The following is a 72,089-nucleotide window of genomic DNA, read 5'->3' on the forward strand; positions in this document are numbered from 1 at the left end:
ATACAAATTTAGTCACTTTGAGAAAAAGAAAATAATCAGTTATATTTCTGAAGCTGTTCTCTAAGAACGTATTGAGGTATTTCACAGAGTTTCAGCCAAGAAATACAAATCTATGTCATCTTTAATGATAGATATCTTTTATTATTCTAATGAACCCTTTCCTAACATTAAAAGGAATTGGACAAAAAACCCTATTCACTGAAAAATGTTCTTTCATTTATAATTTTTAACAGGAATTTTTACTTATCTACTTGTTTTTGTATTCAAATTTCAAAAGGCATAAACTACAGAGTTCCAAATATTGTCACTCTGCCTATTGCATTCTAGGTGTGTGGATGTACTGGTTTTTTAATGGATATATCTTAGTGACAGCATAAGCGTGTGTGTGAGTGCATGCACATGTGCATGAACACATGCTCAAAATCAAGAAATAAAGAATAATGCATTGAGGATAACAGCAATATTTATGACCCTTACATGAATTAAAAGGAGGTATTTATCTGTTTCATTTCTAATTAATTATAATCATTGAATGGCACATTCTTCACACAGGCAATAGTTTACTAATGATAACTGTTCTATCATCCGATTAGGCTAGTATTGTGGACACTTTCACTGTCACAGTGAAAATGGTAGGACTGTCACCTTTTTCCTCATTGTGGTCTAATTCCAATTTGTTTTAGATATTTTCTCTTGAGGAAATCAATCTATTAGTGACTCTAATAAGGATTTCTAATGAAGGGCCTGAAGCTTTAAAGAAATGCACCAGCCCACATAACACTGGTACTACAAACCTTTCATTTACTGAGTTTAAAAGCTAATACTTTTCATAGTATATCAATTATATACCAAAAGTTTCTATGCCCTTGACATGGAAACCAAGCAAATTAATGAATTAAGATCTCACATCAAAGTAACATATCATTGATTCCTTGTATTTTAAGTAAAATAATTCATCTTTCCTCTAGAAAAAAGACAAACTCCAGAAATACATTTGAGTTCTTTTAGATGCTATATCTCCATGGAAAAAAATCATATACCTCTCTGTTTTTATGTTGCATGAATGTAGAATGAGAACATCAACTAAGAGTGTTAGTTCTTATGAATCAAGTTTTCTCATAATAGTGAAATTATCAATAAGCATTAAAATTAAGATAAGGCTAACTTGTCAAGAAACCTGGATTCTAGCCCCAGTTTGTTCTCAAAATAGAATTTTTGATTAAGGAAGAAATGACTTAACTTCTCTATAAGTTTCTTTAGCTATCAAAAAACGTGAGGACCAAAAAGAAATAAATCAAAAATTTTAAAGCTCACATGAATAAAGATGTATTCATGAGGGACGCCTGAGTGGCTCAGTGGGTTAAGCCTCTGCCTTTGGCTCAGGTCATGATCCTGGGGTTCTGGGATCAAGCCCTGCATGGGCTCTCTGCTCAGGGGAAAGCCTGCTTCTCCCTCCCCTCCCCCCCCGCTTGTGCTCTCTCTCTCTGTGTCAAATAAATAAATTACAAAAATAATCTTTAAAAAAGATGTATTCATGAGTAATTTAAATTAACAAAATTACTTCAATACAGTTTTGTTAATCTTTAAAACTATTTTAACACATAATTGTATTGACTCATCATACCTAAATTATTATGGTACCTTTTTAACAAGGCCATCTGTGGTTACTTGTGCTCAAATTATATAGTTATACAATATTGCTCTGTCCAAATTTTAGACAATGATTTAGACTCTAGACCCATATATATTATGGATGCATTCTGAGCATGGTGTTTGTGATTTCATATGTTGTCTTTATATTCCAAAGTTTCCTTACAAAAAAAATAAAATAAAATAAACTATAAATAATGTGATTGTTTGGCAGTTTCTTACAAAACTCTTACCATACACTCTAGCAATTACACTCCTTGGTTTTCACCCAACTGTGTTAAAAACTTACGCACACACAAAACCCTGGATACAGATGCTTATAGCAGCTTTATCTATAACTGCCAAAACTTGGAAACAAACAAGATGTCCTTTAGTAGGTGAATGGGTAAATAAACTGATAATGGAATATATTCGGGGCTAAAAAGAATGAGCTATCAAGACATGAAAAGACATGGAGGAAACCTAACTGCATATTACTATGTGAAAGAAGCCAATCTGAAAAGGCTACACACAGTATGATTCCAACCATCTAACATTCTAGGAAAGGCACAATTATGGAGACAGTAAAAAGATCAGTGGTTATCAGTGGTTAAGGGGACAGAGGGATGAAGAGGAGGAGAACAGTGGATTTTTGGACAGTGGAACTGTCATTGCCATTTAGGGAAAAAAAAAAAAGCTCACATAGACATGGACACTGCTACTAGACTATAATTGTAAATTATTTAAGGAATATTCAATTACTTAGCTAATTCAAATGCTTGAAGGTAGTCCCTCTCAAGATTGAACAAACACTGCTTTCCTGACTTTGTTCTCAGAAACTCAGGCAGTTATCAGAGTCGGCCAGAGAGCAACATTCATTAAATTCTCTCTTAAAGTTCATTTCTTTTTGTCACCTGTTTACTTCAGGGTTATAATCCTTAGGTTCCAGTTGTTATGAGATAGGCACACTCAATGAATAGAAAACAAGGACAATAGTCACGAGCATTAGACATCAATTTTTATGGGTGATCTAATGTATTCTAAGAAAACCCAATGAACTAAATATTATTATCATCTCCATTTACAGTTGAAGGCACTGAAGCTTAGACAGGTTAAGTGATGTTATTAAAGTTATGTAATTACTATATGTCAAAGCCATGGTTTGAACCAGAGTCTGTCAAACACTGAAGCCTGTTTTCTTAAACACTGCTATACTGCCACACATCTTACCTTTCTATGGTTGTCAGATTTAGCAAATAAAAATACAGAATGTCCTGTATTTTATCTGAAAACCCTAACTTGACTAATAAGTTTAATGTTAAAATATGTTTTATTTGGGCCCAAAAGAAAGAGGGCTTTTTGAAAATTAGATCATATTTGAGTTTGGGAAGTTGGAATTAACAGCTCATTTATAATCCTTTATGGACAGTGAAGGACTGATGAAGCTCATGAAAAGAAGTTGGAAAAGAGACAATTGTTTAAAGCTTGCTCTATCATTCTGATTTTCTACATTCTCAGGAGAGTCAGCTTCAGCCAGAAGAGGCACTAACCTTCATTTTTTCCCAGATTGTTAAGTAAAATCTGGAGAATATGAAGGAATCATATGATAAACAATATTCCATTTTGTACTTTGTGAATGTGACTTCTGTATTACATAGTAGCTGGTTGATTATGTTTTCTCTCATCCCAAATATCTAAGGAATTACATCAGACCATTATGAATGTAACCTTCATTATCATCATATGTACCAGGAATATATTGAATGTCAATATACTAGGTACTAATTAGAATCAATAAGATATTAAGAAAAATCAATGGCCCACTAGGGCTTAATGAATATGGCCAAGGGTCATAGTATCATTTAATATACTTAACCATCTTAGAGGAACCAAAGGTCAGGGTAAGCCCCAGGTTCTTAAACTTCTGGGAAGGAGGAAAAAGGGACATTTGAGAGACCTAGAAGTTGGTTTCTCATCTTAGTTAACAGTTCTTTTTCAGAGTAGTATATGTGACCAAATATCAAGAAACTAAAGCAAAGTACAAGCCTGCCTTCACTGAACTTTGCTACAGATACATGTGCTCCCACTATAGGGTCTACCAGATAAAGGAGGTTAAATTCAATGAGAGCAAGATCCCTCCCTCCCAGGGTTATAAAATCCTTGGTGTGAATATTTATAAGAAGGAGAACTGGCATGGGATATAGAAGTACTTAGTGACCTTGGAGAGCTGTCTACCCAATAGCAGGATGATGCCTAGAGAGGTTCATTAAGAAGGCTTAAAATTAGCTGTGTATATACTCTTATATTGTAGGTAGAAAACTATTATTTTTTTTTTACCATAAAGGATACTAGTAATTATCCTCACATATTCAGTAACTATTTGGGTGTGAGTAATGGAGGACAGAATGAATAAAAGGAGTGGAATACTTTAAATATGGGGATTTTAATATTTTATCTAGAGTCTCAATACCTTTGGCAAAATTACAAGTTAGATTAGAGCTTTCCCATGTCTGTTACCTCCTATACTTTGCCTTCTAGGTTCCTAGAACACTCAGACTTTAAAGATATCCAGATCAGAGCTCTACCCTTCTCCATGTTTCAAAATGATCCTTTAGTCCTTCAACTTTGTCCTTAGAACTTAAAAACTTTTCTCCTTTCAATGTCTTTAACAGAGGAATTTTTAGGAGGAAAGCTTTTTACATGAAAGTACAAGCAACTGATAATACTTTATAGTATAAAATTAACTTTCCAAAAATATTTGAATTTTTAGAGAATATTTGTTTTTAGCACCAAGTAGTGAATCCTTAATGGAAAAATTTAAAGAAGGACACATTGTAATCAGGGACGGGGCATTTTCATGGTACTACTCAAATTATAAAATACACAGGTCAATAAAGATCCATGAGCAAGGCCATTTCTGTTAATCACAATTTCATTTGTTAAGTCCTTTTGTATTCAGCAGCCAGTATAACATCTTTAAGCAAATAGTGAATGTAAATATCATGGACATAGATTCCATGACCTATTATCATCGGCCCACTGAGAATGCAGATAATGTCTACATCACTTTTTCCCAAATGCCAGTCCTCATCTAGACATCAACAGACCTGTGTCACAGTGAAATGAAAAAAACATATATATATAAAAGAACAATGAAGTGAGTAATAGCATAACACTAAATAGTTTTTTGTTTAACTGAGGTTTTGTCAATCTTACATTTTGTTTGGTGTTAAAATAACCTTTCTTATATGGAGTCACAGTGTAAGTAGACAACATTAAATATGTTATTTGGCAGAATGAAAAGTTAGCAGCCTTTCAACCTTGTGTTGGTCAAATAATCTTTTCTTGGAGGTGATCTGCTTTGTAAAATCTCTAAATCTGGGAACTATTCTTCTCCACACCTTTAAAGCAATGCATTAACTCTGGAAATTCCATAAGTGGTGGTGCGGGTAGAAATGGGGTGCTGAGTGGTAGGCAGTAAGCTGAAGGACCTGTGAAGGAGAAATTAATCAAATTGTCAAAATGACCAATTAACTGAACTTTTGCCTCAGAAATTACCTTGGCTGCCCCAGTCTTGAAAATGTCCCTAAAATGTGTCTTTGGACTTTAGCCCTGAAAGACAGGTACAGTTCTCATCCTTACCTTCCATCATACATTCTAAAAGCTTGCACACACTGGGACATTTTCTCCTTGAAAAGAAGAAATATATCAAAAAATAGGGCATAAGAGTGAAGGGAAAGAACTGTGGAAAGATGGGGGGAAGCAGGGATCCCTTTTTTCTGTTCAAGGAGAATTGAGAAAAAAGTCCAATTGGCTTTGACTAAACTGAAATATCCTTTTTTGTGTGCTTGGGATTCAGACCCTTAAAAATAACCAATCATCTCTACTGGGACTTTACTAGCCTAGTAAATAACCTTTGTTATTGACTCACAGTTTCTACTGAATTAGGATTTGGAGGGTGTGCTTGTTTACAAATCTGAGGCTGTACACTACAGGCTCACTCACCTCTCTTAAAACATTAACCTTTGAGCAGCTTTCCAACAGGCATTGCATAGGACACAGGAGTGCCTGGAGGAAGCATGTTGAAGTTATAGCCCACAGGGATGGTCCAAGCCAGATGTCTGTTATGAATGTCTAGCTAGGCCCACCCACACAACTGTTTATTTTTGGCAACCACTCTGGGCTTTTAACTTCTTGCAGATTGGTGCCAAACACCTACCTGCAGCCAATATGGACAGCTAGGCACACAGGCAGAATTGCCAGTCATCTATATAAGTGTGTGTTCTGGTATGGCAGGAAGTATCCAGTGACAGAATAATATACACATACATGTGTGCACTTATATTTTTATCCCTTTACTGTTACCTCAAGTTCCTTTGTCATAGTCCTTTCATTTTACACTTTCATTTTAGTCTTTAACTACAAATCCTTTATAGGAGAGATAACACATTTATACTAAGATGTAAATGACTGATAGTAGAACCTTTCCCCAGGAAAGTTTTTTGATAGGCAAAAGCTTCTGAAACATTAAAATGGGAGAAGTTTTCATCTCAAAAGAAGGAAAACGGTTTAGAAAGGAGTAATAGAATTATAGCCGGCACCCTTTAGCTATTTTGGCAAAAGAGAGCTTAATGATCAAAATGTGGTTTAGTAGTATCTGGAGGATAAAGGATCTGGCCAATAAACATGAATTATCATGGGATATAAAAATAAGGCATATTCAATATATTATTAGAAATCTTATAATCTAAAATAATAATGTCATTTATTTACCTTTTTACCACCTGCTCTAAAAGGAATTGAAGGGAAGAATAACAATTATAAATCAACCTCACATTTGTGTCACACTTTATAGTTTTCAAAGTTCTTTAATATTTATTCCCTTATTTAAGATTATTAGTAATGTAAAAATACCAAAAAGTGAGTGGAATTTTATTGAAAAATAACAAAACAAAATTAATCCTTTCTCTGAAATATTTCTAAGCTGAACAGCTTATTCAGCATCATTTCTTTTGAAATACTTGGATACTTTCTGAACTCTTGTCTGTGGTTTTAACCTGCAATCATAGATGATGAACCTGTTATTAAACTTGCTTGAAGCTAATATCAGTTTATCCCCAAGCATCAGACGCCAGATGTTTTTGGTGAGAAGAAAATTAATGGCCTAAATAATGAATCAATTGAGGAGCAGTGGCCATAATCCATCTGCTCTTTAAGCAAAGGCCCTGAGTCAGGCTGGCTTCTGGCTACACAGAATATTAATCAGTTGAAGAGTTAAACGGAGGACTCAAAGCCATTGTTGTGAGATGCCTCTGGGCACCCCCAAGCCACTCCTTCTATAGGCTGGGCTTTGTGCAAGGAATGAATAGGCAAACAAAAAGCAGGAGACAGAGAGAGAGCCCTATAGGACGGGTAATTTGGATTGACTGCCCCTTGTGTACCCAAGGAGAGAATGACTAAATATGAACAGTGAAAATGCAAGCCAAGCCTCCTCTATTTGGATGAAATAATATTCCCTAAACACATAATCCATTTTGATGACAGTTAAATCATTTATTTATTGGGTTTCATCCCATTTGTCATTGTTGTCTTCATTCTTTAGCATTTCCTACCAATCTACACACTGATATTTTACTGTGGTTTGATATGAGGAATGAGTTTGTATCAAATGAAGTTCATATATATATTTTTTTTTCTGAGGTTTTGAGCCTTCAGCTAATGTCTTCTTGCTTTTTATTTCCACTTCTTCTGGATATTTGAAAAGCAAGTTATAAGAGAGGCAAAGAATGACCTAATCAGGCACCTTCTCATATGGTGATATGTGACCTGATTCTTTCCTTTTAAAAGCCCAGAACTAACTTATTTCATTGGCTTTAAAGAGATCACACAAAATGGCTTCAATACTTTTCTTTTAAAAAACCTTTAGGATAGATATATGATGGAAATACATGATAGAAAAAAGATAGATAGATATAAATACATATAAAGCACAATCCAAATAACTTGTTCTTAACCTCTATTTCCTCAGATGTCTCAAAATTTCTGGAAGACACTTGGAATGGTAGTTCTGAGCATACCAGAGAAAAAAATGTTTGCAACTAGTGCATCCTTTTACTCATTCTTGTTTTTGCCCTCCAACTACTTAGGTAGCAAGGATAGAAGAAATTATAAAAATTCCAACCAAGAGTTCTAGAGAAAGCCAAAATACCAGAGAATAAAAACTAATAAAACAATTTTGTTTTTGCAGAGCTATTTGTCAGAAGAAATGAATGCAAAGTTGGTGATTGGGTGAACTGCTTGGATACCATGTCAAAAACATGCCAAACAGGAAGCTGGGGCCCCTGACCATTACAACAGTTACATAAATTAATTCGTGTATTTTGCATGATGTCCTTCAATGAAGATAATATCTCTAGGTTCATGCTTAAAACTCCGTGGACATATGAGTAATACTTTGTAAACTACGAGTAAGCTAAGGAGGATCATATACTATTTTTTTTTTTTTTTTAGGTCTGTGGCCAAACTACTTCAAGTCAGAAAGAATTTATTGAGTTCCTTTTTTGTCCACAAACTGTAGCATTCTGCCTTGGTTCAAAGAGATTATTTTAGGTAGGACCTTGCATAGGGATTAATCAGTAGCCATCTCTGTCTTTGAGATGTGATTTTTGGGGGTCCTCAAATAACAACTACACATTTTAGGCTTTAATTGCCTCTACTTTACTATTTCCTTCAGAAGGGATCCTACCTAGTAACCAATACTCCTCATTATCAGATAGTCCTTTAATAGGAATTAATTGAGAAGCAGCTAGAAATAAGAGAGACATGGGCTAGGAAAAAGGAAGGAAAGCTCTATAAGAAATAATGAATGGGAGGCTAAGAACCTCAAAAAAAAAAAAAAAAACACAAAAAACAATTTTTACCTTATTATCCAGCACTGCTCTAAGGCAGTACTGTATTTCTTTCCTGTACCTCCTATCCCCTGCAGAACTTAGAGAAATAAGGTCCTAGAGAGGGTAGCTCTCTTTCTGAATCTGGCCCTTGGCTGGAACACTGTTGATAAATCAGCAGTCTCCTGGCTGCATAAAGGAAGTGAGTGTCCCTTTTTTCTTCCTTGGTTCTTGCTATTGCCTAAGGAATGCCAGGCTCCCAGCTGAAACTGGTCTATTTTTCTCAACACACCGTACTTCATGCTTGTGTGTATGTGAATACACACACACACACACACACACACACACACACATCTCAACCACAACAGTTGCCAAATCTTTGCAGCTTATGCTCAGGATGTTTGAATGCCAGTGTGTCCTAGGAAATTATCTGGGAGGAACAAGACCACATTCTGTTGGCTTAAGTAAAGTGTCCCTAAAATAAGTCCACTCTGCCCACTACTTAGAGGTGCGGGAATTTGGAGCCACCACTCTCCACACACAGGAACTGTACCACTAGTTAAAATAAGCATACTCTTTAGCATCAGATTTCACTATTTAGTTACCACTAGCACTTAAAAAATCCTTTCTATTTAGAAGACTTCTAAAATATCAGAAGCTTTGGTCATTTTTTAAACTGGTTCAGTATTTTGCAGGTTTGCTAAGTGAGAGGACAGAGAAAAGGAAGTAATTTAGAAATATTGCTAAGTGGAAGAACTAGAACCCTGGGAGTTATTTTGAGATATGGAAAACACAGTGTCAATAAAAGAAGTGAGTAACTTCCTGAATCCTTGAGACTGCTTTTTTGGTTGTCCAAACAGGCGGCTCTGTAACCCGAGCTCATTGTGACCAGTTCTCTATGAAATAAAAAGCTGTTTATTTTGAAATGCATGTGTATGATTTTCTCAGATAAATAGAATCATGTATTTTGGGAGGGATAGTTAGAAAGATTGCTTTGGTCACAATCACCCTCATCTCAGATATTATAATTGAGTTTTTCCTTCAAATATGGAGGTGTTTCTGTTTAGATTATGAAATGAACCTCAACAAAGGAAACAATGGTCTGAGTGACTTTTCTTTTCTAAAATCCAGTCCAAATGACCAAAGTTAAATGTTCCCCCAATGCTTCTTTTAATCTTCATATTTTTCCTAGTTGTGTTGCATTTATTGTATGTATTACTTTAAGGAAGATTATGAGTTTGCTTATTTTTAAGTAGAAAACATAAAATGGTAACAAAAAACAAAAACAAAACCCTGCTACATGCAAAGATGGCTTTTTGCTGTTGTGTGATTTCTCTCTCCATTTTTATATGCATTAACACTTTCAATTAGTGTAGTTTCCTCTTTTTAGTACTTTGTGCAAATTATATTCTTTAACACTAATTTTAATGCTTTCAATTGAAAATTTTCTGATTCATTTTCTTATCTTGACTCTTCAGGTGATTTCCCATTTCAATTTTAATATATTATACTCAATCCTTATGGTTATTAAAGTGAATAAGCTTTAGTTTTCCTCAATTTATGTTGTGGATTTATTTATGAGTCTTAAATTGGGTTGTGATCTGATAAATCGGTCATGAAAACTTAAGTTACCATCCTCCAGTTTCCCCTCTGCACCACAAGAAGCAAGCTGATGAGAATGCATCACTTTCTCAAATCATTTTGATCTGACTGCTCTTATTAGGAAATCACATTTTCCTGTAGGATTTCTCTGTATTTTGGTAAACTGTACCAAATGCTGAGCAATTCGATAATTAAGATAGAATGTTAGTATAATCAGGGATCTATTTTAAATACAAATCCTTCTCTTAAAATGGCATTTTTTGGATCAAATCTGTGAGCACATTTACACTCTTGATTTGGTATATAATTTTTATTAGCCTGTTTTTGATTTATAAAAATCAACAACTGAATGTAAATTTATGATGAAGGTAATGTGAAAAGATTTCCAATCCTAGTACTTAATTTTGGTCTTTGTACAAAAAATGATTATTTCCCATTCAATTTTGCTTATTTGAAATTTAATGAAACTTTTAAATAATAGTCTACAATATTAATCTTTTCTTTGTACCAATTAAAAAATAAAAATGGAATGTCAATAGAGAACAAGATAGGCTCAATTGTATTAGGGAGAAAATTTCAAACAGGTTTTACAAAAGTCCTTTTTCCTCTTTTATTTTCACATCCTGCTCCAGGTACCCCTGAATATGAATTTCACATCCTATAATATTTTATATGTCTAACCAGTTTAAGGAATTAAAAGAAAAAACAAGGTGCTTACAGACATGCATTAACTGTTTTAGACCTTGAGATCACCAATACGGTACTAAGGAGTTCTTTTGATTTTACTCTTCTCTTTCTCCTCTTCAAAAGGTCTGTGTTTTTTTTTTTTTCCTTTCTTTTTTCTTTTTTTTTTTTAACTCACAAAAGAGTCTTGTTCTGTTTCCTCCAGGCACTGCTTTTCAGATATTTCAACCACTGTCATTGTTACCCTGTGAGTAGGTTATTATTGAGCAGAACATAATGAAGCTAGGATTTCTATGTCTACTTCCTTCTGAGGAAGCCTAATCACTTGCCCCACCTCTCAGTGAATATCCCTGTGAGAGAAGTATGGTTACAGTCTGTCCACGGACAGAGAAAGGGAGGGACAGAAAAGTGGCTCGTGATAGGGTTAAAAATACGATCTTAGGCTCCTAATGCCTTAGCCTGGGTCTTTTTGTTAAACTGCATTGCCAAGGGACAGAATTCCTAAAATTTGTTCTCCTTTTCTTCAATTGTAAACTTTCCTGTTAAAACTGAAACTCATCATCAGCCCTATACATCTGGAGGCACTGAATTTTATTTGTCAAGTGACAATATTTTCCTAGTCTTTCAAAGTTAACAACTTCGGAGATAGTTTTGTTTCAATTCTCTTTGTGGCCAGCCACCATTCCCCTCCTTCCCTGCTCCAGTCTCACCCCACAGCAATACCAAACACTGAAACTAGCTGATTTTTCTTTCTCAGGGTCTGCACACTGACAGTACTGCTGTGATTCTGGTGTCTCACATTGCAATAGCCTCCTAAATGGTCTCTTTACTCTAAACTCCAACCTATTCTAATGCAGTACTACAAACATGGCTGGAAAATTTATCTTTCTGTGGCATCATTTTGATCATATCCTTGATTTAAAACCTTTAATCTCGTCTATACTTACAAGATAAAATCAAAATGTTTCATCTGGTATTCATAGCTTACTCTTACAACGCTGAGCTTGCACCACGTCTCATCGTATATGACTATTTTATTTATTTTTTTCACATATGACTATTTTAGATATATGTAAAAGCTTCTAGCATTTTTGGTTCCTCAAGATCAGGGATTATGCTATCTTCAACTTTACATTTCACAGAGCATTAACATAGTGTACATTGGAGATGTACAAGAAATATTTTAGTATGAATATACGGAAGAATAAACATTTCACTTCTACTTACTATTTACCTCATTATTCTCAAAATTGTGAACCAGAATGGTAACTTTTAAAAGGTTCAAATGGTACATATATAACGAAAGAAAATGAGTATATGATAATATCAGACCAACAATTAAAAAATAACTTTTACTCATCTACTAATATATTTAGAAAACACAGTAAATTCAGATAAGTACCAAGTACAAAGAAGTACATAAAAGTACTCAGTGTTAGCATTTTGGTGTCTAATCTATTTTTTTTTTCTTCTTCTACTACCAGGCAGTAACTTTGAGAGGAAAAAACTCAGAAATCTCTCTTTTATTCAAAATGAGATAAAATGTCTCTTTCTATGGATTTGCTATTTGGTTATGATTTTTAGTAGAGTGAAGGGTCTCTGAGTTTACTAGAAATATAATAAATATATTCACATACTATTACATATAAACCTGACTATTAGTTTTCATGTCATTAAAATAAATTAGATCTTCAGAGGAGAAAATGAAAAAAAAAATACTTCCCTTTATTATTTCTGGTTTTCCAAAAATATTTCAATATGGAATCTTTCCCCAACCCCCCTGACAGGAAAGGGAAAAACAATCTCAAATTTTATATAAAGATTAACTTTGTCAGTTTTTTCAGGGATGCTTCAAATGCACAAGACCATTTTTATTATCTGTTATTTTCTTCTTTTTTTTTTTAAGGAAGTTAAATTTTCTCTGTGGGTACAGATTGAAAATTCTTACTGAAGTAAAAGCAGCAGAATTTATTGTTTCAAATGTTTCTTTAGTGCTCCTTGAGTTGAGCACTTTCTTGACTTGGTCTCCTTAAGTAAGAAATTCATGTAGCATTTTGTTCTCCCAAGCAAGAAGAAATGTTTTCCCTCCTCAGTCACTATCCCTGCATACTTGTCAGACAACTGCAATATAGGAGAGAAAGGGCACTGGGCTTGAAATTAAGTTGTTCCTCTGCCCCTGGCTATTTAAAGAAATTCCTTCTCTTCTTCTACTGTTTTGGATACATAATAAACTTTCTTCACATTCCAACCCCCCAAATAAAAAAGTTAGCTTCAATTTACCCCATTTAATAAACATCTCCTTATTTGTCTCAGATAGAACTTCACATTAGTATTAAGTTCCTTTGAGCCTATAAATAAAAATTTTCTAGGTAAAATGAGCAGCAATCCAGATCAATGACATAGCTGTAATTCAAAGGTTACCCCTGCCACAGGTAAACAAAAAGAACACCATGATTTACAATATTAGCATATCTCCTACTACCAAATTACAGGTTTGTCTTCAGTGAGGAAGTACCCACTATGGTTATTGACAACTGTTAAAATACACTTACTTTTTGTCAAAGAACTTGAATCACATGTATGACATAAAAAGAAAACATTTATTCAATGCAATGGTATAAAGGCTCATTTGCAAACAGTGTGTGTATTGGGGAGGTCTGTCCTTCAGATTTCAAGGCTGTCTTTTTTCTACTTGAATATATAGAAAAGCAATATCACTATAAAAGGAGGCAACAGATGAATGGAAAGAAAGGTTCTGTGTTACAGTTCAACTGAAAGAGGCTAATTCTTTTCATGCACAAGGAAATTGTTGTATTGAATATTATTTTAAAGAAATATTTCTCTTAAAATGGCTGGAGCCTTGGATGACATCTTGTATTGAGATAGTGGCTTTAACAAAATTTATTTTAAATTTCCCATGCTCAGTGAAGCCTTCCTTTAAAATCTCACATTAAATATCAACAATTACAAAACAAATTTATCTCTACTCAACTACAACCCCTTCCTGAAACTTTTGTTAAAACATTACAAATTTAAACTTACATTTTACTCAAGATTTGTATTTAAATCAGACCAAGAACTGAGAAAATGTTCTCACAATCTGGACACTCCTTGGGCCACAAGTGTGTAAGGGATTAGGAACGAACACATACAATATAATGCATGTTACATAAGCATATTCATACTTGATGAATCACATATGGCTGACCAAATTAAATCCTTCCTTCATCGCAGTCTAACTCCAAAATTCTTTTTAAAACCGACCTTACAATGTAATAATGATTGTGCTTCCTTCACATTGTGTGACCTTGCTGGCCTATAACCATAATAGAAAATTGTATGTGGCCAATATTGTTGAAGGTCTTTGAGACAGAGACCAAATGCTAAGGGCCTGTTTCCTGATATTTTGATATAAAGGATATAAGTTTCAAATTCTTATTTTCATGGAAACTAGGATGCACGCTGGGGGAAAGAAGCTTTGAAGTTTTCAGAAAGTTGTTGTTGTTGTTGTTGTTTTTAATCTGAATGATCTGGAGCAAAGTAGAACTGTCTGTTAGTATTACCCAGGATACTTAGCTGCTCTGTTGCCCTTGTGGGTCAAACTTCAGTGTAAATAACTTTATCCAGAAGCAACTATTTGGATTTGTCCTATGTCTGTCAGTGAGGCATTTGGATCCAATCTAAACACAAGCCTGCAACAGGGTAGCTGCAGCACACACAAAACTTACCAAAGTCTCCTATTTTGAAAGCCCATTTTTTTCTGGTTTTTGTTTTGAAATACACATGTGAAGGGAAAAAGCAGACATCTGACATTTCAGTCCCTGTGTTGTTTGTCTACTCTTTGATTTGCCAAGTGACCAGAAATACTTAAGTGTCATTTGTCCCTATAGGTGAAAGCCAAGTCATTATATAGTAAAGTAAACTACATGGAAGTATCTTCTCTCTCTCTGTTTCTCTTTCTCTCACATCCACACACACATCTGAAATGTACGCCAGTCTTACAGACCACATGTTTGTGGTGAAAAAAAATTTTGAGGGGAGAGATTAGGAGTTAAACTAAAAATTTTCAGAACTGAAAGTCTAACAGCCTGCTGATTCTTTTTATTATTTTTGAAAATGTGAGATCAAGAAATTTTTAGGTTTTTGATATAGAGTATCATGTTATCTGCAAATAGTGAAAGTTTGACTTCTTCCTTGATGATTGGATATCATTTATATCATTTATTTCTTTTTGATGTCTGATTGCTGAGGCTAGGACTTTCAGTGCTATGTTAAATAACAATGTTGAGAGTAGACATCTCTGTCTTGTTCATGATTCTAGAGGAAAAGCTTGCAGTTTTTCTCCACTGATGATGATATTAGCTGTGGGTTTTTCCTATACGGCCTTTATGATGTTGAGGTATGTTTACTGTATCCTTACCTTGTTGAGGGTTTTTATCATGAATGGATGTTGTACTTTGTGAAATGGCTTTTCTGCATCTATTGAGAAGACCATATGGTTCTTATCCTTCCTTTTATTAGTGTGGTTTATCACATTGATCAATTTGTGAATATTGAACCACCCTGCAGCCCACAAATAATTCCCAATTGATCATGGTGAATAATTCTTTTATAGTTAGAATAGTTTGAGAAGAGTAAGTATTAACTCTCCTTTAAATATTTGGTAGATTGCCCCCATGAAACCATCTAGCCCTGGACTTTTGTTTCTTGGGATATTTTTAATGACTGATTCAATTTCTTAGCGGGTTATTGGTCAGTTCAAGTTTTCTACTTCTTTCTGTTTCAATTTTGGTAGTTTATATATTTCTAGGATTTTATCCATTTCTTTAAGATTGTCTGATTTTTGGCATACAAATTTTCATAATATTATCATTTTTTTGGTATTTATGTGCTGTTGGTTGTTATTTCTCCTCTCTCATTTGTGATTTTACTTTTTTGGGTCTTTTCTCTTTTCTTTTTTATAAGTCTGGCTAGACCTTTATCAATTTTATTACTTTTTTCAATGAACCAGCTCCTGGTTTCATTGATCTCTTCTATTGTTTTTTGTTTGTTTGTTTGTTTTTAGTTTCAATCATTTATTCTGCTCTAATCTTTATTATTTCCCTTCTTCCACTATCTTTAAGGTTCATTGTTGTTCTTTTTCTAGCTCTTTCAGATGTAAGGTTAAGTTGTTTATTTGAAATTTTTCTTACTTCTTGATGTAGGCCTATATTGGTATATTCTTCCCTCTTAGGACCATTTTGCTGCATCCCAAAGGTTTTGGACCATTGTGTTTTCCCTTTCATTTGTTTCCATGTATTTTTTAGTTTCTTCTTTAATTTCCCAGTTGACCCATTCATTCTTTAGTAGCATGTTGTTTAACCTCTATGTATCTGTTTTCTTTCCCAATTTTTCCTTGTGGTTAGCTTCAAGTTTCATAGTGTTATGGCCAGATAATAAGCCAGTCTTTTTGTCTTGTTTTTGATTTCAGTCTTTTTGTACTTGTTGAGGCCTGATTTGTAACTTAGTATGTGATCCATTCTGGAGACTGTCCCATGTGCACTCTAAAAGAAAGTGTATTCTGCTGCTTTGGGATGAAATGCTGTAAATGTATCTGTTATGTCCATCTGGTCCAGTGTGTCATAGAAAGCCATTGTTTCCTCATTGATTTTTTGCTTAGGTGATCCAACCATTGATGTAAGTGGTGTGTTAAAGTACCATGTTATTATTGGATTATTATCAATGAGTTCATTTATATTTGTTATTAATTGTTTTATATATTTGGGGGCATAAATATTTATAGTTGTTAGATCTTCTTGTTGGATAGTTCCCTTTATTTTGATATAATGCCCTTCTTCATCTCTTGTTACAGTCTTTGTTTAAAGTTTATCTAAGTATTGCTACTCCAGCTTTCTTTTGACATCCATTTGCATGATAAATATTTCTCCATCCCCTCACTTTCAATCTGCAGGTCTCTTAGGTTTAAAATAAATCTATTGTAGGCAGCATATAAATGGGTCTTGTTTTTTCATTCTCTCTGACATCCTATATCATTTGATTGGAGAGTTTTGTCCATTTACATCCAGAATAATTATTGATAGATATGTATTAGTGCCATTTTATTACTTGTTTAGTCATTGATTTTGGAAATTTTCTCTGTTCCTTTCGTCTTTGTCACTTTTGGTCTTTCCTTTCCACTCAGAGTCCTCTTTAATATTCCTTGCACAGCTGTTTTAGTGGTCTCAGTCGCCTTTAGTTTTTGTTTGGGAAACTTTTTACTTCTCCTTCTATTCTGAATGATAGCCTTGCTGGATAGATTATTCTTGGCTGCAGATATTCCCCCTTTGGCACGTTGAATATATCATGCCACTTTACTCTGGCTTGCCAAATTTCTGTGGAGAGATCTGCAGCTAACCTTATGGGTCTTCCCTTGTAAATTAAGCACTTCTTTTGTCTTGCTGATTTTTGTCTTGCTGCTTTTAGAATTTTTTCTTTATCTCTAAAATTTGGACACTTAACTGCAATATGTCTTGGTGCTGGCCTGCTTTTGTTGATTTTGATGGAAGTTCTCTGTCCCTTCTGGATTGGGATGTCTCTTTCTTTCCCCAGATTAGGGAAGTTTTCAGCTATTATTTCCTCAAATAAACTTTCTGCCCCCTTTTCTCTCTTCTTCTGGGACTCCTATGATATGAATGTTATTACATTTGATGGAGTCACTGAGTTCCTTAAGTCTACTCATGTGATCCATCATTCCTTTTTCCTTCTAAAAAAGAAAATATTTTAAATCAAAAGAATCAAAAACCATGGAAGGGATAAGTAGAATTTGAGATTATACTGATTTATGTGTATAATTTGCATGGAGAAGGAAAGAGGAGGTTCTAAATTGATGAGATTGCATGAGCAAAGTGAGGGAGGCTGAGTTGTTAAAATATTAGTTATGATCATAACAATTTTAGAATTTTGTATTATCTCTTAAAATTGGTGATTCATTTAGAGCAGATTATCATAACCATTGACTGAATACATAGTTCTGTTTATTTAAGAGGTCAGATGGTGTAATAAAAATAGCATAGTGTTGGGGTTAGGAAAGCGTTCACTGGGAGTTTTGTATAAGACATATTATATTTAGAATCCAAAAAAGTTGGACTTATATTTGTCTGTAAATGGATAATTTTCACCACCAAAGTCAGCATCCACACAGATAAAGGATAATCATACATCCTGAAAAGCATAGTCTAGTGGGCTATGAGTATACATATCTGTGTGCATGATACATATATTAAACTTAAGAGAAAGAGCAACATAGCAAATGAATTGAAAAAACGGGCCACCTTTCTTTTATTTCTAACAATTATAGAAGCAATTTCAAAAGTAGGAAGTATCAAAGAACATGCAGTAGAGAAGCAACCATTTAACCTTATCCTCAAACACAAGCATGTCACATGAGTTAATAATTGTAATTATCTGTAGAGTTAATGCCCTCAGAAACAAAGCTTTCTTATATGTCAGTTGATTTTGCAAACCATTGTGGTGTTGCTAGGTTTTTCAGATGAATTACTATAGGAATTCAAGGCTTAAAGAAAATCATAATCAATAGGGTGTCATAAATCTCCATCACACCTGGAACTCAACTGTAGCAATTCTTTTATCCTCAATCCAAGGGTATGTTGTACACTTGCTAATGAGAATATCAGCATGATGGAGTCTTAAACATTCCAGCACATTTTCATCATTACCACCAGGTGTGGGTCTCACCTAAATGAATATATCTGTAAACAGTGAAGCAGCTTTGAGGACACAAAGTTGGTTACCGAGGTGAATTCCCAGTTCCCTTCATTATAGAATATCTGTACTTTATCTTCTAAAGTAGTGGTTGGGCTGTATTTTGTAATCCAACTGGGATGGCTTCCTCTTAATTTTTTTTTTTAATCTATGTTTTAACATCTATTGATGTTAAAACAAATAAAAACAATGAAGAATTTTTTTTTTTTACTTTTTGGCTTAGTAGATCCTATTTATTTACTTTTTAATTTATAATACATTTTTTTATAATACAAGCGCTACAGTTAAAGAATGTGACAGTAACAGATTTATGGTATCCTGATTAACACAGCATGACTAGGGAAACATTTGACTGCGGTTTCTGGACTTCTGAAATGCACTGCACTCATTTGCAAAGGACAGCTAAACTGTATAGCTGTTAGAGAAACTAAAAAATGAACTACTACAATGAAGTTAATTCAATGCAAGCTGAATAATGCAAACACAAATTTTACTTTCTATGGTGTTTTTCTCCAAATTCATCAGACCAAAGAATCTTGCATACAACTAAGGCAAAATCAAACCAAATTGAATAACTACACTTATCCAGGTATGTTAAAGAATTTCATTATTTATCTATTCAGCTTTTTGTTTACTATTTAGGCAGACATTAGTGACTTAAGATGGAATAGAGCCACAAAATTTCCTCTGGGTTGTTTATGAAGCTAACAATAATACCAGGCCAATACACAAATAATTGCCCTCTGACTTGTTTCTCAAGGAACTCAGCTTGGCCATGTTTACCCTCAGTTGGTATTACTAACTATAGACTTCACAATTTTGAACAGGTTGCATGCTTTTAATATGGATTTGCACGAAGTTCTCTCACTCAACAATACTTGAATTTTGTAAATTAAAACAATGTCAAATAGTTTGTATGATGGCCAAAAGAAGAGAGACTCCAATATTTGGCCCTCAAGCCAAATGTTAGTAAAGTTCACCATTCCTTATATGAAAATAGCAAAAGTTTCAGATGCTACCACAGAGAACAATCCATGTAGGAGTAGCAGAGACATTTATGAGGACAGACCTTTATTTCTCTTACAAATATGGTCAGTATGAATCAATAGGTTAGAGAAATGTTATTCTAAATCCTAAACATGTTTCAATCAACTGTATTTAGTTCTAGGAATATAATTATTTACTTCTGAATTTATTTCTTCTAAACTATTTGTGTTGTCTCTAATACTAGACTAATGAAGTAAAATAAAAATATTCTGTCTTGTGTAAAATTATAATGTTAATGATTTAAAAGATAAATATAATGCAATCATCATAATACATGTTTTAAACATGCCTGAAATATCACTAATTAATTATCCATATCAACTTAACATAGAACATGTGTTACAACCATCCTATCTTTGACCTAGTATTTATTTAAGAGATTACCTACTTCCATCTGCCTATGCTGAAACTTTTTGTCAGGATGTTTCTTTGTTTTTTGAAAAATCTGTTACAATAAATATTGTTACATGATTTCAATAGATAAACAGATCAAAGTGATTTTTTTCTTATAATTTCCTTAAAAACATCCCCTTCCTCCCCTTCTTCCAAAATCATGTAAAATATTTTTACAACAAATACATGAAATATATATATATATTTTTATATATAATATAACTTAAATAAATAAATATATGTAAATTGTGTATATATTTAAATATATAATTTCTTTAAGAATGGAAAATATAGACCACAATGCAGAAGGTCCTCTCCTTAATAATTTTTGTGTTCTTTAATTTAAACCTGCTGAATTGGAGGTCGCATATGTAAGCCATTTACACAGGCAAGAAAGCATTCTGTGCCCAATTAGCACATGAAATTCAGTAGTGAAAGGCTTTTGGTGTTCTACAATTTGGTTTACATTGTGGAAGGCTAAATTTGGGGAAGGGTAGTAAATAGCTATGAAAAGGATATTCCTTTTTAACTAACTCACTGAAAATCTGCTACAAATTCCGGATAGAAGCACAAAGTGAATGTAGATTTTTTATAGTACTAGGCTAATGATAATACTTTAAAAACATCTTGAAGAATCTTGACAGAGTAAGGTAACATTTCATTTATTTCAGGCTGATTTCTCTATTTGTATTCCATGCTCTTTCAAGCAGGTCCAATTTAGAAATACAACAAAACCTACAAAAACAAGTAATATATAAAGATTCAGTTAGATGCTGACATTCACAATACAAAAAAATTGTTCAATTTCTTAAAGTTCCCTGCATTTCAATACACACATCCACACACACCAAGCATTTGTGCATGCATGTGCTTATTTGCATTGAGGCTTGGAGCCTGACAAACTAGAGAGACAACTTTAGGTACAACTGTCTATTGAAGAGTTGTCAGCTGGAATGATGAAGCAGCTCTGAAATTGTAATGTGAGTGTATGGGACAGTGGTATTTGATTTAACAAAATAACACCTTGACTTTGTATCATACTTTGCCCCCTTTTTAAAGACAATTGCACAGAATCCTCATAACAGCTCTATGAGGTTGGTTGTAATTATAGACTCATAAAATGTCAGAATTGAAAAAGTCCTGTATTGTTACCTTGTCATCTCTTCATACTAAAGATAAAGAAACCACGGTTCAGAGGTTGGGTAGCAAACTTTAGGCCAAATAGGTATGATGGAAGAAGCACAGATTGTGACCAGAACATGGTGAATTCAAGATTCAGCTCAGCCACTCTCGAACTGTGTCAATTTCCTTGAGCAAGTAATATAACTTCATTGAATCTGTTTTCTCACCTGTAAAATATAGAACACAGTACCTAATTTTCTAACTTGTATAGATGAGTGAAACTGTGTTTGGAAAACAACTAACAGAGTATCTGGAACATAGTAGGTACTTAACTAAAGAAAATTCTATTCCTACTGGGCAGTCTACAATGCACACATGCACACACACACACAAACACACATATGTTTTCAAGTATACACTTATTGGGACGCCTAGGTGGCTCAGTCAGTTAAGCATCTGTCTAAGACTCAGGTCATGATCTCAGGGTACTGGGATTGAGCCCCACATCAGGCTTTCTGCTCAGTGGGGAGTTTGCTTCTCCCTCTGTGCACACTCTCTCTCTTTCTCTCTCTCTCTCAAATAAATAAGTAAAATGTTTTTTTAAAAAAGAATACATTTATAAGTTGAAGCAAGGTGTATCAGTACGCAGAGAAGGGAGAGCCTTGACAAATCTAAAACACACACACAAACACAGCTGTTTACAGACTTTGAAAATAAAACTGGGTCTGGGTTTTGCTAGTTGCCATACAGTTTTGCATAAGCTACCTAGAACAGTCTCAGAATAAAACTAGAAATAGCTTTGTGTCTATGCAATTGTCTAGGTGATAATGACTTTGAAGGTGGTAAGATGGCCCTTTCTCTACCATATATTCTTTTGCTCTACTTGTATTGAAATCCCTTTATTCATTCTTTAGGTTTAGCATGTCCATTAAGATATAATTATATTTTTTCCTGATTACAACAACATATAGTTTGTTACAGAGAACAAAGAAGAAAATAAAGAACACAAAGAAGAAAATAAAAAGTGTAGCTAACCCATCACCCAGAATAAACTAATGCAAATATTTTGTTATATTTCCTTAGTCTTTTATTTTCCATGAGTGTGTCCATGTAGTACAATTATGATAGATAGATGATAGATAGATAGATAGATAGATAGATAGATAGATAGATAGATGATAGAAGAGTTTTATCAGGGTCCAGGTCGAAAATGGTGGCAGCAGCAGTGGCTGTGTCCCTGCTGTCTGGGCTGCTAGGTTGGTCTGGGGCACAGCTGGGGCGTTCCATGTCGAGTGGCACCCACAGCGAGGAGGGCTCAGCTTGCATGTAGAAGGCTCTCACCTACTTCGTAATGCTCCCTGGTGTGGGTGTGAGCATGCTGAATGTCTTCCTGAAGTCGCCTCACAGAGAGCACGAGAGACCCGAGTTCATCGCCTACCCCCATCTCCACATCAGGTCCAAGCCCTTTCCCTGGGGAGATGGTAATCATACTCTATTCCATAACTCTCATGTGAATCCACTCCCAATCGCCTATGAAGATGAATAAAGAGAACCTGGTTGACTTATTTCACTTAGCATAATCTCCTCCAGTCCCAACCATGTTGATGTAAAAGTTGGGTATTCATCCTTTCTGATGGCTGAGTAATATTCCATTGTATATATGGACCACATCTTCTGCTAAGTGAAATAAGTCAAGCAGAGAAAGTCAGTTATCATATGGTTTCATTTATTTGTGGAACATAAGGAATAGCATGGAGGACATTAGGAGAAGGACAGGAAAAATGAAGGGAGGGGAATCGGAGGGAGAGATGAACCATGAGAGACTATGGACTCTGAGAAACAAACAGGGTTTTAGAGGGGAGGGGAGTGGGGGGATGGGTTAGCCCAGTGATGGGTATTAAGGAGGGCACGTATTGCATGGAGCACTGGGTGTTATATGAAAACAATGGATCGTGGATCACTACATCAAAAACTAATGATGTATTGTATGGTGACTAACATAACATAATAAAATTTAAAAAAGAAAAGAAAAGAAAAGAAAAGAAGAACTGAATCACTTCGATTGCATGTGCCAAAATAGATGCACGTAAATTCTTATGACATCTGAGTCTGAAAATGTAAAAAGCATATACCCAAAAATATGATATCATCATTTCAAATAGCAATTTTTCCCACTGAAATGACAAAAGCATTGATTTAAACCAACTTCTTAGAATTTATATTCGGGGCTTGGCATCAAACTGGTACTCAATCAAAATTTGTTTGAGGGTGAAAAAAAAAAATTAAGAGAACCTGGACCACCACCCAGTGGGGACCACAGCACTGGTTTGGACCATGACTCTGCACAGGGACCAGAAAAGTCTATGGGACCTTAAGCTCACCTTCCTTACTTGTATCAAATGATGACCAGTATACTGATCTTCCATCTCTTTGCTTATGGCAGGAGATGGCTTAAATAAATAACTTAGATTGGTCCATGAAAAAAAAAAAAAAGAAGAAGAGTTTTATCAGGACCTTTTCAATCTTCATCTTGTGAGAATTTCCCCAATGCCATTAAGTATTCTTTTAAGACAATTTTTGATAGCTACATGCTATTTCCATGATTGGACATTCCACAATCTATTTGAAATATATATATTTACTACAGAGTCAGTTTAATTAAGCCTAGTGCAACTATCAACATAATTTACTTTTCTACTCATGCAACTCTGTCCCTTATACTTATAGCCTCTTTTCTTCCAAGAAGGTAAAGTGTCCTGATATCCTAGCCAGGTGACAAACAATATATTGTCAGGTAGAGCATTAAAATAATTTTTTTTTTTAAAGATTTTATTTATTTATTTGACAGAGAGAGACATAGCGAGAGAAGGAACACAAGCAGGGGGAGAAGGAGGGGAGAAGCAGGCTTCCCGCCGAGCAGAGAGCCCGATGCGGGGCTCGATCCCAGGACCCTGGGATCACGACCTGAGCCGAAGGCAGACGCTCAACGACTGAGCCACCCAGGCGCCCCGAGCATTAAAATAATTTTAAATTTGAAGTCTTTAGTTAGGATTTGTTCACTTATAAATTGTCATTCTCTACAACTCATTATTTTATTAATAGTTAGTTTATATCACCTGCCTGGCCCCCCAGGAGAGTTGTTTATGACTTTTGATAAAGCTATCAGATTGATTAATCCTGTAATTATTTAGTTCAATCACTTTCTCTTCTACTAGCTTGTGAAATCTTTAAAGACAGGAACCACAGCTAAATTTATGTTTGTGTGTAACTTAATGCCTTTAACTGGGACTGAATCCCAAGAATGATAGAAAGAGGACTGATGTTCATCATCAGCCCAGAAACACAGCTAGTTATTGACTGGCATTTTGTCTGACTTGAGGCATATACTTTTCTAAACTGAGTTGTAATGTTCTTGTTTGTATTCCACTGATCTACATCAATCAAACAACATGGATTCACTGCATTCCTATGACATATTCTGTCCCAAGTTTAGTGATGGGGAAAACTTAAATGCAGGAAGTTTACAATATTAAGAAAATAACAGAGAGGAAAGATTTGCTAATGATAAAAGTTCAAGCATTTAGGGATAAGGGGTGCTTTCCTATTCTATGTGCAATCAGTTCAAATGAACTTATGTGCAAAGCTGAACCTTATTAAAAGTAAACTGACCCTTCTAAATTTATAAGGCAAAACTCACTTTCTGAAATATGCAAACCTGCACTCTTTTTACAATTCTGTTTTAGCCAGCATTTACACAGGAAAAAATATAGCTCTAAAACTAAAAACAGTAGTCACTCACTGATACCCTTTTGGAATAGGATTAGTGAGGAAGGTGAGGTTGCAGCTATCATATAATCCTGAGCCATCTCTTTCCCTATGGATTGCTAAAGAGGCCAGCTGTACTCAGGCCTGGTAGGAAAGCACAAAGATGACCAGAGTTTACCTCAGGCATTTCTAGCATTGACTTTGTCACACTAGTTTTCTTCCAAGTTTATAATAGAGAAAATTATTTGGAGCTATCAGGAAACACTGTTCTGCTAGATTCTTCTATAGCATTAATTCATGCCCTGATTCACTAAATTAGTACATGCTTCTACTTAGGGTCTCTGTAAAATCTAATGTAACTATACATAAGGAGAAACATTGTCAAATGTAGAACTCCATGGAAATAGAATTGAGAATTGTCCTTCCATATGCATCATTCTTAGAGGAACTCCCTAGATGTGACCTTCACAAAAGCCACAACTTAATCTTCTCTTTCTGGGTTTTCTCCATCACTAAATCAGGACAAAGTATGCAATAGGAATGCAGTGAATTTTGTTGACTGACATATTTAGCTCAGTAGGATGGAGCAAGGCCATTAAAAATCAGTTTAGAGAGGTCTCTGGCCCCAAGTCAGACAAAATTCCAATTTGTAATTAGCCATGTCTCTGGGCTGGCAACCAATATCCAGGCTTTTCTATCATCCCTGGGATTCAGCCCCTGTCAGAAGAATTAAATAACATACTAAATCCCAATAGAATTTATGATTTCTCTTTAATTTTAATTGCTCTGGTACTCTTGGCCTTGTTTTCAAAGACCCAAGCAGTATCAGAAGTGTGCCTTTCTACATGATAAAGGACAATAGCTATGACTGCTGTCTTATCAAAAGCAAAATTAAATGAGATAATTAATCATTAATCTTCTGTCTATTCCTACACATCATGGAAGAAGGCTAATCAGAGCTTAGAGAAGCCAAAGGGTAGTGCATCTAAGCATAAGTGAGAAACAAGTCTCTGGCAGTTCATCCTAATTAGAGCCCCAAAGGGAGTGGCTTTGAACAGAACCACTGGAGGCACAGCTGACATAAGCACCTCCCTGAAGAGTATCACCATTACCACTCTGCAATCTAGATGAATAAATATAATCTATTTCCCATACAGTGGGAAACTTCGGCAATAAACTTAAAAGTGGGAAGGAAAGGAGGGTCTTTAAGAAGGCCCTTAGAAAAGTGTATTTAGGCATGACCTAACTGGGATGATCTCCAAGACAATGCCTGGGATAGGATTTCTAGGGATATTACTGCAATTTTGAGGAGACTTTGATGGGCTTCTGACTGGTCCTTCAGTTTCAAGTTATGCTAACACTACTTGCTACAAGCTCTAGGATTGGAATATTTGAGAAACTTTCCTTTGGGCTTTGTGGGACCACAAGTCAAAGCCAAGCAAGTAGAATCTAAACTTTAACTGCATTTTACTTGGGATGACCAGCATTTTTAAATAAATGAATTGGACACTATTTAGTGAGATATTCATTCTCCACTTTTCTATACCACTCCTCCTGTCTCACACTTCAGCATCTTCATGCAATTAGATACCTCTTTGGCCCCTGAAGAAAATCTCCTAGGTACCTTCATGTCTCATAAGCCCATTATCACCAGTTTTGAGGAGTTAAGCCTCACCAAAGCCACTTAATGTATATTATTACATTGGAAGTCTGTGTCCATTTAACCTCTTTTTAGGAATCGCTACCAATTTGCTGAAGGCAAGATAAAATGGAAATGTTGTAGGAGTAAGAGGTGGTATCTACAGAGACAATACTTGATATGAGAGAAAGAAAAGGGGGGATATATAACATGTCTTGACAAAGACACATTTCTACTTGGCATATTTTTCTTTTTTAAAGATTTTATTTATTTATTTGACAGAGAGAGAGAGAGAGCACAAAAACAGGGGGAGCAGGAGAGGGAGAAATGGGCTCCTTGTTGAGCAAGGAGCCTGATGCAGGACTTGATCCCAAGACCCTGGGATCATGACCTGAGCTGAAGGCAGACACTTAATCAATTGACTGAGCCACCCAGGCACCCCTGGCATATTCTTCTATATGATTTTTCCTAATGGAGAATCAAGGGTAAGTGGAGGCCAGGGATCTAGTTGTAAGCTTTCTAGTCACTTGTTAAAAAACAAGCAAACAAACAAAAAACAAAAATCGAAACAAACAAACAAAAACCCAGTGCCAGTCTATTGTTCATATAAACTAGGAAAGTGGTTTAGGTGATTTGTCTGCTTATGTTCACTTATTCTCAGGTGATCTAAATTGTGGAGAGATGAGTAATCGCTATTGACCAAAATTAGCACTAGACTTCTGTGTGACCCGAATAAACATAGACTAATGATCCCTCTCTCACAATCAATGAACAAAACAAACTGACTTCTGTTGAGACTAAAGAGATTCCCATGGATATTGAAGATGACAGTAGATTAAGAGGACACTAAGCTCACCTCGTCCCATGAATACAACTAGATAACTATCAAATCATCCTAAATACCCCAGAAATCAATCTGAAGACTGGCAGAACAAGCTCCACAACTAAAGGTAGAGAAGAGGCCACATTGAAGAAGTTAGGAAGCACTGAGATGTGGCTTGGAAGAAAAATGGATCATGGCTGCTGTGGTGGGGAGGGAGCTTTGGTTGTGGAGAAGAGTGAAAGACAAACTAGCACAGAATGGTGGGCATGGGGAAAATGATTCCCCATAACAATTGGCTTGGAAAGTGAGAAGGGCTGATTTTGTGAGGTTTTGCAAGCAGTGGGGCTTAAAACCTCGAATTTTAAAGGTCAGCATGTTAGGCTCTGGGAGAGCTCAGAGGACATTGGGGCTGCTCTTAGAGAAAAGGCAGGGCAAAGTGCCTATGGACATATAGTGTGTAGAAACAGCAATCTGAAGAGAACTTAGGGCACACAGTGAGTGGGGAGGATAGTTGCTCAGCTTGGAGTGTGTGTCCAAGATAGGCAACATTAATGGCCAGACCCCTCCAAGAAAAAAAGGAACAGGCAGGACCATTTCTCTCCCCTGATCCTCAGCATAAACACAAAGACACCTGTGGGAACCAGCACAGCTCCCACAATTGCTACCTAACTTGCTTACACAATGTCCTGCCCCACCCCACCCCTGGCTCTCTGGAAGAACTGTCCTTCCCAGTCATGCTTGCCTCAGTTCCAGCACGGTGGGCCCCCTCAACCAGAAGTCCAGCCCAAGCCCCTGCCAACACTGCATCTCCCAAACTAGGAGCTTTGCACAGCCACAATTCCAGTGGCTTCAGAGACAGGTTTCATTTCACAAGCAGACCAGAGCACACCAAGTTAAAACTTGCCACATTCAGGCCAGGGATCAAACACAGCCCACAACAAGCAAAGAGATCCTCTGCAGATGGCTGGCCTAAAGGATCAATCAGCCAGGATGCAACAGCAGAGCACACGCATCATACACTGGAGACACTCACAGAAGCACCAGCCTCTGGGGACACTACACTGCAAGGAACTACAGAACCTCTTCTTCATAAAGCCATTGCCCTAAAGAACAGGAGACAGAGATTACTTTCCTAATACACATAAACATGCACAGAGACTTAGACAAAATAAGAAGACAGAGGAATTTATCCCAAATGAAAGAGCAGGAAAAGGCCATAGCTTGAGATCTAAGTGAAACTGATATAACCAACCTGCCTGATGGTGAATTTAAACCAATGATCAGAAGAATACTCACTGGACTTAAGAAAAGAGTGGGGGATATTAGTGAGACCATTAACATAGAGATAAGGAATAACATAGCAGAGATAAAGAGCTCAATAAATGAAATGAGAATTATGCATGATGGAATAAACAGCAGGCTGGAAGGAGCAGAGGAACAAATAATGACCTAGAAGACAGAGTAATGGATTAATTAAGCCAAACAAAAGAGAAACAGAAATTATGCAAAATGAGAATAGACTTAGGGAGCTCAGTGACTCCATCAAATTTAATTAACAATCACATTATAGGATGCCTGGGTGGCTCAGTCGGTTAAGCGTCTGCCTTCAGCTCAGGTCATGATCCCAGGGTCCTGGAATCAAGGCCCGCATCGGGCTCCCTGCTCTGTGGGGAAGCCTGCTTCTCCCCCTCTCACTCCCCCTGCTTGTGTTCCCTTTCTCGCTGTGTCTCTCTCTGTCAAATAAATAAATAAATAAAATCTTTAAAAAAAAATCACATTATAGCAGTCCCAGAAGAAGAATAAGAAGAAAAGAAAAGGAGCAGAGAATTTATTTGAAGAAATAATAGTTGAAAACTTCCTTAATCTGGGGAAGGAAATAGATCTATAAATCCAGGAATAAAAGAGAACTTCCAGCAAAATCAACAAAAGCAGATCCACACCAAGATATATTATAATTAAAGTGGTAAAATAGAGTGATGAAGAAAAGAAATGTGAAAAACAACAAAAGAAGATAGTTACATACAATGGAAACACCATAAGATTATCACCAGATTTTTCAGCAGAAACTTTCCAAGTCAGAAAGGCGGGGCATGGTATATCCAAAATGCTGAATGGGAAACACCTGCAGGCAAAAATACTCTACCCAAGAAGGGTATCATTCAGAATGGAAGGACAGGTAAAATTTTCCAAGACAAGCAAAACTAAAGAAGTTCATGACCACTAAACCAGCCCTGTAAGAAATATTAAAAAGGACACTTTTAGTGGAAAAGAGAAACCAAAAATGAAATTATGAAGCTGTGAAATACAAAAGCAGTTAAAATTATTTCTGTAAAAATCAGTAAAGGAACTCACAAAATAAAAGGATGTAAAATATGACATCATATACATAAAAGGTGGGGAGGAGAGGAGTAAAGAATGGATGCAAACTTAAATAACCATCAGCTTAATATAGACTACTATATGTACAATAAAGAGGTTATATACAAACCTAATGCTAACCACAAATCAAAAACTACTAATAAATATGCAAAGAATAAAGAGAATGAAATCCAAATATACCATTAAAGAAAACCAGCAAACCATGAAAATAAGAAACACAAGAAAGGACCAGAGAAAGTCTTCTGATATAACCACAAAACAAGTAACAAAATGGCAATAAACACCTATCTATTGCTAATTACTTTGAATATAAATAGAATAAATGCTCCAATAAAAGACATAGGCTGACAGAATGGATTAAAAAAGAAGACATATCTACATGCTGTCTAAAAGAGACTCATTTTCAATCTAAAGATACCTGCAGTTGAAAGTGAAGGGGTGCTGAAATATCTGCCATGCCAAAGGATGTCAAAAGAAAGCTGGGATAGAAAAAATTATATCAGGCAAAATAGACTTTAAAACCAAGACTGTAATAACAGACAAAGAAGGACATGATATGAAATAAGCAATCCAACAAGAAGACATAACAATTGTAAGTGTTTACACACCCAATATAGGAACACCCAAATACATCAAACAGTTAATAACAAACATAAAAGACCTAATTAATAATAATAATACAATAATAGTAGGGGACTGTAACACTTCACTTATAAAAAGATCATCTAAACAGAAAACCAACAGGAAACAGTGACTTTGAAAGATACACTGGACCAGATGGATTTAACCAATATAATCAGATCATTCCATACTAAAAGAGCAGAATACACATTCTTTTCATGTCCACAGGGACATTCTCCAGAATAGATCACATATTAGACCACAAAACATCAACAATATCAAAAATATCAAAGTCATACCATGCAACTTTTCTAACCACAAAGCTATGAAACTAGAAGTTAACCATAAGAAAAAATCTGGGAAGACCAAAAATACATGGAGGTTAAATAACGTGCTACTAAACAATGAATGGATGACCAGGAAATCAAAGAAGAAATTAAAAAGTACATGGAAACAAATGAAACCACAATGGTCCAAAACTTTTGGATGCAGCAAAAGCACTTCTAAGAGGGAAGTTTATAGCAATACAGGCCTACGTAAAGAGCAAGAAAAATCTCAAATGAACAATCTAACCTTATATGTAAAGGAGTTAGAAAGGGAAAAATAAAACCCAAAGCCAGCAGAAGGAATAAAACAATAAAGATTAGATCAGAAATAAATGATATAGAAACAAAAAAGATAATAGGACATCAATGAAACCAGGAGCTGGTTCTTTGAAAAATCAGTACAATTTATAAAATGTTAACCAGATTTATACAGAAAAAAAGAGAAATGGCCCAAATAAATAAAATCACAAATGAGAGAGGAGAAATAACAACAACAAAACCCCCACAGAAATACAAACAATTCTTTTTTTAAAAAAATAATGCTTGATGGATATTTTTTTAAAGATTTTATTTACTTTTGTGAGAGAGAGAGTGCACAAGCAGGGAGGAGGGGCAGAGGGAGATGCGGCCCCTCCACTGAGTGGGGAGCCCAATATGGGACTTGATCCCAGGATCCTGGGATCATGACCTGAGCTAAAGGCAGACGCTTAACCAACTGAGCCACCCAGGCACCCAGGATTACAAACAATTCTAAGAGAATATTATGAAAAACTATACACTAATAAACTGGAAAGCCTAAAAGAAACGGAAAAATTCCTAGAAAGATATCACCTACCAAAACTGAACAGGAAGACATAGAAAATTTGAACAGACTAATTACCAGCAAAGAAACTGAATCAGTAATCAAAAAACTCCCAAGAAACAAAAGTCCAGGACCAGATGGCTTCACAGGTGAATTCTACCAAACATTTAAGGGAGAGTTAATACCTATTCTCAAACAATTCCAAAAGACAGAAAAAGAAGAAAAATTTTCACATTCATTACCCTGACACCAAGGCCAGATAAAGACACCAAAAAAAAAAAAAAAAAGAAAGAAAGAAAGAAAAGAAAACAGCAGGCCAATATCTCTGATGAGTATAGGTACAAAAATCCTCAACAACAACAACAACAACAAAAATCTAGCAAACCAAATCCACGAATACAATAAAAAAAAACATCACCACATTCAAGTGGGATTTAATCCTGGGTTGCAAGAGTGTTTCAATATTTGCAAATCAAATAATGTGATACATTGCATCAATAAGAGAAAGGATGTGAATCATATGTTCATCTCAATAGATGCAATAAAAACATATGACAAAGTATAACATCCATTCATGATGAAAACCCTTAACAAAGTAGGTTTAGAAGGAACATACATAAACATAATGAAGGTCGTATATGAAAAACCCACAGCTAACATTATACTCAGTGGGCAAAAACTGAGAGCTTTTCCTCTACAGTCAGGAACAAGACAAAGATACCCACTGTCACAACTTTTATTTAACATAGTACTGGAAGTTCCAGCCATAGCAATCAGACAACAAAAAGACAGAAAATGTATCAAAATTGGTAGGAAGAAGTAAAGCTCACTATTTGCAGAGGATATGATACTATGTATAGAAAACCCAAAGAATTTATCAGAAAAAGCCTGCTAGAACTGATAAATAAATTCAGTAAATTCACAGGATAAAAACAAAAAGCAAACAAACAAAAAACCAACAGAAATCTGTTCCATTTCTATACATCAATAATGAAGCAGCAGAAAGAGAAATTAAGAAAACAATCCCATTTACATTTGCACCAATAATAATAAGACACCTATGAAAAAAACTACCCAAAGAGGTGAAAGGCCTATATGCTGAAAACTATAAAACACTGATGAAAGAAATTATAGACCACACAAAGAAATAGAAAGAAGTCCCATACACATGGATTGAAGAACACACATTATTATAATGTCTATAGTATCCAGAGCAATCTACACAATCAATGCAATCCCCATCAAAATAAGACCAGCATTTTTTCATAGAGCTAGAGCAATCCTAAAATTTGTATGGAACAACAAAAGAACCCAAATAGCAAAAGCAATCTTGAAAAAGAAAAGCAAAGCTGGAGGCATCACAATTCCGGACTTCAAGCTATATTGCACAGCTGTAGTAATCAAAATAGTATGGTACTGGCACAAAAAAAGACACATGGATTAATGAAAAGAATAGAAAACTTGGAAATGGACCCATAACTATATTGTCAACTAATCTTCAACAAAGCATGAAAGAATAGCCAATGGAATAAAGACAGTCTCTTTCACAAATGGTGTTGGGAAAACTGGACAGCAACATGCTAAAGACTGAAACTAGACCACTTTCTTACACCACACCAAAAAATGAATTCAAATAGGATGAAAGACCTAAATGTGAGATAGGAAACCATCAAAATCCTAGAGGAGAACACAGGCAGTAACCTCTTTGGCATCTGCCATAGCAACTTCTTACTAGACATGTCTCTGGAGGCAAGGGAAACAAAAGCAAAAATGAACTATTGGGACTTCATCAAGAGAAAAAGCTTCTGCTCAGTGAAGGAAACGACAAAACTAAAAGGCAACATTCATAATGGAGAAGATATTTGCAAATGATATATCTGATAAGGGGTTAGCACCAAAATATATAAAGAACTTATCAAACTCAACACCCCCCCCAAAAACAAACAAAAATCCAGTTAAGAAATGAACAGAAGACATGAATAGGCATTTTTTCCAAAGGCTAATAGACACATTAAAAGATGCTCAACATCACTTGGCATAAGGGAAATACAAATCGAAACCACAATGAGATACCACCTCCCACCTGTCAAAACAGCTAAAATTAACACAAGAAAGAAAAGATGTTGGTGAGGATGTGGGGAAAGGGGAACCCTCTTACACTGCTGGTGGGAATGTAAAATGGTGCAGCCACTCTGGAAAACAGTATGAAGATTCCTCAAAGTTAAAAATAGAACTACCCTACAATCCAGTAATTGCACTATTAGATATTTACCCAGAGAAAACAAAAATACTAATTTGAAGAAATACATTCACCCCAAATGTTTATAGCAGTATTACCTACAATAGCCAAATCATGGAAACACCCCAAATGTTCATTGACTAATAAATGGATGAAGAAGAAGTAGAATATATAGATCTTATTTATTTGAGAGAGAGAGAGAGAGCATGAGCAGGGAGAGAAGCAGAGGGAGAGGGAGAAGCAGACTCCCCGCTGAGCAGGGAGCCCAACATGGGGCTCGGTCCCAGGATCCTGAGATCATGATCTGAGCCAAAGGCAGACGCTTAACCAACTAAGCCACCCAGGTGCACCTTGCATATTTTTTTTTAGATTTTATTTATTTGTTTGAGAGAGAGAGTGCATGAGCAGGGGGAGAGGCAGAGGGAGAGGGAGAGGTAGACTCCCCTCTGAGCAGGGAGCCTGAAGAAGATCTGGAATATATATATACACAATGGAATATTACTCAGTCATAAAAAAGTGTGAAGTCTTGCCATTTGCAATGACATTGATGGAACTAGAGAGTACAATGTTTAGTGAAATAATTCAGAGGAAGACAAATATAATTTCACTTATATGTTAAATTTAAGAAACAAAACAAACAAGCAAAGGGAAAAATATGAGACAGAGAAACAATCCAAGAAACAGACTATTAACTACAGAGAACAAACTGGTATATGGAAATGTTGAATTACTATATTGTACACCTGAAATTAATATAACACTGCATGTTAATTAACCGGAATTTAAATAAAAAGTTTGAAATCCTACAATGAGGTATCAACTCACACCTGTCAGAATGGCTTCAGTGAAAAACATAAGAAACAATAGGTGTTGGCGAGGATGTGGAGAAAAAGGAACCTTCTTACACTGTGTGCATGCAAACTGGTGCAGCTACTGTACAAAACAGTATGAAGTTTTCCTCAAAAAGCTAAAACTAGAACCATCCTACCATTAAGTAATCATGCTACTGGGTACTTAACCCAAAGAATATAAAAACACTAATTCAAAGGGATACATGCAGTCCTATGTGTATAGCAGCATTATTTATGATAGCCAAAATATGGAAGCAATCCAAGCGTCCGTGGATTGATGAATGTGTAAAGAAGATGTGATATATATGTGTGTGTGTATATATATATATATACACAATCAACTCCACAAAGGCATATACAAGTGCCTTATATAAATAGAGACAATTCAAAATAAATGTCCCATTGGCTCTCACCGTGTTCTCTTTTCTTGATCTTTCTCAATAATTAGGCTATGATGATAATCAAAATACATGTAATAATAGAGGTAGTAGATAATATTTGCTAAGCTCTTATTATTTGTTAAGCATAAAGCTTTACCCATTTAGTAATCCTTTATCATAAGTTCCATTTCTATCATTCCCATTTTATAAATATGACAATTTCTGAGAATTTAGATATAATGTTGAGGCTATTTTTTTTAAGTAGCACAACCAGGAACTGAACCTAGATCAGTCTTATACCAAAACCTATACCACTATAACTTGCTGCATTGGACTGTTTCTTGTAATGTTGCAGCCAGCAAGGCAAATAATCTATCCTACACATTTTCATTCAAGTGCTAGGCACTAACTGTAATGTTTCAGAGGACTGGCATTTTCAGAAACTTTGAGTAGGCAAGATCTTCCAAAATTGAATCTTTTATCCAATGAAAACACTCTGCAGAAGAGGTAATGGATGATCACTTAGCCTCTGCTTGACACACCTGAGTAATAAGGAGCTTACTACTTATTACCTCCCTGCTAACCAAGAGATGATATAAGTTTTCCTATGGCAGTCCTGAAAGTATTTTCAGGAAGTTATCACACTCTTTCCAAATCTTCTATCCTTCATTCCAAACATTACCAATTTCTTCTGCCACTTCTGCCTTCAGATATTTGTTATTGCAACTATTCATTCACACATTCAAAGATCTATAGAGCACCTATTATGTGCCAAATAGTAGAGAGATACAGTAGTGTGCAAAGTGAATTACTTATTTTCCCCACAAAACTAATTATAATTGTCATGAAGATGAGTAAATACATTTCAGTTTATCGGGATGCCTGGGTGGCTCAGTCAGTTAAGTGTCTGCCTTCAGCTCAGGTCATGATTCCAGAGTCCTGGGATCAAGTGCCGTATCAGGCTCCTTGCTCAGGAGGGAGCCTGCTTCTCCCTCTATCTGTCGCTCTCCTTGTGTGTGCTCTCTCTCTCACAAATAAATAAATAAAATCTTTAAAAAAATAAATTTCAGTTTATCATTTTGACTTTTTTTCTTTAAATGAACCACAAACTGTGATGAGTAGGGGCAAAGTTTAATCCAAATGACCATTTCTGGCACCAACAGAAGAGAGAATTGGGAAAAATACAAACATCTCAGTGGTTGTATACTTCCTACTCTGTGCACATGTTATATCTTTTCTGGATTAAAGATTTTTAATCACTCTTAAGATATTTGCAACATTTAACAAATCATTTCAAAACTTAGTGGTTTAAAACAGAAACTTATTATTTTTAATTAGTCTACAGATTGGCTAAGCGATTCTGCTGATCAGGAACAGGTTTGAGTTATCTCAGTTTGCTTTGATCATTTGTCTTCAGTCATCTCACTGGTCACTTTGGGTTTTGTCTAGGACAAATAGCACTGCTTTACACAGTCTCTCAATTTCTATCAGACTAACTTCATTATGTTCTCATTGAGAGTCAGAATTTCAAGAGAGAAATATGTTTGCAAAGAACCTAGGCTCTCAATTGGCACACTGTTGCATTCGCTTTGTTCTGTTAACCAAAGCAAGTGGGAAGGCCAGCCCAGATTTTTAATCAGGAAGTAGATTCCATTACTTCAGAAAAAAACCCACCTTGTTTAGAAATAAATTTATCTAACTATAACCTTATATTCCTCATCATTCATGATCTATAGGCAGAGCTATTCTATGTCATAGCTCTGAACAAATGCAGCACAAATACCAAATAGTTTGATTAGATTGCTGCAGTTGCCTCCAGAGGGAACAGCTGAGCAGTAGAAGAGCATCTCCTTTCCATCAGGGAAGCCCACTGGTACATAACACTGATTTTTCTTATAGTCTAAAGGACTTATACATGGATAAAGAAGACAGTGAAATACCTAGATGACAAGATTTAAGGAGCACTAGGAAACTCACCTAGATCCAAAAGTCTAGTGTGCAGTGCATCAGGGCTAAGCCAGGACAGCACTCATACCCTGCCTGATCTTATAGGGCTAGAAGTTTCACTGTTTAAGATTCATTCCTAGGCACTTCACTCTGAAGTAATTGAGTTGTTTACCAGGTGACACGAAAGACCTGGAGAAGAATATTTGGAACCTAGGGGAAATGGCAAATTTGACAACTTTGCATAATTACTTAGATGCAGTGTCTCTTAATCATTGTTGCATATGAAATTTACCAAAAGGGACTTAAAGAAAATATTGGTGCTCAGGCACCACTTCCCAAAGATTCTGATTTAATTAGTCTGGATTGGGCCCAGATGAATATATTTTTTAAAAGCACCCCCAAGTGATTTGAATATTCAACTAGAACTGAAAACTACTGGAAAGTCTAGCTGACTTAGAGCTATTTCATTTAACCAACAGTTATATCGAGATCTTATGTTGTTTCCTATCAATTCTTATGCCTAAATTGGCCCAACATGGAGTTATAACAAGTTCTCGTCTTACCCAAATATACTAAATGCTTACCTCACTGGAATAGGCATCCATAGCTCACTTTCTGCTTGACAAGCTCTCACATTTTCTTCCATGTAACTCCTCAGATTTAGTCTATGAAGCAAGTGCCAATACAATAGCTAATTTAATCTTCACCAACTCCGTATGAGATGGCCATCATTATCCTTATATTATTTCCATGAAGAAACTGGGGTTAGGAAAGGTACAGAGACTTGCCCAGTCACAAAATTAGTAAATGAGAGATTTGTGATTCAAACCCAAGAAAAAAGAACAGTCATCAGTATGTGGCTAATAAAATGCATACTTTCATTCATTCATCCCAAGACAGCCACAGCAAATTTTATACAAATATCAATTAAGGGGGTGTCAGTGTAGAGGGCTTTAGAATACATCATCAGAGCTCTCTATTCCCAAATATTTCCCTTATTCATCTGTTCTGGAACTTAGAATTCTGGCCACTAGAGATTAATAGAATTTTAGAACCATATAACTTAAGGAGCTACAGTTTTGTTGTTTGTTTATTTGTTTTAGTATTTACTGTTTTATCCCATTGAATTGTGAGAAATGTGATAAGCATTTTATTACTGATAATGAACATTTATTGTTAGCTGTTATTGCTAATAAGTTGAGTGAATAGTTAACATAAAATGAAATAACTGCTTTTTATGCATCATAGCAGATGCAAGGCTTTCCTTATAGAAATATCACTCTTACTTGTATTTGTACATTTTTCCTGAGTCACAAATCAGCATTTGAGTGACACACAAATGTATGAGTGCTCCTGTACATTATCTGCTATGAATTTGGTGGCAAAAATACACCTACAAGATCTTCTAGTCTAGTGATTCTCAAGTAGAAGTGTATGTGTAACAAGAAGCAATTCCCAGGGGTGGGGTTTATTCAGATTACCTGTATGATTTTTACAAACTACCTTCCCTCACATTGTTATATACTTCTCCCCTCATTGAGATGTGACAATAATCAATCTGGCTCAGTTTACACATGGGGGTGGAGCCTTACCCACAGCTACAAAGCAATTTAGTGGCAAAGACAGAACACAACTCAGATCCCCTCCAGGATTCTTTTTGCAATATTAAATATTAAAGCACAAATTACCTTAAGAGGATAACACCACATTTCATACACCAGAGTTATAATAAACTTGAATGAATTACTTTAGACACAGAAAGATGGCTATAAAAGAACTTTCCTTTATGTTTAAGGAGAGTTGTAGTCATGGATGGGTGGGAGAAAAGAGCAAAAAAATCCAAGAAGACAAGCTTCGCATACTGCTCCATCTTGCTTAGATTATTCTCTGCATTCAGGTATAAATTTCGGTCTGTCACTTAACACTGTCTGGAGGCACCCCCACCTCCATTCTCAGGTACTCTTAAAATAACCAAGAAAGAATAGAATATATGTATAAATTTTAAATCTATCTCTACAGTGGAATACAGATGTTCATTGAGATCTGTAATACAAAGGCCTTGAAATGTTAAAAGGAAAGTAATTCACTTGATGCTTGAATGTATTTTTTAAAAATGATCTAAGTTAATCTGTTTTAGGCCAAGGAGATGGTGACAGTTGTTATACTAAGTACTTTTGTTTTTAATGAATAAAAGAGTTGAATGAATAAATAGTCTCATAAAAATGCATACAAATGGTAGTGCTTAACTTAATGCTACCTTGCACTACAGAACTTTTTGCATCTTCCTTTGTAAATGTCTTTATAGCTATAACATCATTATACTTAAATGCATGGGTTGCTCTTCCATATCTATGAACTGCACTTGGTAAACCCTTTTGAGATGCATATGAGTGGAATGCAGTAAGGTGAGATGTCCGCCTTGCACATGGAGGAAGTTATCAAAACCTACAGATAATTGATATAGAGATACTTCTGAAAACTGCCTCTGTGTGTTCAGTCTGCTAAATTGCCCAGAGTGCTTTTCCATGTAGTCAGTACTTAACAAGTACAGTGTCTTACAGAAAGGTAAATACACAATCACTTTCAAAAGTAGTTAGCTAAATGCATCATACTTATTGTATCCAAAGTAGATTTATAAATTACTTCCTAGATTTGAGGATAGTTCCTGTAGTGGTAACCTGAGCTTCTGATTTTCTGATGTACAAAATGGTGAGAGAGTGGTCAATTCAAGGAATATTTGTTTCCTTCAAGTAGTTTTCAATATCCTCTACTTTGGAGTTTTCCATTTGTCTCCCTCTCTTATTTTCATGCCTCCCATGTACCTTATCCTCATCTTACATCTAGCACATTGTTGAGTATTTCATAGATACTTAGCAAACATCCACTAACTGAGAACAAGAAAGAAGCAAAAATGAAGGAAAAAAAGGGAAGGAGGAAGGTAAAAAGGAAGAAAGTAATACAAAGAGGGAGGAAAAAGGGGGCAAAATCTTTTCCCTATTATATACTTAAAAATCATTATTTATATATAATCACTATGTAGCAATTTGGGGAAAGTTTTAATATACTAAATTAACATTTACAAAGGAAAAACAGGGGCCTCTGGGTGGCTCAGTTGGTTAAGTGTCTGCCTTCTGCTCAGGTCATGATCCCCGGGTCCTGGAATTGAGCCCCACATCAGGCTCCCTGTTCAGCAGGAGTCTGCTTCTCCCTCTCACTCTGTGTGCACACTCGCTCTATCTCTCTCTCAAATAAATAAATAAAATCTTTTAAAAAATAAAAAGGAAGACCAGGGGCACCTGGGTGGTTCAGTTGATTAAGCATCCAACTCTTGATTTCAGCTCAGGTCATGATCTCAGGGTTGTGAGATCAAGCCTGCTGTCAGGCTCCACACTGAGCATGGAAATTGCTTGGGATTCTCTCTCTCCCTCTGACTCTGCCCCTCCCCCCACACTCTCACACTCTCCCTCTCTCAAAAAAAATTATAAATAAAAAGGAAGACCAAAAAATTGAAGTTACAATGACTACTACCACTTTTTTTTAAAGATTTTATTTTTTTGAGAGAGAGAGCAGAAAGGGAGAAGCAGATTCCCCACTGAGCAGGGAGCCCAACATGGAGCTCAATCCCAGGACTGCAGGATCATGACCTGAGCTGAAGATAGATGCTTAACTGACTGAGCCACCCAAGTGCCCCTTGACTACTACCACTTTTATTGTTTTATCATATGTTAATAGATAATAAAGTTTGCTTACAACATTCTTTAGTAAATTTGTGTAATTGTAAAGAGGGATTATGAAATGTAAAGTGTATATTAACAATAGTTTTTTATTATTACATTTAAATTTTTAATCTTTTCATTTAAAATAATTTCAGAATTATAATAATGCTGCAAAATGATGCAAAGACATCCAAACACCTTTCCCCTAGATTCCCCAAATGCTATCAACATTGTACTATTTAGTTTCTCCTTCTCTATGTATGTCTTATGTATATATGTCTGTATATACATATATATGTATCTATCTATACAGTGACATATTGAATAAAAGTGGTAAGAGTGGGCACTCTTGTCTTGTTCATGATTTTAGAGTAATATATATATATATATACATTGTTTACTATATATATACATATATATATAGTTTTCTGGACCATTTGAAAATAAATTATAGACATGATACTCCTTTAACTATTTCACAGAACCAACATCATATTCAAACACAAAACAAACAAAACCAAAAAACTAAAAGACATTACTCTAAAATGAACAAGACAAGAATGCCCACTCTTATCACTTTTATTCAACATGGTACTGGAAGTCCTAGCTAAAGTAATTAGGCAAGGAAAAAAAAAGGCATCTAAATGGGAAAGGAAGAAGTAAAATTTTCTCTATTTGCAGAAGAAATGATATTATCTATAGAAAATCCTAAAGACTTCACACACACACACACACACACACACAGTTAGAACCAATAAATGAATTAGTCAAGTTGGACGGTACAAAATTAACATACAAAAATCAGTTTTATTTCTATACCCTAACAATAAACTATCTGAAAAAGAAATAAAGAAAATAATTCCACTTATTTATTTCCTCTTATAATATTTTTTATTATGTTATGTTAGTCACCATACAGTACATCATTAGTTTTTGATGTAGTGTTCCATGATTCATTGTTTGTGTATAACACCCTGTGGTCCAAGAATTCCACTTATAATAGCATAAAAAACAATAAAATATTTAGGAATAAATTTAACTAAGGATATTGTGCACCAAAAAACTGAAACATTGATGAAAGATTGTTTGAAGACACAATTAAATGAAAAGATATCCCATGTTTATGGATTAATGGAGAATTAATATTATAAAAATATTCATAATGCCCAAAGCCATCTATAGATTCAATGCAATCCCTATCAAAATTCAAACAAACATTTTCACAGAAATACAAAAGGCAATCCTAAAATTTGTATCAAATGTCAAAAGGCCAATACCCAAATCAATATTGAGAAAGAAGAATAAACTGGAGGCATCACACTTTCTGATTTCAAACTATAATACAAGCTACAATAATCAAAATAGCATGGTGCTGGCATGAAAACAGACAAATAGACTAGTGGAATAAAATCACAAGCCCAGAAATATATATTTATACATACACATACACATGAGTCAACTAATCTTTGACAAGATATATTTAATGGGGGAATGGATAGTCCGTTTAACAAATGTCGTTTGGAAAACTGGATATTCACATGTAAAACTATAAAATTGGACCCATACCTTATGCCACTCACAAAAATGGACTCAAAATGAATTAAAGAGTTAAAAAAAAAGATCTGAAACTATAAAACCCCTGGAAGAAAACATAGGGGGAAAAATCGTTGACATTGATCTTGGTATATTGTTGAATTGTGTATATTCTATATTTTGTATACTAACCCTTTATTGGATGTGTCATTTGCAAATATCTTCTCCCATTCAGTAGGTTGTCTTTTACTTTTGTTGGCTGTTACCTTTACTGTGCAGATTTTATTTTGATGTAATCTCAATAGTTTATTTTGCTTTTATTTCCCTTGCCTTAGAAGATTTATCTAGAAAAATATTGCTATGACTACTGTCAGAGAAATTACTTCCTGTGCTATCTTTTATGAATTTTATGGTTTCAGGTCTGACATTTATCCATTCTGAGTTTATTTTTGTGTATGGTGTAAGAAAATGATTCAGTTTCATTCTTTCGGATGTTGCTGTCCACTTTTTGCAACACATTTGTTGAAGAGATTGTTTATTCCCCATTGTATACTCTTGCTTTGTATATTGTTCATTAATTGACAATATAATCATGGGTTTATTTCTGAGCTGTATATTCTATTTCATGTATCTATATACCTATTTATGTTAGTCTAGCACCATACTCTATTGATTATAACAGCTTTGTAGTATATCTTAAAATTTGGGATTGAGTTGCCTCCAGTTTTGTTCTTTTTCAAAATTGCTTTGGCTATTTGTGGTCTTTTGCAGTTCCATACAAATTTTAGAGTAATTTATTACATTTCTGTTAAAAATGCTGTTGGTATTTTGACAGGGATTGCATTAAATCTGTAGATAGTTTCGGGTAGAATGGACATTTTAACAATATCTGGTCTCCTAATCTGAACATGGGAAATCATTTCATTTGTTCATGTCATCTTTGATTTCTTTCATCAGTATTTTATAGTTTTCAGCATATAGGTCTTTCACCTTTGTTAAGTTTATTCCTAGGTATTTTATTATTTTGGTTGCAATTGTAAATAGGGCTATTTTCTTAATTTCTCTTTCTGCTGTTTCATTATTTGTGTATAGAAATGCAATGGATTTCTGTATATTGATTTTGTATCCTTTGAACTTACTGAAATCATTGATCAGTTCTAGTATTTTTTTGGTGGACTTTTTAGGGTTTTCTGTATATAATGTCATGTCATCTGCAAATAGTGAAAGTTTTATTTCTTCCTTACAAATTTAGATGCCTTTTATTTCTTTTTGTTGTCTGATTGCTGTGGCTAGGACTTCCAGTACTATGTTAAATAAAACTGGTGCAAATGGACATTCTTGGTTTGTTCCTGATCTTAGGAAAAGTTATCAGTTTTTCACCAGTGAGTGTGATGTTAGCTATGGGTTTTTCATATGTGGCCTTCATTATGTTGAGGCGTATTTTCTCTAAACCTACTTTGTTGAGAGTTTTTATCATGAATGGATGTTGTACTTTGTCAAATACTTTTTCTGCATCTACTGAAATGATCATATGGTTTTTATTTTTTCTCTTCTTGATGTTATGTCTCAAGTTGATTTGTAAATATTGAACCATCCTTGCATCCCAGGAATAAATCCCACTTGACCTTGGTGAAAAAAAATTTTAATATATTGTTGGATTTGTTTTGATAATATTTTCTTGAAGGTTTTCCCATCTTTGTTTATCAAATATATTGGCCTGTCATTCTTTTTTTTTTTTTGGTAGTATCTTTATTTTTTGGTATCAAGGTAAGTCTGGCCTCATAGAATACATTTGGAAGCTTTCCATCCTCTTCTCTGTTTTGGAATAAGTTGAGAATAGGAATTAACTCTTATTTAAATGTCTTGTATAATTCACCTGTGGAGGTGTCTGGGTCCTGGACTTCTGGAATTTTAGGAGTTTTTTAATTACTGATTCAATTCCATTGCTGTTAATCAGCCTGTTCAAATTTTCTATTTCTTCCTGATTCAGTTATATGAGGTTATATGTTTCTAGGAATTTATCCAATTATTCTGGGCTACTCAATGTATGGGCATATAATATTTCATAATATTATCTTATAATCCTTTGTATTTCTGTTGTGTTTATTGTTATTTCTCTTCTTTCATTTGTGATTTTGTTTATTTGAGTTATCTCTCTCTCTCTCTCTGCCCCTCTCCCTCTCTCCTTTTGGTGAGTCTGCCTAGAAGTTTATCAGTTTTCTTGATCTTTTAAAGAACCAATTTCTGGTCTAGCTGATTTGTTCTATTGTGGGTTTTTTTGTTTGGTTGGGTTTTGTTTTTGTTTCTATATCATTTATTTTTGCTCTAATCATTATTGTATCCTTCCTTCTGTAGGTTCTGGGCTTTGTTTGTTGTTGTTGTTGTTGTTGTTGTTGTTGTTTTTCCTAGCTCCTTTAGGTGTAAGGTTAGTTTTTGTTTTTGTTTTTTTAATTTGGGAATTTTATTAATTCATGAGGTAGGCTTGTATTGCTACAAAATCCCTTCTTAGAACTACTTTTGCTGCATCACAAAGATTTTGGACCATTGTGTTTTCATTTTCTTTTCTCCCCATGTATTTTCTGATTTCTTTTTCGAGTTCTTGGTTGACCCATCCATTGTTTAGTAGTATATCATTTAACCTGCATGCATTTGTGCTCTTTCCAGAATTTTTCCTGTGGATGATTTCTAGTTTTATAGCATTCTGGTCAGAAAAGATGCATGGTATGACTTCAGTCTTTTTGAATTTGTTGAAAACTGTTTTTTGGCCTAACATGTAACCTATTCTGGAGAATGTTTCAAGTGCACTTGTAAAGAGTGTGTATTCCACTGTTTTAGGATGGAATGTTCTGAATATATCTGTTAGATCCATCTGGTCCAATGTGTCATTCAAGGCCACTATTTCCTTCTGTATTTTCTATTTCAATGACTTATCCATTGATGTAAGTGGGGTGTTAAAGTCCACTACTGTTATGGTATTACTATTGATTACTTCTTTAATGTTTGTTATTAGCCACTTTATGTATTTGTGTGTTCCCATATCGGATGCATGAATATTTACAATTGTTATATCTTCTTATTGGATTGTTCCCTTTATGATTATGTAGTGTCCTTTGTCTCTTGTTACTATGTTTGTTTTAAGGTCTATTTTGTTTGATGTATGTATTGCTAACCTGGTTTTCTTTTCACTTCCATATGCATGATAAATTCTTTTTGATACCTTTATTTTCAATCTGCATGTGTCTTTATGTCTGAAGTGAGTCTCTGGTAAGTAACATGTAGTTGGGTTTTCTATACATCAAACCAACCCCTAAATTTTCTATTACATATCTTGGTTTATACTGAACCCAATGCTTGGACTACTTTCCATTCCAAGAATGCCTGTTGATGTAATAACTTGCTTCCAGGAGTAATTCAAAACCTCCTCATGCAAATGCCTCCCCTATGTACCTCAACTAGGTAGTTGTGGAATCAAATATTTGATGTGAAAATTGTAGATAAAATTTTTCTTTCTTGTTATTAGACATTTGATTTTTACTCCCTTGAGTAACTTTTAGTTCTTTATATTCTCATCAAATCTTTACTCGATCGTATAGTCTTAAAAGTTTGAGATGTGCCCTGGTCATTTCCATATCCTATACAACATTGAGCATGGTCCCTTGTGCTTAATAGAAACCATAAAAAACTAGTAAAAATGAGGGAGCAAATGAATAAAGAAATTAATGTAAACATTATAGATTGGAAAAGCAAGAGATTGTAAGAATAGAGAACAGTGTGGTGGCTAGCAAAGTTGGATAATACAATGACAAAGTATTAAATAGAGTTTTAGATAGTTTATTTGATTATATTCCTTATAGATCTATGAAACTATCTTATAACAAAATTTCACATGACATATAAATTTTAAAATGATGCTATTATATCATCATCATCATTATCATCATCAATGATAACTTAGCCACAATACTAAGGTACACACAACACACATTTTTGTGTCTTAAAGTCAATTTTTTTTTCAGTTTTACAGAATGGACCATCTCAGTTAGCCTATTTCCAACTTCACTGATTCTTTCTTCATAATAGTACAAATCTATTGATGATCCCTTCTAGAGAATTTTTCATTTCAGTTATTGTACTTTTAAATTCCAGAGATTCATATTTGGTTCTTATTTAAATATAATTTCTACATTTTTAGTGGTATTGTATATCTGGGGAAACTTTCCATTCATACTTTTTCTTTAATTCTTAAAGATTATTTATTTATTTATTTATGAGAGAGAGAGAGGAGGAGCAGAGGGAGAGGGAGAGAGAGTCTCAAGCAGACCCTGCACTAAGCACCCTTTTTTTCTTTAATTCTTTTGATATAATTTTCTGTAGGCTTTTTTTTTTTACATATTTATAATAGTTGATTTAAAATTTGTATCAGATGGGGGATCCTGGGTGGCTCAGTTGGTTAAGCGTCTGACTCTTGGTTTCAGTTCAGATCATGATCTCAGGGTCATGAGATCAAGCCTCATGTCTGACTCCATGCTCAGTGGGGAGTCCGCTTGAGATTCTTTCTCCTCTCTTTCTGTGGTCCACTTTCTCTCTCTCTCTTTTCCTCTCTCTCTCAAATAATCAATCGATCTTTTATTTTATTTTTTAAAAGATTTTATTTATTTATTTGACAGAGAGAGACACAGCGAGAGAGGGAACACAAGCAGGGGGAGTGGGAGAGCAAGAAGCAGGCCTCCCACTGAGCAGGGAGCCCGATGTGGGGCTCGATCCCAGGACCCTGGGATCATGACCTGGGCTGAAGGCAGACGCTTAACAACTGAGCCACCCAGGTGCTCCCAATCAATCTATCTTTTAAAAAAATAAAATGTATATCAAATAAATCTGACATATGGTCTTCCTCTGGGAGTTTTTATTGATTTTTTTCCGTGCGTGCGTGTGTGTGTGTGTGTTGTAACTTATTTTGAAAAGTGGACATTGAAAATAGTATAACATAGCAACTTTGGAAATCAGATTTCCCTCACTCCATTCACTGTAGTTGGTGTTTTGTTTGTGTCATTGTTGTCGATTTTTGCTTGTTTGGTGACTAAAATAATTGCTTGATTAGTTTAGTGGTCAGCTAATGACTGTACAATGCTTTTAACTAAAAAATCTATCCTTTGCAAAGGATTTCATGTATTTTGGGAATGACTTCAATGCTCAAGGAGTAGATAACACTACCTGAGCCTTTACTTAGTGTTTGCACAGGGTCTCAAACTCAACCAGGAGTGAGAGATTAGGGTCTTCTCATGTCTTTCCTGGGCATTTGCATAGCCATTTGCATAGTCCTTTGCATGCTCAGTCTTGTAGATTCTCAAAACTATGTTAGACCTTCAATTTTTTTTCTTTTTTTTTTGTTAGACCTTCATTTAACATAGTTTTCTGGTAAGCACTTGTCTCAACTTATGTTGCTGCCTCTGGCAGCTGCAATGTTAAATAATTATCACTGATTCTGTTTAATAAATATCCTGGAAGTAAAGTTTTGTTCACTGAGTGAGCTCTAAGTCAGGTCAAATAATTACAAGCCCTGGGAATGGAGTTTTTGTAAGGAACTTCTAGATAAGTCAAATAGTAGCAATATTCTGAGGATGAGACATTTAAAGGAGCTCCAATTTTGATCTGCCCCTCTTTGGTGATTGTTAGACAGCTAATTTACTAGTTATTAGTTTGACCACCGCATCACTATGGTTGAGAGACTGCTAGTTTTCAAGACTGCCACTGAGCTGAAGAGACTGTGCTTATTCCTGATATTGGGTAATTTTCTTGAGTAAATTCTCTTTGGATTTTTCCAAGCCTTTCATTAATTTCACAAGTTATGAAACAATAGATATGACTCTTTTTCAGTGTTCTCATTGCTTTGATGGGGGAGTGGATTATCACAGTTTTTAGGTGCCATTAAAGAAGTCTCACCTATCTAATTTACTAAGACCTTATCACCATTTGAACTGGCATATGAAGCAATCATCAAAGGTAAATTTTGATGCAGAATGTGGAACATCAATAAATAAGATCCAACAGCTAAACTGTGGTACTAATCTAAGGGCTGCAGTTCAAAAAAATCAGGTGATGAGAGTGATTGTATTACTCACGACAAATGCACAGGAGGAAATTATATTTGTTAGATAAATAGATGAAAAAGAGTGATTAGTAATGGAAACAAAATGTAAAGAGGGACAAATATGGAAAGAGTCCAAGAGTTAACTAGGCAGTGTTGGAGGGTAACAATGAAGAGCATGGAAACCTTATCAGAGGAAGGAAATGCTGGACAAGGTGGGAGGTGAAACAAATCAGTAGAAAAGTGACTGTTTTCACAATACAATTTGAGGTTTATGGGGTTCTAGGCAAGGTATACTTGTCCCCTGCCCAAAAGAATCAAGTCCAAACAACACAACACTGTCACCATTTATGAGACTTGATTGTATAAATCTTTTAAAATCATTCAGATTACTGGGTGCCTGGGTGGCTCAGTCGTTAAGCGTCTGCCTTCGGCTCAGGTCATGATCCCAGGGTCCTGGGATCGAGTCCCACATTGGGCTTCCCGCTCTGCAGGAAGCCTGCTTCTCCCTCTCCCACTCCCCCTGCTTGTGTTCCTGCTCTCGCTATGTCTCTCTCTGTTAAATAAATAAAATCTTTAAAAAAAATAAAATAAAATAAAATAATTCAGATTACTATATTAAGATACAAAGACCCTTATAGTAAAAAGAGAAGTGCTCGTGTAGAGGGTTATATAAATAAGTTAAAAATATTTCAGCTAAAGATTAGAACTAACATATTAGTGGGATTAATTAATAGCTATTAAAAGAAATAATAAAACTTTGAGAAGACTAAATATCCTATTTGGTGTTGGGGAAAGAACTGGGAAGAACAAAGATAGATAATGCACAAAAGATCAATATTGCCAAAGACAGTCTTGGCTGGATACATAATATTAAGAAGCACTAACACTGTAATAACTGGTTAAGTAATATGGGGTAGTTAATGGAGATTCATAAAGATCTAGGAGGTTGAACACTGTACAGTGATATAAAGTACACTATCCAAGATGTTTAAAAGAAAAAAATGAGAATAATTGGGTGAGATTATCCACTTGGTAAAGGAAGCAGTAATGTAAACTATCTCAACTAAGATCTTTCCTTTCCTGATCTTTCAATATATGAACATAGAATTATTTCAGGTAATTCTCCTGATTCCATTACAATTATCTGTTTCATTTAAGTTTAATCCAATTTATTTATTCATTGCTTTCATCTAGTTCTTTATAATTGTTGGCAGAATTGTTGTGAAAATTGGTGATATATGAAAAAAGCACAGTGCCTTATGTGTATATAGTAAGTATGTAATCCACAGGAATTATCATTATTATTAACCAATAAACAATTATCAAAAAACTATGTAGCTTACCCATGGAAAACTAGCTTTCTTTTTTTGGGGGGGTGGGGGGATATCTTAAGAAATCACTGTGACTATATAACACACTGGGTGCTGGAAGGAATACATGGTTACATAACACATATTCTCTCTTCTCTAGGAGTTTGAAGTCTCTTTGGAATAATAAGCCATGTACAAAGAAAAAAAAAGCAACTATAATATGATAAGCCTTATAAATGGTCCAGCTAATTCCTAGAAAAGGAGTTCAAAGAAGATATGACACTGTTAAATAAAGTAGCTATGGAAAAATGAAGTATTTATTGGGTATCTTATATGGAAAACTGAAGTAATATGGCTTCAAAGGGAAAGTGGTCAATGTGGGCTTTGCCAGCTCTGTGCTAGGCACTAGATAGAGTACAAAAGAAATTATGCTTTTGAGGTTTAGTATATTTGTGCTACATTACTGCACCAGTCCCTTTAGGCTACTCAGTACTATTGGTAATAATAAAATGATACATAGATTGCTTATTATGTGGCAGGCCTAGTCTAATTATTTTATATAAAGTATCTCATTCAATTCTAAAAAAAAAAAACACTGTAAATGGAAGGTACAACTGCAAGTTTCATTTACAGATGAGTCAAATATCACATAGAAAAGATTAAGTAACTTGCCCAAGGTCATACAGCTAATAGCAGGATTTTGAATCCAGGTATTTTTATTCCAGAACCCACACTTTTAGTCATAGTCTACTTATATTTAACATTCTTTAAACAAACTATAACGTTTCTTGGTTTATGAACTTTGCAAAACCTATTTTCTTTTCTCTCAATGCCCATCCTAAAATTATCCTCCTGTAGAGAAATAAAATGGTTTCTTCGGGGCTCATCAAAATTGACATTTTGAACATACTTGAATGATATCACATCCCTCCTTTGCTTTTATGATTACAGTGCATAACTGAAACTTGGATATAACTTTTCTGTCTTAGTTTCTTCTTAAAACTAAAATCTGACTTATAAAGTAATTGTAAGGACAAAATAAGGAAATATATCTAAAAAGCTTAGTAACATGTTTGGTACATAGTAAGCTACCAGCAATTAATAGTAAAGCATTTTGGTTATTTGTTTAATATTTTAAGTTAGCCATACATTAAAATTGTACATAAATATGTACACACACATTTCCACCTCCCACATGTTTATAAATTCTTGCTGGGTAGAAATTGGGAAGTTTTCCTCCCTCTTTGAGTCCTAATGCAATTATTTTCACATAATATGTGTTTAATAAGAGTGCTGAATTAAATTACAGGTTAAAACAAATTTAAATAATTATGGAGTAGAAGGAATAAAATCCAATACCATTAAAGCCCAATGAAAAATACATCATATAATTTCAATAGTAGAAACTACCACCATATAATTTCAATTAAAAGAAATAAAAAATTTTCATTTATCAATAATCACATTATTTTCTACACAAAAAGATACTTGCAAGAACAAAAACATGTTCAAATGGCATGTATATTCATATTGTTGGATTTGTATAGACAATAAACTTTTTTCCTCATAAAGAAATTCTCTGTTAATAGCTGTTTCTCTAGAGGCCTTAATAGTCTTGTTAAAACCCATATATTCCATAGATGAGTCATGGTTATGTAGATTATTTAAAAATCTGGGCCTTTGAAAAATTGATCTTCAGGCTTTCATCATTATCCTTATCATTATTGTTTCAACCAGTCTCATGTAGGTTGATCACAGAGCAGCCAGGTATAACTGGAACAGATTGCTTTAGTACTGATTGTTATACAACTTAATGAGCAAATATAACTGACCTTTCAGTACACAAGTTACTCTTGGCAATTGACCTTTTGACATTTAGGAATTAAAAATATATACATATAGACTGATTTTGGATACTTTAGCATGCTGTACAGAAATAATCTTTGTCCCAGTTTGAGATAATCCTTGCAAGTAAAGTATGGTTATCATTCTTGGCTTCCTTTTAGCTTTCTTATTTGCTTCTTAGAATTAAATTTACTTAATTTGTAAGATAGTGACTGGGAAAACAAAAATAGCACAATCATGTGGCGCCTGGGTGGCTCAGTGGTTAAGTGTCTGCCTTCAGCTCAGGTCATGATCTCAGGGTCCTGGGATCAAGCCCCCCCTTGTCAGGCACCCTGCTCAGCAGACAGTCGGCTTCTCCATCTCCCTCTGCCCTGCCCCACTGCTCATGTGTGTGCTCATGCACTCTCTCTTAATTAAATAAATAAAATCTATATGTTTTATTTTTTTTAATTTCATTATGTTATGTTAGTCTCCATACAATACATCATAGTTTTTAATATAGTGAGCCATGATTCATTGTTTTTGTATAACACCCAGTGCTCCATGCAATATATGTCTTCCTTAATACCCATCACCAGGCTAAACCATCCCCCTACCCCCCTTCCCTCTAAAACCCTCACTTTGTTTCTCAGAGTCCATAGTCTCTCATGGTTCGTCTCCCCCTCCGATTCCCCCCCTTCATTTTTCCCTTCCTTCTCCTAATGGCCTCCATGCTATTCCTTATGTTCCACAAATAAGTGAAACTATATGATAATTGACTTGCTCTGCTTGACTTATTTCACTTAGCATAATCTCCTCCAGTCCCACCCATGTTGATGTAAAAGTTGGGTATTCATCTTTTCTGATGGCTGAGTAATAGTCCATTGTATATATGGACAACATCTTCTTTATCCATTCTTCTGTTGAAGGGCATCTCAGCTCTTTCCACAGTTTGGCAATTGTGGACATTACTACGATGAACATTGGGGTGCATATGGCCGTTCTTTTCACTCCATCTGTGTCTTTGGGGTAAATACCCAGGAGTGCAATTGCTGGGTCATAGGGTAGCTCTATTTTTAATTTTTTGAGGCACCTTCACACTGTTTTCCAAAGTGGCTGTACCAACTTGCATTCCCACCAACAGTATAAGTAAGAGGGTTCCCCTTTCTCCACAACCTCTCCAACATTTGTTGTTTCTTGCCTTGTCAATTTTTGCCATTCTAACTGGTGTATGGTTGTATCTCAATATGGCTGTGATTTGAATTTCCCTGATGACTAATGATGATGAACATTTTTTTATGTGTCTGTTAGCCATTTGTATGTCTTCTTTGGAGAAGTGTCTATTCATGTCTTCTGCCCATTTTTTGACTTGATTATTCGATTTTTGGATGTTGAGTTTGAGAAGTTCTTTTAGATCTTGGAAATCAGTGTTTTGTCTGTAGTGTCCTTTGCAAATATCTTCTCCCATTCTGTGGGTTGCCTCTTTGTTTTGTTGACTGTTTCCTTTGCTGTACAAAAACTTTTTATCTTGATGAAGTCCCCAAATTTCATTTTTTCTTTTGTTTCACTAGCCTTTGGAGATGTATCTTGAAAGAAGTTGCTGTGGCCAATGTCAAAGAAGTTACTGCCTATGTTCTCCTCTAGGATTTTGATGGATTCCTGTCTCACATTGAGGTCTTTCATCCATTTTGAGTTTATCTTTGTGTATGGTGTTAGAGAATGGTCGAGTTTCATTCTTCTGTATATAGTTGTCCAATTTTCCCAGCACCATTTATTGAAGAGACTGTCTTTTTACCGTTGCATATTTTTGGCTGCTTTGTCAAAGATTATTTGACCATAGAGTTGAAGGTCCAGATCTGGGCTCTCTATTCTGTTCCATTGGTCTATATGTCTGTTTTTCTGCCAATACCATGCTGTCTTGGTGATCACTGCTTCTAAGTATAGCTTGAAATCCAGCAACGTGATGCCCCCAGCCTTGTTTTTCTTTTTCAACATTTCCTTGGGGATTCAGGATCTTTTTTGATTCCATACAAATTTTGTGATTGTTTGTTCCAGCACTTTGAAAAATGTAATTGGAACTTTGATCAGGATGGCATTGAAGGTATAGATTGCTCTGGGTAGCATAGACATTTTAACAATGTTTACTTTTCTGATCCATGAGCATGGAGTGTTTTTCCATCTTTTTGTGTCTCCAATTTCTTTCATGAGCATTCTGCAGTTCCTAGAGTATAGGTCCTTTACCTCTTTGGTGAGGTATCTTATGGTTTTGGGGGCTAATGTAAATGGAATCATATCTCTAATTTCTCTTTCTACATTTACATTGTTAGTGTATAAGAAAGCAACTGATTTCTGTGCATTGATTTTGCATCCTGCCACATTACTGAATTGCTATATGAGTTCTAGTAATTTGGGGTTGAGTTTTTTGGGTTTTCCACATAGAGTATCATGTCATCTGTGAAGACAGAGAGTTTGACTTCTTCTTTGCCAATTTGAATACCTTTTATTTCTTTTTGTTGTCTGATTGCTGTTGCTAGGACTTCTAGTAATACGTTGAACAACAGTGGCAAGAGTGGGCATCCTTGACGTGTTCCTGATCTTAAGGGAAAGGCTCTCATCTATTCCCCATTGAGGATGATATTCACCATTGGTTTTTCATACATGGATTTTATGAACTTGAGGAATGGTCTCTCTATCCCTATACTCTGAAGTTTTTTAATTAGGAAAGAATGCTGTATTTGTCAAATGTTTTTCTGCATCAATTGAGAGGACCATATGGTTCTTCTCTCTCCTCTTATAATGTGTTTTATCACACTGATTTGTGAATGTTGAATGTTGAACTACCCTTTCATTGTGAGAATAAATCCCACTTGGTCATGGTGGATGATCCTTTCAATGTATTGTTGGATCCTATTAGCTAGATTTTGTTGAAAATTTTGGAATCCAAATTCATCAGGGATATCAGTCTGAAATTCTCCTTTTTGATGGGGTCCTTGCCTGGTTTGGGGATTAAGGTAATACTGGTCTCATAGAGTGAGTCTGGAAGCTTTCCTTCTGTTTCTATTTTTTGAAACAGCTTCAGGAGAATAGTATTATTTCTTCTTTGAATGTTTGGTAGAATTCCCCATGGAATCCATCAGGCCCTGCACTCTTGTTTTTTGGGAGGTTTTTGATCACTGCTTCAACCTCGATACTGGTTATTGGCCTATTCAGGTTGTCAATTTCTTCCTGTTTCAGTCTTGGCAGTTTATAGGTTTCCAGGGAGGTATCCATTTCTTCCAGGTTGCTTAATTTATTGGAATATAGTTGTTGATAATAATTTCTTTTTTTTTTTTAAGATTTTATTTATTTGGGAGAGAGACAATGAGAGACAGAGTGCATGAGAGGGAGGAGGGTCAGAGGGAGAAGCAGACTCCCCGCCGAGCAGGGAGCCCGATGCGGGACTCGATCCCGGGACTCCAGGATCACGACCTGAGCCGAAGGCAATCGCTTAACCAACTGAGCCACCCAGGCGCCCGATAATAATTTCTAATAATTGTTTCTATTTCCTTGTTGTTAGTCATGATCTCTCCCCTTTCATTAAAATTTTATTAATTTGGATCCTTTCTCTTTTCTTTTGGATGAGTATGGCCAGTGGTTTATCAATTTTATTAATTCCTTCAAAGAATCATCCTCTAGTTTCGTTGATCTGATCTACTGTGTTTCTGGTTTCTAATTCATTGATCTCTACTCTAATCTTAATTATTTCTCTTCAAATGTGTGGTTTAGACATCGTTTGTTGCTTTTTCTCTGGTTCTTTCAGGGGTAGAGTTAGTTGGTGAATTCGGGATTTTTCTATTTTTTTGAGTGAGGCTTGGATGGCTATGTATTTCCCCCTTAGGACCAACTTTTCAGTATCCAATAGGTTTTGGACTGATGTGTATTCATTCTAATTGGTTTCCATGAATCATTTAAGTTCTTTGATTTTTTGGTTGACCCAAACATTCTTGAGCAGAGTGGCCTTTAGCTTCCAAGTGTATGAATTTCTGCCAATTTTTTTCTTGTGATTGAGTTCCAGTTTTAAAGCATTATGGTCTGAGAATATGCAGGGAATAATCTCAATCTTTCGTTATCGATTGAGACCTGATTTGTGACCCAGTATGTGGTCTATTCTGGAGAAAGTTCCATGTGCACTTGAGAAGAATGAGTATTCTGTTATTTTAGGGTGAGATGTTCTGTATATATCTATGAGGTCCATCTGGTCCAGTGTGTCATTCAAAGCACTTGTTTTTTTGTTGATTTTCTGTTTAGATGATCTGTCTATTGCTGAGAGTGGAGTATTGAGGTCTCTTACAATTAACATATTGTTATCAATATGACTCTTTATTTTGGTTAACAGTTGGCTTATGTAGATGGCTGCTCCCATGTTGGGGTCATAGATATTTACAATTGTTAGATCTTCTTCTTGGATAGACCCTTTAAGAAGGATATATTGTCCTTCTCTGTCTCTAACTACAGTATTTGGTTTAAAATCTAATTTGTCTGACATAAAAATTGCTACCTCTGCTTTCTTTTGTGGTCCATTGGCATGGAAGATGGATCTCCATCCCTTCACTTTCAGTCTGGTTGTATCTTTAGGGTAAAAATGACTCTCTTATAGACAGCATATGGGTGGGTCCTGTCTTTTTATCCAATCTGCAACCCTGTGCTGTTTTATGGGAGCATTTAGTTCATTCATGTTGAGAGTAATTATTGAAAGATATGAATTTATTGTCATCATATTGGTGTGAAGACCTTGTTTTTATAGATTCCCTGTAAATTTTTGTTGTAGATCACTCTTGGGGTCTTTCTCCTTTTATAGAACCCCCTTTAGTATTTCTTGCAACGACAGCTTAGTGGTCACATAGTCTTTCAGTTTCTGCCTGTCCTGGAAGTTCTGCATCTCTCCATCCATTCTAAATGACAGCCTTGCTGGATAAAATATTCTTGGCTGAATGTTCTTCTCATTTAGTACCCTGAATATGTCTTGCCAGGCCTTTCTGGCCTACCAGGTCTCTGTGGATAGGTCTGACATTTTTCTGATGTTCCTCCCTCTGTACGTAAGGAATCTCTTCCACCTAACTGCCTTTAAGATGGTTTCTTGGTTCTAAGATTTATGAGTTTTACTATTACATGCTGGGGTGTTGGCCTGTTTTCCTTGCTCTTGGCGGGTGGGGTCCTCTCTGCATCTAGGACATGAATGTTTGTTTCATTCCCCAGATGAGGGAAGTTCTCAGCTACGATTTGCTCATATATATCTTCTAGTCCTCTCTCTCTCTCCCCTCCCTCAGGGATCCCAATAATTCTGACAGTGGAAAATTTCATGGTGTCCCTTATTTCTCCGATTCTATTTTCATGAATTTAGAGTTGTTTTTCCCTGGCTTCCTCTTTCTCCTCCTTTTCTATCAATTGGTCTCCTAGATCACTAATTCATTCTTCTGCCTGGTTTACCTTAGGTGTTAGATTATCTAGATTATTTTGGATCTCATTGATAGCATTCTTAAATTCTGCCAGTTCAGTTTTCATTTCTGCCCTTAGAGACTATGGTTTCGAGGCCATTAATCGATTTCTCCATTCTAGGTATTGTCTTCACAATTGCTACCCTGAATTCCATTTCTGACATCTTTGTTATATCTGTATCCATTTGTAAATCTGTGGCAGAATTCACAGTCTCTGAGTCTTTCCTATTTTGGGGGCTCCTCCTCCTAGTCATTCTGTTGAGGGGTGGTTTAGGTAATGTACAGAGCCCAAATTATTGACCAGAACCCAAGCAAGTTGCACCTGTTTTATAGGGACCTTAGAGGTGTTGGCCTCTTTTTCTCCCAGCCTGTCTTTTGGGGGAGGGGCCTGCTATGCTGTTACTCAGGCAACCCTGTTTGGGCAGAGTAGCCCTGCCCCCTGGGGAGGATTGGCTCAGTGAAAACTGGTTTTGGGAGACTTTTGTTCTCTGGCGGCTTTCCCTGGCAGCTTTCCATGACTGTTCCAAGAGTCAGAGCAGAGGAGATCATTTCCAACCCTCTGCCTCAGAGCAGAGAGATCACAGTCTGTTCTTCAGTGAGCTCTCCAGGCCACACTATCTCCGTTTCTGACTGTGCTGCTAAAAACTGCAGTGTCCTGGTCATGGGCCCAGCAGCACTCCCAGTCTTCACCTCCAGGTCGGGGTATGTCTCTGCCTTTTATGCTTCTAAAACTGCCAGCTGTGCCCAGTTCACACGCTTGGCCCCGCTGCTCCAGGTTTCAGTCTGGGGGCTGCCCTAAAGTCCTTTCCCCATTGCTACCAGTCTGCGAGTCTGTGCCTTGTCTCCAGCACAGGAGGCTTTCACGCTCCAGTGTTATTTCACCTTCTTGGCACCAGAGCTTATGGCAGCTCCTCCCTTCCGTTTATCTTTGGATATGTGCCAGCAGAATCACGGCTCCCTGCTTCATACCTCGAAACCAACCACCTGTGATATTCTGTTTGTAGAGATCCAGATCTATTTTCTTGTGTGTCAGGCTGATTTCATGGGTGTTCAGAGTGGTCTGGTAGATATTCAATTCCAGGGACCAGTTCACATAGGGTCCCCTACTCCTCTGCCATCTTTCTCTGTCCCATAAACAAATAAAATCTTTTAAAAAAAACATAGCAAAATGGAGATCAAGGACTCAGTTTTTTAAATTTAAATTTTGTTATTTGCTATACAGTGAAATGTTGGTTTCTGGAGTAGAATTCAGTGATTCCTCACTTACATACACACCCAGTGCTCATCACAACAAGTGCCCTCTTTAATACCCATCACCCATCTAGCCCATCCCCCACCCACCTCCCTGCATCAACTCCGTTTGTTCTCTGTCATTAAGAGTCACTTATGACAGGGCGCCTGGGTGGCTTAGTCAGTTAAGCATCTGCCTTCCGCTCAAGTCATGATCACAGGGTCTTGGGATCCAGTGCCACATTGGGCTCCCTGGTCATCAGGGAGCCTGCTTCTCCCTCTGTCCTTCCCCCTGCTCATGCTTTCTCTCTCTCAAAAATAAATAAATAAATAAAATCTTTTTTAAAAAGAGACTCTTATTTACCTCTCTCCTTTTTTTTCCTTTCCCCCCTTCCCATATGTTCATCTGTTTTCTTCTTAAATTCTATATATGAGTGAGATCATATGGTATTTGTGTTTCTCTGACTGACTTTTTTCACTTAGCATAGTACACCTTAGCTCCATCCACATCATTGTCAATGGCAAGATTTCATTCTTTTTTGATGGCTGAATAATGTTCCATTGTCCATCAGTCAAAGGATATAATATATATACACATACACACGCACCACATCTTCTTTATCCATTTATAAGTCAATGGACATTTGGACTCTCTCCATAATTTGGCTATTGTTGATAATACTGTTATAAACATCAGGATGTATGTAGCCCTTCAAATCAGTATTTTTTTTTAAGATTTTATTTTATTTATTTGAGAGAGAGAGAATGAAAGACAGAGAGCATGAGAGGGAGGAGGGTCAGAGGGAGAAACAGACTCCCCGCTGAGCAGGGAGCCCGATGCAGGACTCGATCCCGGGACTCCAGGATCATGACCTGAGCCGAAGGCAGTTGCTTAACCAACTGAGCCACCCAGGTGCCCCTAAATCAGTATTTTTTTATCCCTTGGATAACTACCTAGTAGTGTAATTGCTGAATCATAAGGTAGTTCTATTTTTAACTTTTTGAGGAACCTCCAAACTGTTCTTTAGATTGGCTGTATCAGTTTGCATTCCCACCAACACTGGAAGAGGGTTCTCCTTTCTCCTATCCTCACAACACCTATTGTTTCTTGTGGTGTTAATTTTAGCCATTCTGACAGGTGTGAGGTGGTGTCTCATCATTGTTTTAATTTGTATTTCCCTGATCATGGTTGATATGGAGCATCTTTTTATGTGTCTATTCATGTCTTCTGCCCATTTCTTAACTGGATTATTTTTTGGGGGTGTTGAATTTGCTAAGTTTTTTATAGATTTTGCATACTAGCCCTTTCTGATATTTTGTTTGCAAATATCTTCTCCCATTCTCTTAGCTGCCTTTTAATTTTGTTGTTTCCTTCACTGTACAGAAATTTTTATCTTGATGAAGTCCCAATAGTTCACTTTTGCTTTTGTTTTCCTTGCCTCTAGTGATGTCCAAGGACTCAAATTTGAGCCTCAGAGGAAAACTCTTTTAAAGCAGTGAAAAAGATTTTGATTGTTATCTAGGGGAGTCATTATGTTGCTTATACTTTTTTTTCTGGTTTGAACTTTAAATGTATTTTAAGCATGTAATTTATAGAAATGATTGCCATTGAGCTTAACAAAGATATGTATTATAATTTTACAATTCAAATTCACTAAAATGTATTAGTAGAATTTATATATCAAAAAATGATAGATTATGATATTTAATTGCCTATAGAATACAACTAGCACCAAGGAGGCTAATTTGCCTGCACTAGTTTGTCAGGTCAGCTGCTTAAAAAATGCAAATTGTAGAACTACTGGTAGATTGCATTACACTATTTAAATAAATAGTAGCAATTTGTCAATGTCATCTTAGTTTAAACATATCTTTTTGAAACACCAGGAAACAGTAATTCCAACTAAACTGACCTTTTCTGTTTTAGAATGTGATGACCTGAATCTTCTTGTTCTTAGTAGAGAATGTTTATATGCCCTTGCCCTTTATAAATTCTTATTAAACATATTTTGGAAAGGGAAATAAGTAAGAGTTTGTTGATAAATTCCAAACTATATTAAATGAAGAAAATGATGGATTACAGAGGTATGGCCTAACAATTGGGTGGAAAGCAAACTTTTAAAGTTGTTTCGATAATTCACATAGCATCAGTCTGACAGGTACTCTAACCAAAGTCATATATCCCGCAAATCAATGTGTATTTTCTGCTTTTATTATGTTTAGTTTTGTTTTTATTTTTCACTATTGTCTAAGGATTCTACTGTTGATACCCCTTATTGTGATGTCAATGTACTTATTCAGTTCATTTATTATGACTATGTAAAATACTGCTATAAAAAGATCAAGGAAACAGAGGATTTGGGGAGTTTACCTTAAAAAGAGAGGTCAAATTAAACAGATTGAAATTCTTCAATCTGGAAGGATGAGTGATGATAAGGAAAGTGATCAAAATCCACAAACCCACAAAGGCAGAAAGGAAAAAAAACAAAACAAAACAGATTTCCCAAACCAAATTCTGCTAAAGTAGAATGAAAGGGCTTCCTTTACTGTTTGAAAATGGGTATTTAGGGATAATGAAAATAAATATTATTTTACCTTATATAATAAATTTTATGAGACCCATTATCTTGAGAGGTAGTCATAGGCTGAGAAAATAATTTACAAAGAAATTTTAGTTAACAAATTATGTGGAATAATCAAGAATCAATGGTTCAAGCCATCATTTTATTTATTCCTTAAACATGTATTTTCCAACTGCTTTCTTGTATTAGGCACTATGTACAATACAATAATTAAAATATCTGATATCTACCTTCATGGAACTTACTATCCAATAAAGGGGTCAGACAGTTAACAAAGAGTCATCCAGTTAATGTAAATTAATAATTTTTAAAAAGTTTTAAATCTTTTGAAGAAAAGGTACTAGTATTTATATTTATGAGAGAATAAACAGTGATTTGTTAGACCGGATGGTTGAGGATGAGTTAAAAAAGGTCTCTCTGAGAAAAGAATGTTTAAGCTGAAACTTGAAAAATGAGTAGAAGTGATTTAAGCAGAGTAGGCAGGGAAGCCAGGCATAGAAAAATGTGTGTAAAGTCCTAAGGTGAAAAAAAGTTGGTTTTTCAGTGGGCTTAAAAGATGACCACTGTAACTTGAAGTTAATGAAGGATAGTGGGGGAAGTAAAATGACAAGCAGATGCAGAAATGGTCTGGACTAACTGAGATCAATTATTTAATCACTTTAAAGCTCAAGTTTTTCCTAGTAAAAACTGGCGATAATAATAGTACTTACCACTCATAATTGTTTTTAAGAAGTAAATGAAATTATGTATGTGAAGCACTTAGAATATCTGCTAAATGAGTCCTCAATATATGTTAGCTTTAGCTATTATTATTATTTGAGAAGAAATGCAGCCTAATAATTACATCTTATAATCATGTTCAAATGGAAATGAATTTGACTCTACCCCTAGGTAATATTAGACAAATCATTTAACCTCTTATAAACTCAGTTTTCTCATCTATAAAATAAGGATATCAATACAATCTACCTTATAGGGGTTTTTTTGAGGCTGAATTTAGATAAAAGTATCCTGGCACATAGTACCAAATAAATGTTAGACATTATGGGAAACCAGCAGCCAACTGAAGAAGTTTAGGGAACATTCCTAACTTTGAGATCTTATCAGCTTTGCCCTTCAACACAATATTCCATTACTCTCAGCTGGAGAAAAATAATGGAGCTGACTTATTTGGACCTTATCCAGGATAAGGAGGGAAATGTCTTGGAAGAGTCCAGACAGATGCCACTGATAATTGTACAAGTTCCCTCTTCAGCCAGCTATTAATTTATTCAATCATTCACCATTACTAAGCACCTACTATGTGGCAAGTTCTGAATTAACTTCTGGGGATACTGAAACAAGTAACATGTAGTCTGTGCCCTCAAGGAGCTCATATCATAAACACCTTAACACTGTATAATTTTTGTTCTAGTAAAAATGGGCACAGGAGAGGAATTGGTGAGAGGTGGGTTAGGTGTATGGTATCACTTAATCTGATTAAAATTCTGGGCTTTGTCCTAAACTCCAGAGAAGTTTTAGGTGCCATTCAGGGAACTCTACTGTGACTGAAGAGTAGGGCATCTCAAAGCCACCGTTCCAGTACAACATGGCTGTCAAAGGATGGAGAAACCATAGCATTTCCCAATAGTTGTGGAAGAAGTAATTGGCTAACAGTTGCCTTATCTAGCTTTATGATTAAGAGTATATTAATCTCTTTTTATCTCAGTTTTCTCTTATGAAAATGGAGGCATTGTTAATAGCAATACCTCATAGGATTGCTGTAATGATTAAATATTATAATGCAATAGATCTTTATCCAGGTTTCATAAAAAGGTCTCCTAAGTGCCCTTTACAAAAGTGTTGATGACTACTACCCATTTGCAGAGATTTTTATTTAGAGTAGATGGAGTCTGAACATCACTTTACAAAAGCTTTCCATATGATTCTAATGGGTAGCCAGTATTGACAAACCTTGAGGTAATGCATGCAAATGTTTTAGTAAAGAACCTGACATATACTCAATGTTTAATGTGTTAGATGACATTAACTAATGTTTTAGGTGCTATTGTTTCTATTACTGTTGTTAAATTTATTTATATTTTACTTGATTAGTTTTGCTAAGGGGCAATCAGTTCTTATCATCTCAAAATATTTTCTAATTTCCAATGTAATTTATCCTTCAACTTATGGACTATTAGAAGTATATTGCTTCATGTACGGTGATATGGGGATTTTTTTTATTTTTTTCTTATTGATTCCTAGCTTAATTATTCTGTAGTCAGAGGACATATTTTGTATGACTTCTATACTTTGAAATTGGTGAATATTTTCTTTAATACCCAGAATATGATCAAATTTTGCAGTTGATGAGTACAGAATTAATTATATATAACCAACTTTTTTTTTAATTATTTTTTTTTATTCTTATGTTAATCCCCATACATTACATCATTAGTTTTAGATGTAGTGTTCCATGATTCATTGTTTGTGCATAACACCCAGTGCTCCATGCAGAATGTGCCCTCCTCAATACCCATCACCAGGCTAACCCATCCTCCCACCCCCCTCCCCTCTAGAACCCTCAGTTTTATAACCAACTTTTTTAACCATGTAATTCAAATCTTCTATGTACTTACTGATATTTGGTCTGATTGTTTTATCAGTTACAAATAGAAATGTGTTATTTTTTTTATTTTTTAAAAATATACCCTGTTGGGTGCCTGGGTAGCTCAAGTGGTTAAGCGTCTGCCTTCAGCTCAGGTCAGGATCCCAGGGTCCTGGGATCAAGTATTGCATTGGTGTCCCTGCTCCTTGGGGAGCCTGCTTCTCCCTCTGCCTCTGCCTCTCTCACTCTCTGTTTCTCATGAGTAAATAAATAAAATCTTTTACATATATATCCTGTTTTAATGAGTTAAACATAAATTTATCCCCACATCTTTCCACATATAGGTTTACAAAACCTTACATCTTAAAGAAAATGTGACTTGAAAGATGCATTATACACAATGTAGTTTCAATGAGTTAAGCACAGGGCTCTTCCCACATGCTTCTACACACAGTTTACAAACACATATTTATTAATGAAAGAAGATGTTACTTAAAGACGGTTTATACACAGTGTGGTTTTGATTAGTTAAGCATACATCTCTTCCCATATGCTTCTACATATACGTGTAAAAGCTCATCTTATTGAAGGAAGATGTTACTTGAAAGACACATCATACATAGTGCAGCTTCATTCAGTTAAGAACAGCTATTTTAATTTTTGTCATTTATTTTTTTCATCATGATAAGTGCTCTCTTTAATTCCCATCCCTTATTGTCCCTATTCCCCCCACCCCCCTCTGGTAACCATCAGTTTGGTCTCTAAGTTAACAGTCTGTTTCTTGGTTTGTCTCTCTTGTCTTTATTTTCTTTGCTCAATTGTTTTGTTTCTTAAATGCCACATATGAGTGAAATCATGGTATTTGTCTTTCTCTGACTGATTTATTTCATTTAACATTATACTGTATAGCTCCATCCCTGTCTTTGCAAATGGCAAGATTTCATTCCTTTATGGCTGAGTAATATCATATACACATATATATAAATCAATATATATATAAATATAACAAATATTTATTATTACTTATATTAATATATAAAATTGTAATAAAATTATATATTACATATATAATGATATATATAAAATATTTAGATATTTATATATTATATTTATATATGAATATTTAAATAAAATAAAAATACAAATTTATATATAAATTTAATATGTATTATTTATATTAATATATATTATATAAATAATGTATATTTACTATATATAATATATAATAAATAATATGTGATATATATTGATGTATGCAATATATTATATATTAATGTATATTTATATACAGATATATAATGTATATTTATATACATTATGTATAATGTATTATTGACAATGTATATATTATAATACATAATGTACATTATATTATCAATATATAATTAGATCAATGTATTGTATATATACATCATCTATTGATGGACACTTGGGCTGCTTCCATAGTTTGGCTGCTATAAATAGTGCTGTAATAAATGTTGGGTGTATACCTTTGAATTAGTGTTTTGTATGTTTGGGGTAAATACCCACTAGTGTGAATCATGGATCATAGGTTAAATCTAGTTTTAATTTTTTTTAAGATTTTATTTATTAATTTGACAGAGAGAGAGAGAGTACAAGTAGACAGAGCTGCAGGCAGAAGGAGAGGGAGAAGCAGGCTCTCTACTGAGCAGGGAGCCCAATGTAGGGCTCCATCCAAGGGTCCTGGGATCATGACCTGAGCTGAAGGCAGACGCTTAACCAACTGAGCCACCCAGGCACTCTAGATTTAATTTTTTGAGAAACCTCCCTACTGTTTTCCACTGTGCCTTCACTAATTTGCGTTTTCAACAACAGTGCAAGAGGATTTGTTTTTCTCCACATCCTCATTAACACTTGTTTCATGTGCTGTTCATTTTAGCCATTCTGACAGGGTATTCCATTCTATTCCCTTGTTCTATGTGTCTATTTTTATGCCAGTACACACTTTTAATTACCACTTCTTTGTAATATAATTCAAAATCTGGAATTATGATACCTTCAGTTTTGTTTCTCTTTTTCAGGATTGCTTTGGCTATTCAAGGCCTTTTTTGTTCCACACAAATTTTAGAATTTTTTTTGCTGGTTCTGTGAAAAATGTTGTTGGTATTTTGATAGGGATTGCTTTGGGTAGTATAGACATTTTAACAATATTTGTTCTTCCAACCCATGAGAATGGAATGTCTTCCCATTTTTTTGTTTCATTTTGAATTTCTTTCATCTGTGCTTTTTAGTTTTCAGAGTACAATTCTTTCACCTATTTAGTTAAGTTTATTCCTAGATATTTTATTATTTTTGGTGCTGTTGTAACTGGGATTCTTTTCTTAATTTCACTTTCTCCTGACTCATTTTTAGTGTATATGAATGCAGCAGATTTCTGTACATTCATTTTGTATCCTATGAGTTTACTAAATTCATTTATCACTTCAAAAATTTTTTTTCAGAGTTTTTAGGGTTTTCTATATATAGTGTCATGTCATCTATATATAGTGAGAGTTTTACTTCTTCCTTGACTTTTTGGATGCCTTTTATTTATTTATGTTTTCTAATTGCTGTGGCTAGGACTTCCAATACTATGTTGAATAAGTAGTGAGTGGACATTCTTTTCTTTTTCCTGACCTTAGAAGACTCTCCGTATTGCATTTCTCAGTTCTTAATCTCTTAGTTCTTCATCTCCCAGTTATTCATCCCTCAGTTTTTCATCATGAATATGATGTTGCCTGTGGGTTTTTCATATAAGGACTTTATGATATTGAGATATGTTCCCTCTAGACATACATTGCAGAGGGTTTTTATCTTGAATGAATGTTGATCTTTGTGAAATGCTTTTTCTGCATCTATTGAAATGATCACCAGATATGGACCCTCAACTCTATGGTCAAATAATCTTTGACAAAGCAGGAAAAAATATGCAATGTTAAAAAGACAGTCTTTTCAATAAATGCTGCTGGGAAAATTGGACAGCTATATACAGAAGAAAAAAACTCAACCATTCTCTAACATCATACACAAAGATAAACTGAAAATGGATGAAAGACCTCAATGTGAGACAGGAATCCATCCTAGGGGAGAACATAGGCAATAAACTCTTCGACATCAGCCATAGCAACTTCTTTCAAGATACATCTCCAAAGACTAGTGAAACAAAAGCAAAAATGAACTTTCGGGACTTCATCAAGATAAAAAGCTTCTGCACAGCAAAGGAAATAGTCAACAAAACAAAGAGGCAACCCACAGAATGGGAGAAGATATTTGCAAAGGACACTACAGACAAAACACTGATTTCCAAGATCTAAAAGAACTTCTCAAACTCAACATCCAAAAATCGAATAATCAAGTCAAAAAATGGGCAGAAGACATGAATAGACACTTCTCCAAAGAAGACATACAAATGGCTAACAGACACATAAAAAAATGTTCATCATCATTAGTCATCAGGGAAATTCAAATCACAGCCATATTGAGATACAACCATACACCAGTTAGAATGGCAAAAATTGACAAGGCAAGAAACAACAAATGTTGGAGAGGTTGTGGAGAAAGGGGAACCCTCTTACTTATACTGTTGGTGGGAATGCAAGTTGGTACAGCCACTTTGGAAAACAGTGTGAAGGTGCCTCAAAAAATTAAAAATAGAGCTACCCTATGACCCAGCAATTGCACTCCTGGGTATTTACCCCAAAGACACAGATGGAGTGAAAAGAACGGCCATATGCACCCCAATGTTCATCGTAGTAATGTCCACAATTGCCAAACTGTGGAAAGAGCTGAGATGCCCTTCAACAGAAGAATGGATAAAGAAGATGTTGTCCATATATACAATGGACTATTACTCAGCCATCAGAAAAGATGAATACCCAACTTTTACATCAACATGGGTGGGACTGGAGGAGATTATGCTAAGTGAAATAAGTCAAGCAGAGCAAGTCAATTATCATATAGTTTCACTTATTTGTGGAACATAAGGAATAGCATGGAGGCCATTAGGAGAAGGAAGGGAAAAATGAAGGGGGGGAATCGGAGGGGGAGACGAACCATGAGAGACTATGGACTCTGAGAAACAAAGTGAGGGTTTTAGAGGGAAGGGGGGTAGGGGGATGGTTTAGCCTGGTGATGGGTATTAAGGAAGACATATATTGCATGGAGCACTGGGTGTTATACAAAAACAATGAATCATGGCTCACTATATTAAAAACTATGATGTATTGTATGGAGACTAACATAACATAATGAAATTAAAAAAAATAAAACATATAGATTTTATTTATTTAATTAAGAGAGAGTGCATGAGCACACACATGAGCAGTGGGGCAGGGCAGAGGGAGATGGAGAAGCCGACTGTCTGCTGAGCAGGGTGCCTGACAAGGGGGGGCTTGATCCCAGGACCCTGAGATCATGACCTGAGCTGAAGGCAGACACTTAACCACTGAGCCACCCAGGCGCCACATGATTGTGCTATTTTTGTTTTCCCAGTCACTATCTTACAAATTAAGTAAATTTAATTCTAAGAAGCAAATAAGAAAGCTAAAAGGAAGCCAAGAATGATAACCATACTTTACTTGCAAGGATTATCTCAAACTGGGACAAAGATTATTTCTGTACAGCATGCTAAAGTATCCAAAATCAGTCTATATGTATATATTTTTAATTCCTAAATGTCAAAAGGTCAATTGCCAAGAGTAACTTGTGTACTGAAAGGTCAGTTATATTTGCTCATTAAGTTGTATAACAATCAGTACTAAAGCAATCTGTTCCAGTTATACCTGGCTGCTCTGTGATCAACCTACATGAGACTGGTTGAAACAATAATGATAAGGATAATGATGAAAGCCTGAAGATCAATTTTTCAAAGGCCCAGATTTTTAAATAATCTACATAACCATGACTCATCTATGGAATATATGGGTTTTAACAAGACTATTAAGGCCTCTAGAGAAACAGCTATTAACAGAGAATTTCTTTATGAGGAAAAAAGTTTATTGTCTATACAAATCCAACAATATGAATATACATGCCATTTGAACATGTTTTTGTTCTTGCAAGTATCTTTTTGTGTAGAAAATAATGTGATTATTGATAAATGAAAATTTTTTATTTCTTTTAATTGAAATTATATGGTGGTAGTTTCTACTATTGAAATTATATGATGTATTTTTCATTGGGCTTTAATGGTATTGGATTTTATTCCTTCTACTCCATAATTATTTAAATTTGTTTTAACCTGTAATTTAATTCAGCACTCTTATTAAACACATATTATGTGAAAATAATTGCATTAGGACTCAAAGAGGGAGGAAAACTTCCCAATTTCTACCCAGCAAGAATTTATAAACATGTGGGAGGTGGAAATGTGTGTGTACATATTTATGTACAATTTTAATGTATGGCTAACTTAAAATATTAAACAAATAACCAAAATGCTTTACTATTAATTGCTGGTAGCTTACTATGTACCAAACATGTTACTAAGCTTTTTAGATATATTTCCTTATTTTGTCCTTACAATTACTTTATAAGTCAGATTTTAGTTTTAAGAAGAAACTAAGACAGAAAAGTTATATCCAAGTTTCAGTTATGCACTGTAATCATAAAAGCAAAGGAGGGATGTGATATCATTCAAGTATGTTCAAAATGTCAATTTTGATGAGCCCCGAAGAAACCATTTTATTTCTCTACAGGAGGATAATTTTAGGATGGGCATTGAGAGAAAAGAAAATAGGTTTTGCAAAGTTCATAAACCAAGAAACGTTATAGTTTGTTTAAAGAATGTTAAATATAAGTAGACTATGACTAAAAGTGTGGGTTCTGGAATAAAAATACCTGGATTCAAAATCCTGCTATTAGCTGTATGACCTTGGGCAAGTTACTTAATCTTTTCTATGTGATATTTGACTCATCTGTAAATGAAACTTGCAGTTGTACCTTCCATTTACAGTGTTTTTTTTTTTTAGAATTGAATGAGATACTTTATATAAAATAATTAGACTAGGCCTGCCACATAATAAGCAATCTATGTATCATTTTATTATTACCAATAGTACTGAGTAGCCTAAAGGGACTGGTGCAGTAATGTAGCACAAATATACTAAACCTCAAAAGCATAATTTCTTTTGTACTCTATCTAGTGCCTAGCACAGAGCTGGCAAAGCCCACATTGACCACTTTCCCTTTGAAGCCATATTACTTCAGTTTTCCATATAAGATACCCAATAAATACTTCATTTTTCCATAGCTACTTTATTTAACAGTGTCATATCTTCTTTGAACTCCTTTTCTAGGAATTAGCTGGACCATTTATAAGGCTTATCATATTATAGTTGCTTTTTTTTTCTTTGTACATGGCTTATTATTCCAAAGAGACTTCAAACTCCTAGAGAAGAGAGAATATGTGTTATGTAACCATGTATTCCTTCCAGCACCCAGTGTGTTATATAGTCACAGTGATTTCTTAAGATATCCCCCCACCCCCCCAAAAAAAGAAAGCTAGTTTTCCATGGGTAAGCTACATAGTTTTTTGATAATTGTTTATTGGTTAATAATAATGATAATTCCTGTGGATTACATACTTACTATATACACATAAGGCACTGTGCTTTTTTCATATATCACCAATTTTCACAACAATTCTGCCAACAATTATAAAGAACTAGATGAAAGCAATGAATAAATAAATTGGATTAAACTTAAATGAAACAGATAATTGTAATGGAATCAGGAGAATTACCTGAAATAATTCTATGTTCATATATTGAAAGATCAGGAAAGGAAAGATCTTAGTTGAGATAGTTTACATTACTGCTTCCTTTACCAAGTGGATAATCTCACCCAATTATTCTCATTTTTTTCTTTTAAACATCTTGGATAGTGTACTTTATATCACTGTACAGTGTTCAACCTCCTAGATCTTTATGAATCTCCATTAACTACCCCATATTACTTAACCAGTTATTACAGTGTTAGTGCTTCTTAATATTATGTATCCAGCCAAGACTGTCTTTGGCAATATTGATCTTTTGTGCATTATCTATCTTTGTTCTTCCCAGTTCTTTCCCCAACACCAAATAGGATATTTAGTCTTCTCAAAGTTTTATTATTTCTTTTAATAGCTATTAATTAATCCCACTAATATGTTAGTTCTAATCTTTAGCTGAAATATTTTTAACTTATTTATATAACCCTCTACACGAGCACTTCTCTTTTTACTATAAGGGTCTTTGTATCTTAATATAGTAATCTGAATTATTTTATTTTATTTTATTTTTTTTAAAGATTTTATTTATTTAACAGAGAGAGACATAGCGAGAGCAGGAACACAAGCAGGGGGAGTGGGAGAGGGAGAAGCAGGCTTCCTGCAGAGCGGGAAGCCCAATGTGGGACTCGATCCCAGGACCCTGGGATCATGACCTGAGCCGAAGGCAGACGCTTAACGACTGAGCCACCCAGGCACCCAGTAATCTGAATGATTTTAAAAGATTTATACAATCAAGTCTCATAAATGGTGACAGTGTTGTGTTGTTTGGACTTGATTCTTTTGGGCAGGGGACAAGTATACCTTGCCTAGAACCCCATAAACCTCAAATTGTATTGTGAAAACAGTCACTTTTCTACTGATTTGTTTCACCTCCCACCTTGTCCAGCATTTCCTTCCTCTGATAAGGTTTCCATGCTCTTCATTGTTACCCTCCAACACTGCCTAGTTAACTCTTGGACTCTTTCCATATTTGTCCCTCTTTACATTTTGTTTCCATTACTAATCACTCTTTTTCATCTATTTATCTAACAAATATAATTTCCTCCTGTGCATTTGTCGTGAGTAATACAATCACTCTCATCACCTGATTTTTTTGAACTGCAGCCCTTAGATTAGTACCACAGTTTAGCTGTTGGATCTTATTTATTGATGTTCCACATTCTGCATCAAAATTTACCTTTGATGATTGCTTCATATGCCAGTTCAAATGGTGATAAGGTCTTAGTAAATTAGATAGGTGAGACTTCTTTAATGGCACCTAAAAACTGTGATAATCCACTCCCCCATCAAAGCAATGAGAACACTGAAAAAGAGTCATATCTATTGTTTCATAACTTGTGAAATTAATGAAAGGCTTGGAAAAATCCAAAGAGAATTTACTCAAGAAAATTACCCAATATCAGGAATAAGCACAGTCTCTTCAGCTCAGTGGCAGTCTTGAAAACTAGCAGTCTCTCAACCATAGTGATGCGGTGGTCAAACTAATAACTAGTAAATTAGCTGTCTAACAATCACCAAAGAGGGGCAGATCAAAATTGGAGCTCCTTTAAATGTCTCATCCTCAGAATATTGCTACTATTTGACTTATCTAGAAGTTCCTTACAAAAACTCCATTCCCAGGGCTTGTAATTATTTGACCTGACTTAGAGCTCACTCAGTGAACAAAACTTTACTTCCAGGATATTTATTAAACAGAATCAGTGATAATTATTTAACATTGCAGCTGCCAGAGGCAGCAACATAAGTTGAGACAAGTGCTTACCAGAAAACTATGTTAAATGAAGGTCTAACAAAAAAAAAAGAAAAAAAATTGAAGGTCTAACATAGTTTTGAGAATCTACAAGACTGAGCATGCAAAGGACTATGCAAATGGCTATGCAAATGCCCAGGAAAGACATGAGAAGACCCTAATCTCTCACTCCTGGTTGAGTTTGAGACCCTGTGCAAACACTAAGTAAAGGCTCAGGTAGTGTTATCTACTCCTTGAGCATTGAAGTCATTCCCAAAATACATGAAATCCTTTGCAAAGGATAGATTTTTTAGTTAAAAGCATTGTACAGTCATTAGCTGACCACTAAA

At 35.2% G+C, this 72,089-nt stretch overlaps 1 pseudogene; it reads left to right on the top strand.

Moving 5' to 3' along the window:
- The first annotated feature begins 22,335 nt into the window (after positions 1 to 22,335).
- LOC102733021 (cytochrome c oxidase subunit 6A1, mitochondrial pseudogene) lies at positions 22,336 to 22,676 on the top strand (annotated as a pseudogene).
- The last annotated feature ends 49,413 nt before the right edge of the window (positions 22,677 to 72,089 follow it).

This window comes from Leptonychotes weddellii, unplaced genomic scaffold (assembly GCF_054177405.1).
Source record: "Leptonychotes weddellii isolate Sample4059 unplaced genomic scaffold, ASM5417740v2 HiC_scaffold_146, whole genome shotgun sequence".
NCBI classification, from domain to species: domain Eukaryota; kingdom Metazoa; phylum Chordata; class Mammalia; order Carnivora; family Phocidae; genus Leptonychotes; species Leptonychotes weddellii.